The sequence below is a fragment of the Phyllobates terribilis genome, unplaced genomic scaffold, assembly GCF_046119375.1.
Source record: "Phyllobates terribilis strain yellow unplaced genomic scaffold, ASM4611937v1 Scaffold_4__5_contigs__length_816908805, whole genome shotgun sequence".
Lineage (NCBI taxonomy): Eukaryota > Metazoa > Chordata > Amphibia > Anura > Dendrobatidae > Phyllobates > Phyllobates terribilis.
In genome coordinates this window covers 101,402,228-101,474,316 of record NW_027362764.1, presented here as the reverse complement: position 1 = coordinate 101,474,316, position 72,089 = coordinate 101,402,228, and the positions used below count along the sequence as shown (strand labels likewise).

At 46.2% G+C, this 72,089-nt stretch overlaps 1 long non-coding RNA gene across 1 annotated transcript; it reads left to right on the top strand.

Annotated features, from left to right (window-relative positions):
- Positions 1-27,933: 27,933 nt before the first annotated feature.
- Positions 27,934-33,530, top strand: LOC141264222 (uncharacterized). Its single transcript, XR_012319841.1, has 2 exons — positions 27,934-28,505; positions 32,986-33,530. It is a non-coding gene; the product is annotated as an uncharacterized lncRNA (long non-coding RNA).
- Positions 33,531-72,089: the final 38,559 nt, after the last annotated feature.

Here is a 72,089-nt window from a genome sequence, read left to right as displayed (position 1 = left end):
ATTTTAGTGATTTTTAGATGCAGCCGTGCTTCCTGCTGGGTTAAGCAAGTGACATTTAATGGAGAATTTTTGTTATCACTGATCATGTTTTCTGTCATGCGATTTTCTTGTGTAAATACGGTTGAAAAAAAATCATTTAGCATATTGGCTTTTTCCTCATCCACCATTTCACCCAGACTATCTTTAAGGGGGTCAACACTATCATTTTTTAGTTTCTTACTATTTATGTAGTTAAAGAAAATTTTGGGATTATTTTTACTTTCTCTGGCAATGATTCTCTCTGTCTCAATATTTGCTGCCTTGATTTGATTTTTACAGAATTAAATTTTCTGTATTTACATGGCAGATCATCTAATGCAGTGATCCCCAACTCCAGTCCTCAAGGTCCACCAACAGGTCATGTTTCAGTATTTCCTTAGTATTACACAGGTGATGGAATTATTGCCTGTGCAGATGATGCAATTATCACCTGTTGGTGGGCCTTGAGGACTGGAGTTGGGGAACCCTGATCTAATGTGTATATCCAGGAAGAGACTGATCTGGCCAGTTGAGTTTCAACAGATCCTTTTTTTCAATGCTGAGATAAGACGCTGCCATGACGTCTGGTGGCAGCTTTATCATAGAGAACAGAAGAACACTTGAGGTGAGCCGTGTGGTCCTTTTTATGGCCAAGTAAGAAAGTAGTGTTTGGCAGACGGCTATCAAATGTGTATAGGGACCCTTAAAAATGCAGTTGTCGCAGCACAAGTCCCAGACAACTACACTAATAAAGGTGAGAACACTATCTGCACTGTGTTGTATGTTCACCATGGGTGTCCATGCTCTTCCACACGAAAAAACTAGAATTTAAAAGAGGGATTTTTGGTACTCACCGTAAAATCTTTCTTGGAGCCTTCATTGGGGGACACAGGACCATGGGTGTATGCTGCTGTCGATAGGAGGTTGACACTATGCAAAAAAATGAAAATGGCTCCTCCTCCGCAGTATGCACCCGCCTACAGGCACCAAGCTCACCAGTTAGTGGCTAGAGCAGTAGCAGAAGTACAAAATAATTAACTAACTATGTAATGCCCAACGGGGCACAACTGTGAAAAAATAAATGAGATGCCCAACAGGACATATGTCCAAATGCAGGGAGGGTGCTGTGTCCCCCAATGAAGGCTCCAAAAGAGATTTTACGGTGAGTACCAAAAATCCCTCTATCGCTTCATTGGGGGACACAGGACCATGGGACGTCCCAAAGCAGTCCCTTGGGTGGGAGAACAGAAGATAGTCACAGACTAGGTCAGACCTCGGCAACTGTCGCCTGCAGGACCTTCCGTCCAAGACTGGCGTCAGCCGAAGAATAAGTGTGGACCTTGTAAAACCTTGAAAAGGTGTGAAGAGAAGACCACGTTGCGGACTTGCAGATTTGAGAGGCCGAAGCCTGATGGTGGACCGCCCAAGAGGCCCCCACCGCCCTGGTGGAGTGAGCCCTTACTCCGGGAGTGGGAGATTTGCCCGAGATGCTATGTGCCTCCAAGATGGCCGAACGTATCCAACGGGCGATGGTTGACTTGGAAGCAGGGAGACCCTTGCGATGACCCTCAGGGATGGCAAAAAGGGCATCCGAGCGCCAAAGGGCGGCCGTTCTGGAAAGGAACACACGTAGAGCACTGACCAGGTCCAGTTTGTTCAGGGACTTCTCCCGTGGATGCACTGGAGCAGGGCAAAAGGAAGGCAAAACGATGTCCTCATTAATGTGAAAAGCGGAAACCACCTTTGGCAAAAAAGGAAGGCACTGGCCAGAGCACTACTTTGTCTTGATGGAATACCAGAAAAGGCGACCGACAAGAGAGGGCTGCGAGTTCTGCGACCCTTCTAATAGAGGTAACCGCCACCAGAAAAGCCACCTTCCAGGAAAGGAGAGAGGCTGGAATGTCCTGAATGGGTTCAAACGGAGGCTGCTGTAAGACGCTTAGAACCATATTAAGGTCCCATGGTTCCACTGGAGGGCGATAGGGGGGCGCCAGGTGGGCCACCCCTTGTAAAAAGGTCCTGACCTGAGGACAGCTAGCTAAGTTACGTTGGAATAGAATGGACAAGGCCGAAACTTGGCCCTTGAGAGTGCTGAGAGATAGTCCCGCCTCTAGGCCAGACTGAAGAAAAGCCAAAATGACTGGCAAAGAAAAGGACTTAGGAGTTAGCTGATCTTGTTCGCAGTGACGAAAAAAGGCTCTCCAAGTTCTGTGGTATATGCGCGAGGTAGCGGGTTTTCTGGCGTTAATCAGGGTCTGAATGACATGGTCAGTAAAGCCCGCCGTCTTCAACACCGCGGCCTCAACGGCCATACCATTAAATTCAGAGAACGAGAACTCTGATGAAGAATAGGACCCTTAGAGAGGAGGTCCGGACGGTCTGGTCGACAAGCAGATTTATCAGATCTGCGTACCAGACGCGTCTGGGCCAATCTGGGGCCACTAGGAGAACTGGTACTCCCTCTGTCTTGACCTTCTTGATGACTCGAGGGATCAAAGGTAGAGGTGGGAAGAGATAGGTCAGTTGGAACTGTGACCATGATATGACTAGCGCGTCCTGGGCGATTGCTAGCGGATCGCGGGACCGAGCTACAAAGGCCGGAACCTTGTGGTTTAACCGGGACGCCATGAGGTCGACATCCGGCGTGCCCCACGGTAAGCAGATTTGGTGAAACACTTCGGGATGGAGAGACCATTCTCCTGAGGCGAGGCCCTGCCGACCCCTGGAATGTGGACTACCGATATTGCCGGGACCATCTTCTCGGCCCAAAGTAGCACTCTTGCCACCTCTTTTAGGACGGGCTTGCTGCGCTTTCCTCCCTGATGGTTTATGTATGCCACTGCCGTGGCATTGTCCGATTGTACACGGACTGGGAACCCTGCCAGGATCTTCTGCCAGTGACGCAAAGCCAGGTAAATCGCCCTTATCTCCAGAATTTTAATGGGAGAGAGACTTCGTGGGGACTCTATCGGCCTTGGACCGTGTGTTGTAGAAAAACTGCCCCCCAACCGAAGAGACTGGCATCGGTCGTGACCACCTGCCAGCGAAGCGGAAGGAATGATCTCCCGGGTCTGAAGGAAGAAGGGCGGGACCACCAGATTAGCGACCGTCTTACTTGACGAGGCAACTTGATGCGTCGATCTAGAGATGACGGATTCTTGTCCCAAGCTGAGAGAAGGGCTAGTTGAAGGGACCGGGTATGGAACTGGGCAAACGGAACTGCCTCCATGGCTGCTACCATCTTTCCCAGGACACTCAAGCATAGGCGAAGGGAGTGTGGACCTGGGTCGGAGAGGATGTGAATTCCTTGTCGCAGGGAGTTCATCTTTTTCCTTGGAAGGAGGACCCGGGCACGGGTCGTGTCGAACTGCATCCCTAGGAAGGTTAGGCGTTGGGATGGGACCAGGGAGGATTTGTCCGTGTTGATCAGCCAGCCTAACCGGGAGAGAGTGTTCAAGGTGATCTGGAGACTGTGGAGACAGTCCCTGAACGTGGGGCCTTTGATTAACAGGTCGTCGAGGTAGGGTATGATTACAATTCCCCTTGTTCGAAGAATGGCCATAACTGTCGCCATCACCTTCGTGAAAACCCTCGGGGCTGTGGCGAGGTCGAAGGGGAGGGCAGTGAACTGGTAATGCGCGTTCTTGAAGGAAAAAGAGTAGGAATTTCTGATGTGACGTGCAGATTGGGATGTGAAGGTATGCATCCTGAATGTCCACTGAACATGGATATTCCCCGGCCTCTATTGAGGCGATTACCGACCTGAGGGACTCCATCCTGAACTGTCGGATGCGTACATGTCGGTTAGCTGTTTCAGGTCCAGAATCGGACGTAGAGAGCAGTCCTTTTTTGGGACGACGAAGAGATTTGAGTAAAAACCGGAAAACCTTTCCTAAACGGGAACCGGGACTATGACTCCTGAGCGTAGAAGAGAAGTGATGGCTTGGAAGAAACCAGGAAGCAGAGATGGTTGTGGGGGGCGGGACCTGAGAAAACGCGATTGTGGGCTGGAATCAAACTCGATTTTGTAGCCGGAAGTCACAATTTCTTTGACGCAGGCATCCTCTTGCCGGGAGCCAAGAATCTGAACAGAAGGAGACGGCCGCCCACCCTGGGAGAAGTCCCAGGTGGGAGTGACCCATCATGTTGAGGAAAACCTGTTGGATTGAGATTGTGATCCAGAGGACTTGGAGGAGTGACTCTTTGGGCGCCAGTTAGGCGTGGGCCTAAAGGAGGGTTTATGACTGTCCCGCTGTGCTGGAGTACGGTCCTGTTGAGAGGAGAGAGGAGGGGTTCGGTTGAGCGAACTGACGAAAGGACCGGAACTGAAGGGGGCGTTTGGGTCTGGGCTGGGGGAGGGAGGTGCTCTTACCCCCAATAACATCAGAGATGATCTGATCTAGCTTGGAGCCAAACAGCCTGGAACCTTGAAAAGGAAGATTAGTTAGAGATCCCGGCACGGGCTCTCGTCTTCTGTAACATGCAGAGTCTGATTGACAGCCGTTATAAGGCTGTCTATCATGTCCTGGACCTTGGAATACTGGTCAGAGTCAGAACCAGAGTCTGAATCTGAAGCAGAGTCAGATCCCGGGGTGACCTCCGGGGAGGGGGTGTGAGATGCAGGGAGCATCTTGGAGTCTGGAGAGCTGGAGGATGAGCTTGCGTGAATCCGTTTCTGAGAACGTGACATCTGTCTGCCCCTGAGAGGAGGGGGCAGGGGTGCCTGCGAATCGTCTGTGGTGACGTTCGGAGCGCTGGTGGCCGTGGATAACATAGGCAAACGTTCTGGCAAGCGTTCTAAGACCTGCACCAGAGATTGAGAAACCTTGGTGAGGTCAGAGACAGACTGTGACATAGCAACAGCCCACTCCGGAGGGGAGGGGGTTACCACGTCCTGAGCGGCGGGGGGGGGGGGGGGATCTTGGGGTGCCAGCATAGCGGGAGGTTTGCAGGTCGAGCAGAAGGCCGCAGTGAGACCCGCGGGCCACTTAGTACCGCAAAGAGCACAGGCGTAGTATGTGACAATGTGAGAGGGACGGACTGAGGGCTCCCTGGGTTTGGTCATATGTACCTGACCAGGGATACTGCAGAGGGGAGCGCTGTGAGCAGGGAGGGATGGGGACCTTGTGTCAGGACAGGGCCTACCCGATCCTGCAGAGAAGCGGTTCCGTGTGCCCCTGAAGGTTCCGAAGGTGAGGTTGGAGTGGGTCGCAGTAGGTGCCGCCGGAGTAGGGAGCAGCGTGCGGCAGAGTGATGGCGTCGGTGCAGAGGACGCTCGTTGATGACGGAGCGCGCGAGGCTCCGATAGGCAGATGGGAAGGGGGGGCGGGCTTGAGAGGCCCCCCAATGATAGGACCGTGGAAGGCACGAGGGCGTGACGGAAGCGTCACTATGCCCCTCGGCCCTGATTGGTCAAATAGGAGGGGGAATATGGGCGTCGGAGCGGGACCGCCCACAGGACACGCCCCCCCCCCCGTCGGAGAAAAGCGCGGCAGATTTGCCGCGCATAAGGGGTAAGAAGGAGGAAGTGGCCCAGTGGAAGCGCTGTTAAGCGCCATGTTAGGTGAGAGGGGGAGGGGGGAGGACCGGGGTGCTGGTACCTGCAGCTGAAAGACAGGGTCCGGTAATCGTCCGTTCCTTTCACCTCTTGAGGATGGTCTCAGGATGCCTTCCTGGATGGGGGGGGGGGGGGATCCTGGCTTTTCCTCCTTCCTGCACTGTCCGGTCCTGGAGACAGATATCGCCCTTGTAGAATGGGCCTTGAGCTTTGCTGGAGGAGGTAGATCCTGGATCTGGTAAGCCTCCGTAATCGCCCTCTTAATCCAGTTGGCTATTGTGGATTTTGCTGCCTTCTTTCCTCTGTTTGGACCTTGTGTATGGACAAATAGGTTCTTGTCTTTCCTTCCTTCTTCGGTTTCCTGATGATAGTGGAGTACTATTCTCCAAACATCCAGAGTGTGGAATTACATTTCTTTTTTATCTTTTGGGTTGTCACAAAATGATGGAAGGATTATCTCCTGAGATTTGAGGAAATTTTAGACCACCTTAGGTAGAAATAAAGGGTCAAGTTGAAAAATTAGACGATCTTCCTGAATTCTCAGGTTTGTTGACCGAAAGGGCCTGCAGTTCACACACTCTTCTGGCTGTAGTTATTGCCACCAGGAAAGCCGTTTTCCAGGTCAGTCTGTCCAGTCTTATGGCTGACGAGGGCTCAAAGGGTGGAAGGGTTAACGCCTTCAGAACAATGTTAAGGTCCCAGGGGGGAACCAGGTCTGTTACTCTAGGGTGGATGCGGGTGGCTGCTGTCATAAATCTTCTCACCCACTTATGTTCCGCTAGTCTTTGATCGAAGTATGAACTTAACGCCGCTACCTGGACCTTAAGAGTACTAGGTCTGAGACCTTTGTCCAGACCTCCTTGTAAAATATCTAGAATCTGTGCCACATCAGCCCTATGAGGGTCTGGGCGAGTGGGTGCACACCATCTTAAGGCTATGTGCCCACGATGCAGAAATGCTCAGGATTTTTTCCTGAGTGTTTCTGCATCTCCCTGGCAGAAAAAAAAGCATGGGGATTGTACATGAGTTTTTCCTGCCAGGGACATGCGGATGTGAAGCGTTCTCCACATGCATTTCTGCATGCGGGTTGTCAAGCGCTTTCCAAGCGATTTTAACATCACTTGGAAAGTGCTTGTCAACTTGGTCACACTATATAAATCCATGCAAACGGCATGGATTTATATACTGTGACCTTAAAGAATGGTAAAAAAATAAAAATAAATCTATACTTACCTTCTGGTGGCCCCCGCAGTCTTGCTTCGCTCCGTCCTGGCTTTCCGGCAGCTCGCGGTACACTGAAGGACCTGAAGTCACATGACTATGATGTAAGCGCAGGTCCTTCAGTCCACCGCGAGTTGCCGGCAAGCTAAGACAAGGAGACCGCGGGCCATCAGAAGGTAAATATAATATTTATTTTTTTCTTTTATTTACAGGTTCTATGGTACCCGGGTCCGGAGGAGAGTCTCCTGTTCTCCACACCAGGGTATCATCCGCACATTGAAACGCATGGAATCCGCATGTACAGATGCAGTGATGTGGAATCCAAGCGTTCCAATGAAAGTCAATGGCGGCGAAAACACATCGCTTCCGCAAAATAATTGGTAGTGCTGCATTTTATTCCGCAATGATAAACCGCAGCGGAAATTTCCGCAGCATGTGCACATCACATGCAGATCATTGGGGAACATGGCAGGCCTTTTCTGCCGCTGCAGAAATGCTTAAAGAACGCATCGTGGGCACACAGCCTAAGAAGGTTTTCCACATCTTATGGTAAATGGTGTTCGTTACAGGTTTCCTGCTCTTCTGGAGAGTTTTGATGGCTTTCTCTGACAGGCCTCTTTTTAATATCAGGAATTCAGAAGCCAGGCAGTTAATTGTAGTCTCTCAGGATCCGGATGGTGAATTGGTCCCTGGAGCAGGAGATCTTTGATGGGAGGAAGGATTACAGGGCTCTCCACACTCAGACTGGTTAACGTTCCGAACCAACTTCTTTTTGGCCAGAAAGGGGCCACTAGGATTACTCTGGTCCCTTCGGTCCTTATCTTCTGTAAGGTTTTTGAAAGGATAGGCAGTGGGAGAAAGGCATACGCTAGTTTGAATTCCCATTTGTAAGCGAATGCGTCCACTCCCAAGCAAGGGCCGTTCGGATCCAGGGAGAAATATTGAGGTACCTTCGCGTTCTGGTGTCCAGCGAAGAGATCTACCTCTGGATAACCCCATCTCTCGACTAACACCTGGAAGACGTCTGGGTTTAGACTCCACTCTCCTGGATGAATCTTTGTTCTGCTTAAGAAATCAGCCTGGACATTGACTGAACCTTTGATATGAACAGCCGACAGGGATAGAAGATGTTCTTCGGCCCAGGAAAATATTCTTGCTGAGATTGCTTTAAAGCTTTCGTAACTTGTGCCCCCTTGATGACGAAGGTGGTGATATTGTCTGAAAATATCTGAATGTGAGATTTCTGGACAGCCTCTGCTGCTCTGAGGACTTCCTCTACGGCTTTTAATTCTCTGAAATTTGATGAGCGTTGGCACACCTCTCTGGTCCATACACCCTGGAATAGCTCTTGGGAGACCTTGGCTCCCCATCCCTTCTCCCTGGCATCCACTTTTATGGTTACTAGCGAATTCTGGATCCATGGTACTCCCCTGTTGAGATTCTTTACGTTCAGCCACCAGAATAGAGAGGCTCTTACCCATGGTGGTATAGGGATTCTCCTGTTCAGAGACCGTGGGGATCCATCCTAATTCGTAAGGATGTGGGTCTGTAATGTTCGGGTATGTGCCTGAGCCCAGGCCACCATTTAAATACAGGATGTCATAGACCCGAGGACCGACATGGAATCTCTCAATGATACTGATCATCTGCTCCTTAGGACATTGATCTTTGCTTTTATCATGACCTGTTTTTGTTTGGGCAGGAATGACATCTGGCTGTGGGAATCCAATAGTATTAGTAGAAATGTTTTTGTCATGGAGGGAACCATATCCGATTTTTTGTGGTTCACTAGCCAGCCTAGAAACGATAGGATCCGAGTGGTCTACTGTAGATGTTCTTGGAGTACTGGTACTGAGGGCCCGATTAATGACAAGTCATCGAGGTATGGTACTATTGAAATTTTCTGACCCCAGATATAAGCCATGACTTTTGTAAATATTCGCGGGGCTGGTGAAATTCCAAATGGGAGAACATTGAATTGATAGTGGACTATTTGTTCCCCTTGAGCCACTGCAAATCTTAGGAACCTCCTGTGAAGTGGATGTATGGGGATGTGGTAATATGCATCCTGGAGGTAGATTGTGGCCATAACATGGTCCTGTCCTATCAGGTCGACCTGATGGATTCCATCTTGAATCGTTGGTAGTGGATATACTGATTCAGTGGCCTTAGATTGATAACTCTGTGTGAGCCATTTGTTTTTTTTATTAGGAAGAGTCTGGAATAATGTCCTGTGCCTCTCTCTTGTAGGAACCAGGGATATCACCCCTGAGGACAATAGGTCTGTAAGAACGGATATCAGGGTGGCCTGACGACTGAGAAGAGAGCGGTGTTAATTTTATCCTCTCTGGATAGGAGGAGAAATTTATTTTTACTCCGAACTCGACAACCTTCAGGACCCATGGGTCTGAGCAGATTTCTTTCCACTGAGGGAGAAAATTCGAGATGAGGCCCCCGACTACCCTGACGTCATGGTCTGTTCAGACGTTGATTTTGGGAGAGAAAAGAATGCCACGTCGCCGTTCCAGGATTTCAACCATAGGGCCCTTCTTACAGAGTTTGATAGCCCAAATGCTCTTGCCGCCACTCTGATTCTGCAGAAGCGTTTGCTAAAAACCCGTAGCTTTCTGTAGAAGCGGTAGGGATGCCAAGATGTCTTCTCTGGGGGTGCCCGAGACTAGGTGTTCCTCCAGTTGATCTATCCAACAAGCCATTGATCAAGCTACGCCCGTAGAGACTGCGTTGGTGTTTAATAGTGCTTCCGAGGTCTCCCAGGATTTTCTGAGTAGTCCCTCCATTTTGTGTTCCAAGGGGTCTTTTAATTGAGAGGAATCTTCAAAGGGCATTGTGGTTTTCTTTACCACTCGTGCAATTTGGATATCCACTCTTGGGACTTCAGACCAGCATTCTGTCGTCTCATTGTCTACAGGAAATCTATCCTTTAACTCAGTAGGGGGATTTAATCTCTTTTCTGGAGATTCCCACTCCTCTAAGACTAAGTCCCTTATACTTTGGTGTATAGGGAACACCAATTTTTTTCTGGAACGTAGCCCCCTGTACTGTTTGGGGAACTTTTTCTTCCTCGACCTCCATAGTTCTCCTTACTGCCATGAGGAGCTCCTCCAAGCTATCTGATGGAAAGTAATCTCTCTCTCGCTGGGAGTTATCAGGAGTTGGACTCAGCTCACCTTCCTCTGGATGATCTTCCGAGATACAGTACAGACCAAAAGTTTGGACACACCTTCTCATTTGAAGATTTTTCTGAATTTTCATGACTTTGAAAATTGTACATTCACACTGAAGGCATCAAAACTATGAATTAACACATGTGGAATTATATACTTAACAAAAAAGTGTGAAACAACTGAAAATATGTCTTATATTCTAGGTTCTTCAAAGTAGCCACCTTTTGCTTTGATGACTGCTTTGCACACTCTTGGCATTCTCTTGATGAGCTTCAAGAGGTAATCACCGGAAATGGTATTCCAACAATCTTGAAGGAGTTACCAGAGATGCTTAGCACGTGTTGGCCCTTTTGCCTTCACTCTGCGGTCCAGCTCACCCCAAACCATCTCGATTGGGTTCAGGTCTGGTGACTGTGGAGGCCAGGTCATTTGGCGTAGCACCCCATCACTCTCCTTCTTGGTCAAATAGCCCTTACACAGCCTGGAGGTGTGTTTGGGGTCATTGTCCTGTTGAAAAATAAATGATGGTCCAACTAAAAGCAAATCGGATGGAATAGCATGCCGCTGCAAGATGCTGTGGCAGCCATGCTGGTTCAGTATGCCTTCAATTTTGAATAAATCCCCAGTGTCACCAGCAACGCACCCCCACACCATCACACCTCCTCCTCCATGCTTCACGGTGGGAACCAGGCATAAAGAGTCCATCCGTTCACCTTTTCAGCGTTGCACAAAGACACGGTGGTTGGAACCAAAGATCTCAAATTTGGACTCCTCAGACCAAAGCACAGATTTCCACTGATCTAATGTCCATTCCTTGTGTTCTTTAGCCCAAACAAGTCTCCTCTGCTTGTTGGCTGTCCTTAGCAGTGGTTTCCTAGCAGCTATTTTACCATAAAGGCCTGCTGCACAAAGTCTCCTCTTAACAGTTGTTGAAGAGATGTGTCAGCTGCTAGAACTCTGTGTGGCATTGACCTGGTCTCTAATCTGAGCTGCTGTTAACCTGCGATTTCTGAAGCTGGTGACTCGTATTAACTTATCCTCAGAAGCAGAAGTAACTCTTGCTCTTCCTTTCCTGGGGCGGTCCTCATGTGAGCCAGTTTCTTTGTAGCGCTTGATGGTTTTTGCAACTGCACTTGGGGACACATTGAAAGTTTGCCCAATTTTTCGCACTGACTGACCTTCATTTCTTAAAGTAATGATGGCCACTCGTTTTTCTTTACTTAGCTGCTTTTTTCTTGCCATAATACAAATTTTAACAGTCTGTTTAGTAGGACTATCAGCTGTGTATCCACCTGAATTCTGCACAACACAACTGATGGTCCCAACCCCATTTATAAGGCAAGAAATCCCACTTATTAAACCTGACAGGGCACACCTGTGAAGTGAAAACCATTTCCGGTGACTACCACTTGAAGCTCATCAAGAGAATGCCAAGAGTGTGCAAAGCAGTCATCAAAGCAAAAGGTGGCTACTTTGAAGAACCTAGAATATAAGACATATTTTCAGTTGTTTCACACTTTTTTGCTAAGTATATAATTCCACATGTGTTAATTCATAGTTTTGATGCCTTCAGTGTGAATGTACAATTTTCATAGTCATGAAAATACAGAAAAATCTTCAAATGAGAAGGGGTGTCCAAACTTTTGGTCTGTACTGTATATATCTCCTCTTGAGAGTCTTCCTCCCCTCCCTCTGGCGGGCTAATCTTCCTCTTTTTGGCTGCTGAGGGAGTAGATGTAGAACCCTGACTAGGTGAGGGCGTAGGGAGAGTGACCGAGGCTAAGGAGGATTTGATCTCTTGAGGTACAATCCCCTTTATCTCTTCCATTAAGGAAGGTTGTTCCTGCCTGATAATCTTCTCCGTACAGTCTTTGCATAGGGGCTTTCTATGGGAGAATAGTTTTTTTGTACAGATGGGACATCTGCGTGACGGTTTAACTTGGTCTCCAGATGCAGGTTCCTTGTCCCCCTACAAGAGAGGGGAGAAGGGAAGGGGAGCTATAAATCACTATTACCAGCATCTGGTAGATGGACTACCAGTGCCATACTTACTGGGACCGGAAAGGCGCTGGGCTCTACAGATGCAGAGCGAGAAGCTTCAACAGACATAGTTTTGTCCTACCTGTAGATGTCTTCCTGTCCAGGGCTCCATTATGGGCGACTGGACCAGAACCTCCCTTTGTTTAGAGGGCTCCTCCCCCGATGTCCAGGTGAAGATTTGTGATCACCGGCGGCATTACCGCTCTTTTCTCCCATGGCTTCTGATGCAGTCCACAGTGAAACGCAAAACTGCCGGAAGTGACGTCATCATCCACCGCCCAGTGTCACGGTGTGCGCTCCACATCCTGGAGCCGTCATCGCCCACGCATCCAGCGGGGGAGAGGAGGAGGAGGAGATGGACCGGAAAGCTCAAAGAGGCCTCCGGTCAGAAGATCCTGCAGACCTTGCCAGAGAGCGTGGACTGCAGGAGAGGGTCCCGAATAAGGAGGAGACGGGAGCAGCGCCCTGAGGAGGAGATGTAAAACCGCTCGGTCCTCCGCTGCCCGGCTAATAGCTTTAGCTTTCCCCCAGTGCCTGTCGCCGGCCCAGCACACCGGGGATGACCTCTTCATCCCTGATAGGGACAGGAAATAACACTGGAAGGAGGATGTGGGAGGGGCTATTTAAACCTGTTCATATTTCCTGTCCCTATTAGGGTGGGGTTACATCCTCCTGTGTGCTGTCGTGGGGGGTTATTAGAGAAAAGGAGATTTGTGTGTACTCACCGTGAAATCTCTTTCTCTTAGCCTCTAATTGGGGGACACAGGACCTTGGGTGTTATGCTGCTGTCCACTAGGAGGCGACACTATGCTTATCTGAAAAAGATTAAGCGTGGCTCCTCCTCTGCAGTATACACCCCTGGACGGCATCAGCCATCTTCAGTTTTGTGCAAAAGCAGTAGGAGGAACGTAACATAGATAACATAACCATGCCTATAAGAAGGCAACTATGTAAGAACTCAAAGGAAAACCAATATGAGAACTCAACTGAACGGCCCGGAACGGGCAAAGGGTGGGTGCTGTGTCCCCCAATTAGAGGCTAAGAGAAAGATTTTACGGTGAGTACACAAAAATCTCCTTTACTCTGTCGCCTCATTGGGGGACACAGGACCTTGGGACATCCCAAAGCAGTCCCTGGGTGGGAAGCAATGGACGAATATTGTGTAGACGGGTCCCTACAATTGGGGCACCGCCGCCTGTAGAACACGTCTGCCCAGGCTCGCATCTGCTAAGGACTGGGTATGAACGTTGTAGTGTTTTGTAAACGTGTGTAGGCTGCTTTTGACACAGTGGACCATTCCCTCTTACTACACTCATCTCTTGGCATCACAAACTTGGCCCTATCGTGAATCTCTTCATACCTAACAGACAGGACATTCAGTGTCTCCCACTCACACACCACCTCCTCATCATCTCACCCCCTATTTGTCAGTGTCTCCCAAGGTTCAGTTATAGGACCCCTGCTCTTCTCCATCTACACCTTTGGCCTGGGACAGCTCAGAGTCTCACGGCTTTCAGTATCACCTCTATGCTGATGACACAAAGACCTACCTCTCGAGACCCGATATCACCTCCCTACTAACCAAAATCCCACAATGTCTGTCCGCTATTTCATCCTTCTTCTCTGCTAGATTTCTAAAACTTAACATGGATAAAACTGAATTCATCATCTTTCCACCATCTCATTCTTTCCCCCCACCTGACCTATCCATCATAGTCAATGGCTGTTCACTCTCCCCAGTCCTGCAAGCTCGCTGCCTCGGGGTAACCCTAGACTCTGACCTCTCCTTCAAACCACATATCCAAGCCCTTTCCACTTCATGCCGACTCCAACTCAAAAATATCTCCCGGATCCGCACATTCCTCAACCACGAATCTGCAAAAACACCAGTGCATGCCCTCATCATCTCCTGCCTCGACTACTTCAACCTCCTGCTCTGTGGCCTCCCCTCTAACACTCTCGCACCCCTCCAATCTATCCTAAACTCTGCTGCCCGACTAATCCACCTGTCCCCTCGCTATTCCCCGGCCTCTCCTCTCTGTCAATCCCTTCACTGGTTCCCCATTGCTCAGAGACTCGAGATCAAAACCCTAACCTTGGCATACAAAGCCATCCACAACCTGTCTCCTCCATACATCTGTGACCTAGTCTCCCGGTACATACCTGCACGCAACCTCCGATCCTCACAAGATCTCTTTCTCTACTCCCCTCTTATCTCCTCTTCCCACAATCGCATACAAGATTTCTCCTGTGCATCCCCCCTACTCTAGAACTCTCTACCCCAACATATCAGACTCTTGCCCACTGTGGAAACCTTCAAAAGGAACCTGAAGACCCACCTCTTCCGACAAGCCTACAACCTGCAGTAACCACCGCTCCATCACCAGCTCTACCCTCACCCATCCCTTGTAGACTGTGAGCCCTCACGGGCAGGATCCTCACTCCTCCTGTACCAATCGCCGTCACGTTTTGTTAAAGATCATTGTAATTGTTTTTGTATGTATACCCCTTTTTCACATGTAAAGAGCCATGGAATAAATGGCTCTATAATAAATAATAATTATAGGCCAAGCAATGCTCCTCTGGGAAATTAAATAGTCTCTTCAGAGACGAAGAGGTCTTGAACTCTAGCACCACCCATTGGTAATCTCAAAAGTCAATATCCACCCTTTAACGGGCCTTGCCACAAGACTGAGGATAAAAGCAAAACCAAAATGTTAATATACAGACACATGCTTCGGGATGTTGCCCCTTATCTGTGCAAAAGCATGAGATTTGATTTGGCTGGATAAAAGGCCTATGACTGGGGTCTAAGGGGTAACGTTTTTCCTTATGAAGAGTGACAAGCCCGACATGTCAGGGTAAGGAGACCTATAAGCTGCGCAATGCTCCTCTGGGGAATAAAATATGCAAAATTGTCAGGCATGTCACTTTCCATAAAGAGAAACAAAATCTTAGACCCCAAGTTTTTTATCCCAAGTCATGTGGCAAGGCTCGTTAAAAGGGTGGATATTGACTTTTCAGGTTGCTACTTCTAATAGGTGGCGCTAGATTCAAGTCCTCTGTCTCTCAGAAAACACAATTTGCCTATGTATGACTGGTACACAGAGCAGCAGTAAGGCATCAAGTGGCCCTGTCTTGGCGATGTCATTGAGGGTAAAGCCGTGAGATACAATCATCACTGGGTTTCTCACATTTCACAACCGGCAAAATCGTTTGGACTTGTTGAATTTCAATATGTCCAATCCTTTATTTTCTAGACACTGCCAGATGTGTTGGGCAGCACCTTGATCCCTTCTCCCCACAGAGTATGTATGTATGGAGATATATGGGGGTGAGCAGGATAGTCATTTAAAAAAAAAAAAAAACTATCAGAAGGTGTATAGCCATGTGATGTGTTGTACATTCACATGACTGCTGCAGCCAGTCACTGGCCTTAGCATTGTCATGCTGTATCTACAATCAAGGCTGCGGAGGTCAGTTATTAAGTGCACAGAAGCTGGCAGGGACCTAAGGAAGTGACCCTCCAGCTGGATGGCACCAAATAGCCCCTTCAACTGATGAGGTTTGCTTGCAATATTGGAAAACAAAAAACACAACTTATTGTCTATTAAAATCCTAGAAAACCCCTTTAAAAAAATCTTGGAGACACCATCCACCTGTGAATCTCATCAGAAGTGTAAGGACAGGGTCCCACGCTTCATATCCAAGTGGAAATCTCTATGATTCTGTGAAGAGTGAGTCAGGAGATCCGCAGCCGCTCCAGGGATCGTAGGGTCAAAAGCGGCCATTGGGATTATTTACATCCAAAACTGCAACATGTGCATGATCCCAACAGCCATGGTGGGAGAAGCCGTCCGGGCACCTCAGTAATTGTACAAGGCTCCCCCCTCAGCTTCTTTGGAGCGCTGCCTGACACCCGGCTGTACCGCTTATTATTATTGAGCCATTTATTCCATGGTTATGTGCCAATTAGATGGCAGCTGCCAAATGTGATCACAAGGTTCAATAGAAAATCTCTAAATCCTCTTAATCTTCAGGCTTTGTTCACACTGGTGTCAATTTTTTTCTGAAAATGTGTGCAAGAAAAATAAGGAGTAAAAACATGGAAAACATCACTCAGGACTCTGCTGGACGGCAGAGGATAACACAAAAGCTGAACAGCCAAGAGCCGGCACTACAAGTCCCAGCAACACCAGCCACTGACAGGCAGAAGGACGTGACAGCTCTGATGGTCCCAGTGCTGGACAAACACGTGTCACCTCACCAGACATGACAGCAGTGACAGGCACGCCGAGCTCACTGCACACAGCGCCGCGCACACCTCTATAACCCCGCGCACACCTCTATAACCCCGCGCGCACAGCGCCGCGCACACCTCTATAACCCCGCGCGCACACCTCTATAACCCCGCGCGCACAGCGCCGCGCACACCTCTATAACCCCGCGCGCACAGCGCCGCGCACACCTCTATAACCCCGCGCACACAGCGCCGCGCACACCTCTATAACCCCGCGCACACAGCGCCGCGCACACCTCTATAACCCCGCGCACACAGCGCCGCGCACACCTCTATAACCCCGCGCACACAGCGCCGCGCACACCTCTATAACCCCGCGCACACAGCGCCGCGCACACCTCTATAACCCCGCGCACACCTCTATAACCCCGTGCACACCTCTATAACCCCGTGCACACCTCTATAACCCCGTGCACACCTCTATAACCCCGTGCACACAGCGCCGCGCACACCTCTATAACCCCGTGCACACAGCGCCGCGCACACCTCTATAACCCCGTGCACACAGCGCCGCGCACACCTCTATAACCCCGTGCACACAGCGCCGCGCACACCTCTATAACCCCGCGCACACAGCGCCGCGCACACCTCTATAACCCCGCGCACACAGCGCCGCGCACACCTCTATAACCCCGCGCACACAGCGCCGCGCACACCTCTATAACCCCGCGCACACAGCGCCGCACACACCTCTATAACCCCGTGCACACACCTCTATAACCCCCGTGCACACAGCGCCGCACACACCTCTATAACCCCGCGCACACAGCGCCGCACACACCTCTATAACCCCGTGCACACACCTCTATAACCCCGTGCACACACCTCTATAACCCCGTGCACACACCTCTATAACCCCGTGCACACAGCGCCGCACACACCTCTATAACCCCGCACACACCTCTATAACCCCGCACACACCTCTATAACCCCGCACACACCTCTATAACCCCGCACACACCTCTATAACCCCGCACACACCTCTATAACCCCGCGCACACAGCGCCGCGCACACCTCTATAACCCCGTGCACACAGCGCCGCGCACACCTCTATAACCCCGTGCACACAGCGCCGCGCACACCTCTATAACCCCGTGCACACAGCGCCGCGCACACCTCTATAACCCCGTGCACACAGCGCCGCGCACACCTCTATAACCCCGTGCACACAGCGCCGCGCACACCTCTATAACCCCGTGCACACAGCGCCGCGCACACCTCTATAACCCCGTGCACACAGCGCCGCGCACATCTCTATAACCCCCGTGCACACAGCGCCGCACACACCTCTATAACCCCGTGCACACAGCGCCGCACACACCTCTATAACCCCGTGCACACAGCGCCGCACACACCTCTATAACCCCGTGCACACAGCGCCGCACACACCTCTATAACCCCGTGCACACAGCGCCGCACACACCTCTATAACCCCCGTGCACACAGCGCCGCACACACCTCTATAACCCCCGTGCACACAGCGCCGCACACACCTCTATAACCCCCGTGCACACAGCGCCGCACACACCTCTATAACCCCGCGCACACAGCGCCGCACACACCTCTATAACCCCGTGCACACAGCGCCGCACACACCTCTATAACCCCCGTGCACACACCTCTATAACCCCGTGCACACACCTCTATAACCCCCGTGCACACAGCGCCGCACACACCTCTATAACCCCCGTGCACACAGCGCCGCACACACCTCTATAACCCCCGTGCACACAGCGCCGCACACACCTCTATAACCCCCGTGCACACAGCGCCGCACACACCTCTATAACCCCCGTGCACACAGCGCCGCACACACCTCTATAACCCCCGTGCACACAGCGCCGCACACACCTCTATAACCCCCGTGCACACAGCGCCGCACACACCTCTATAACCCCCGTGCACACAGCGCCGCACACACCTCTATAACCCCGTGCACACAGCGCCGCACACACCTCTATAACCCCGCGCACACACCTCTATAACCCCGCGCACACAGCGCCGCACACACCTCTATAACCCCGCGCACACACCTCTATAACCCCGCGCACACAGCGCCGCACACACCTCTATAACCCCGTGCACACAGCGCCGCGCACACCTCTATAACCCCCGTGCACACACCTCTATAACCCCGTGCACACACCTCTATAACGCCGTGCACACAGCGCCGCACACACCTCTATAACCCCGCGCACACACCTCTATAACCCCGCGCACACAGCGCCGCACACACCTCTATAACCCCGTGCACACAGCGCCGCGCACACCTCTATAACCCCCGTGCACACACCTCTATAACCCCGTGCACACACCTCTATAACGCCGTGCACACAGCGCCGCACACACCTCTATAACCCCGCGCACACACCTCTATAACCCCGCGCACACAGCGCCGCACACACCTCTATAACCCCGCGCACACAGCGCCGCACACACCTCTATAACCCCGCGCACACAGCGCCGCACACACCTCTATAACCCCGCGCACACAGCGCCGCACACACCTCTATAACCCCGCGCACACAGCGCCGCACACACCTCTATAACCCCGCGCACACAGCGCCGCACACACCTCTATAACCCCGTGCACACAGCGCCGCACACACCTCTATAACCCCGCGCACACAGCGCCGCACACACCTCTATAACCCCCGTGCACACAGCGCCGCACACACCTCTATAACCCCGCGCACACACCTCTATAATTCCGTGCACACAGCGCCGCACACACCTCTATAACCCCGTGCACACAGCGCCGCACACACCTCTATAACCCCGTGCACACAGCGCCGCACACACCTCTATAACCCCGTGCACACAGCGCCGCACACACCTCTATAACCCCGTGCACACAGCGCCGCACACACCTCTATAACCCCCGTGCACACAGCACCGCACACACCTCTATAACCCCGTGCACACAGCGCCGCGCACACATACCGCCTCAGCAGCAGCCCGGCTCTGCACTGCCTCATGTCTTCAATGCACCCGGCCGCCGGCTTCACCCACTAAAGCTGGAGAGGAGCAGTTTACACAGCAGGTCACATGACCGCCGGGCAGGAAGAGGCGGGGCTTATAGCTGATATCAGATACCAGACAGGCAGGGAAAGAAACCACAGCACGAGGATCCGGCAGGGAACAACAGCAGCGGGGGGGAGGCGGAGGAGAGAACAGCACTGCTATGGTCCCACTCCCACGATATAGTAGCGCATTGGACGCAGCTTATTTTCGCTGTGTCCGACCACGCAGGTAAATCCGCATATGGTCATTGAACAATGTGGATATACGGGAGAAAACATGGGGAGGAGCCAGTGAGGGGGGAGACATGGAGGTGGGGAGACATGGGGAGGAGCCAGTGAGGGGGGAGACATGGAGGTGGGGAGACATGGGGAGGAGCCAGTGAGGGGGGAGACATGGGGAGGAGCCTGTGAGGGGGAAGACATGGGGAGGAGCCTGTGAGGGGGGAGACATGGAGGTGGGGAGACATGGGGAGGAGCCAGTGAGGGGGGAGACATGGGGAGGAGGCTTTGAGGAGGAGCCCATGGGGAGGAACCTTTGAGGCGAAACATGGGGAGGAGCCTGTGAGGAGAGAACCATGGGGAGGAGCCTGTGAGATTGGGAGGAGCCTTTGAGGAGGGAGACATGGGGAGGAGCCTATGGGGAGGAACCTTTGAGGCGAGACATGAGGAGGAGCCTGTGAGGGGGGAATTGGCTTAAAAGCTTTGAAGAGTTGTGTTTTTTTTGTGGAAAGCAGAGTTTTGCACAACTTTTGGCCTTTTAATGCACAGAGCTGAGCAGGAGTCGGGGCAGAACGGGGCCTGGTCTTGGCTGCTCCTCACATTCAGTGGAAATACTGGCGTTTCTTACCCCAGAAATGCTTTTCCAGACTCTGATTGGATGAACATTTCTGGCGATGGGCACACCACTAACAAGATGCATCTTTAAATTCGGTGCCTCATACTCCAGCAAGCCTTTGATTAAGACTGCTGTGCTCAATGCCAGTTTTAATGAATCGACCTCCCTTAAGATTTTTGGGGGGGTTACACTCTTGCTTAAACCCCTGGGGGAATTGAACCTCTACAATATTGTCAATATTTTCTCATGCATTTGTCTCTTGCTTTCTCTATTTAAAATCATTAAAAGAGACGTCGCACTAAAAACATTTGTTATTTTTATGTGTGAGTGTTACATAGAGGAGGAAGGAGATGGTGAGTATGTTTGGCCACTCGCCACTGAAGCCTATGGAAAATAAGGAAATGTCTGTGGTCCTATCTCCTATGAACTGCAACAGGGGGCGCTCATAAGTGCTGTTATATCTCCAAACTTCTTTATCGTTTGAGTTTCCCATCTGTGTGCGTCCAGCTGCTGACCCCGCTGAGCAAGAGTATAAGGGGTGGTTTGTGACTAAGCACATATCATAGACTGATGGTGGACATAAATATGAGATGTCTGTAGTCCAATCATTCAGGCAATAGCCATCTCTACCATACACAGGCATTCGGCTAAGCGCTCCTATGTTCTCTTTGAGAGAGCCATCGTCAGACATCTTTGCCGGCATGTTATCTCTGGGCAAGCAAAGCAATCAGCATTCCCCCCAGATCCCCTCCAACATTATAATATTGGCTGACATCAGACTAATGAGTACGGGGGGCTTTAGGCTCTGAGTAATGAAGACTGGTGTCTTGTACGCCCATCCTCATGAAGGGTGTGCTGGATTAAGATGTGGCAAATATTAAGAGGCCCATCATTCAGCTGCTGTAAGACATCTCAAGAAATGTACTCCAGCTACAGATCGGCGTACATGTCTGTCGTAATTTACATGCCACTTTTATGGCTTAAATTATGACTTTTTTTGAAGGGAGTGGGCTACACTCAGCCCCGCCATCTCAAAAAAAAGCCCCAACTTTTCAAAAAGTAGGCGGACGTGGCTGAAACAAACTGCCTAAGAATCATTAAAAATCTCAATATTTTCTGCACCACTATGAGTTGTGCAAACATTTTGAGACATTTTCAGCAGTTTTATGGTAGAAAACTGATGTATGGAGATTCTATGTCCCATGGTCTGTCAGGTGACGCATATCTGGATTATTTTTCCTTCGATGCATTGCCATTTCTCCGTCCATTATATAGCTTGTGATTGAGCAGGGCATGTTTTGTAATTTGGGGGATTTTTTTCTCTATTCATTCCTTGTTGGCACCCAAACCAGCATCTCTTGTTAAGGAATACTTGTGGAAATGCATGTGGCAGTCAGAACAAGCTTGTATCTTGTGCCAGTCCATGACTGGAGCAAGGAAATGCCCAAGTGCGGCACAAAGAAGGGAAAGAAGGTAAAGGTTGCCCTGACACGCTAGGGAAAGGGGAGAAGGGACACCCCTGAACACTCGCCTAAGACTGCACCCTGTGCTTCCTATTGTTGCTGGATGGGTCCGCCCCCCCCATGCGCCATCAGGTGCCTAAACCCTGGCTGGCTCTAACTAGTGAGTAAGTCAGCAAGACACAAGTCTCACAACTAAGGTAAGGAAACGGGAGGGAAACAAACAGGGAGCAATCAAACAACAACTGGAACTCCACAACTTCTTAAACTGGAACAACTTCTCCAGGGAGGTCAGCATAGGACACCTATAACCGACACAGGACAGAGCGAGGAGTGAGTTTAAATAATGGAAGGGAGTGACAGTAAGATGCAGCAGCTGAGATTAGAGCCATATGGAATCCCAGGAGGATCAAAAAGGAACTCTTAAGCCCATCTACACCAACCAGAAATCAATCTGCACATTCAAGTTAAACGCCAAGCGGACTCCAAAGAAGATCTGTGATCTGCCAGTCTGATCCCAGATACCGCAAAGGTCTAATCAGGATGCAGCACATTCGTGACAGTCCAGTGCCACGTGCTATCACAAGCATGGAAGCAAGAAATCCTACACAAACTGCGCAGTCACTTAGAGCTTACCTAGACGGTCATCGGTTGCTGAACTGGTCTGGAGATTGGGATATAGCACCACTATTAGTGTGGGCACCATAACAAAATTTATTGCTTTTGGCTGAAACCGACTCCACTAATGCAGGACTCTTACATACAATTAGGGTATGTGCACAAGGTCGGTATTTGCTGTGCTTTGAACGCAGGATACTTGATGCTTCGTCCAAAGCGCTGCACGCAGGTGAATCCACATGTGTTCAATGAACCATGTGGATTCACCGCATCCTATACATTACAATGAGAATTTCTCTTGCGGAGACTATATCGTCTCTGCAAGAGAAATTGACATGCTGCGGTCTGTGAAGACATGCTGCATGTCCGTGTCCACGGGTGATCCGCAGGAGTACGGAGACGCATAGTGGACTATGCTGTAACATCTGGCCGCTGTGGATTGCACGCAGCGCAAGTGTGCTGCGTAAAATCTGCAGTGTTTCCGGACCGTGTGCACACACCCTTACACTACAGCTTTCAGAGCAATGGTTTGTAACTTGCCGTGCACCTCCGTGTCCATCACATGGCCATTTCTGACTTTCATCAACTGCAAATACAGTGGACAATTCAAAATAGAGATCCAGAAAACCATAAATTATACAGCAAGTTTATTTGCAAGCTTTTTCTAATTATGCAATGAACACCTTTTATTTTCAGATTGTCAGACCCGGCTCCGTTTCCATAGCTATACAAGCAGTCCCTGTGTGCTAATAGTAGTATTGGATCCACTGGAACAAAGCAGAGAATCCTAGACGACAGGTTACTCAACAGCACAGTGCAGAATACAATACTTCTCCAGCACTACTGTAGGCACTTAAAGGGAAGGAGGTACGTGGCTCTGGGCATCCCAGGACTTAAAAGGTACCTGTCATCAGGATTTTAAACCCCAAACTAATAATATGTACAGTGGGAATGGAAAGTATTCAGACTCCTTTAAATTTTTCACTCCTTGTTTTATTGCAGCCATTTGGTAAATTCTAAAAAGTTATTGTTTTTCTCATTAAAATACACTCTGCACCCCATATTGACTGAAAAAAAAACCAAATGTAGAAATTTTTGCAAATTTATTAAAAAAGAAAAACTGAAATATTACATGGTCACATGTATTCAGACCCTTTGCTCAGACACTCATATTTAAGTCACATGCTGTCCATTTCCTTGTGATCCTCCTTGAGATGGTTCTACTCCTTCATTGGAGTCCAGCTGTGTTTAATTATACTGATAGGACTTGATTTGGAAAGGCACACACCTGTCTATATAAGACCTCACAGTGCATGTCAGACCAAAATGAGAATCATGAGCTCAAAGGAACTGCCCAAGAAGCTCAGAGACAGAATTGTGGCAAGGCACAGATCTGGCCAAGGTTACAAAAGAATTTCTGCATTACTCAAGGTTCCTAAGAGCACAGTGGCCTCCATTATCCTTAAATGGAAGAAGTTTAGGACCACCAGAAGTCTTCCTAGACCTGGCCGTCCAGCCAAACTGAGCAATCGTGGGAGAAGAGCCTTGGTGAGAGAGGTAAAGAAGAACCCCAAGATCACTGTGGCTGAGGCTCCAGAGATGCAGAAGGGAGATGGGAGAAAGTTCCACAATGTCAACTATCACTGCAGCTCTCCACCAGTCGAGCCTTTATGGCAGAGTGGCCTGACGGAAGCCTCTCCTCAGTGCAAGACATATGAAAGCCTGCATAGAGTTTGCTCAAAAACACATGAAGGACTCCCAGGCTATGAGAAATAAGATTCTTTGGTCTGATGAGACAAAGATAGAATTATCACCACAAAGTTCTAAGTGGTATGTGTGGAGAAAACCAGGCACTGCTCATCACCTGCCCAATACAATCCTAACAGTGAAACATGGTGGTGGCAGCATCATGCTATGGGGGTGTTTTTCAGCTGCAGGGACAGGACGACTGGTTGCAATTGAAGGAAACATGAATGCAGCCAATTACAGAGATATCCTGGATGAAAACCTCTTCCAGAATGCACTAGACCTCAGACTTGGCCAAAGGTTCACCTTCCAACAAGACAATGACCCTAAGCACACATCTAAAATAACAAAGGAGTGGCTTTAGAACAACTCTGTGACCATTCTTGACTGGCCCAGCCAGAGCCCTGACCTAAATCCAATTGAGCATCTCTGGAGAGACCTGAAAATGGCTGTCCACCCACGTTCACCATCCAACCTGACGGAACTGGAGAGGATCTGCAAGGAAGAATGGCAGAGGATCCCCAAATCCAGGTGTGAAAAACTTGTTGCATCATTCCCAAGAAGACTCATGGCTGTACTAGCTCAAAAGGGTGCTTCTACTCAATACTGAGCAAAGGGTCTGAATACTTATGACCATGTGATACTTCAGTTTTTCTTTTTTAATAAATTTGCAAAAATTTCTACATTTCTGTTTTTTTCAGTCATGATAGGGTGCAGAGTGTACTTTAATGAGAAAGAAATTAAATTTTTAGAATTTACCAAATGGCTGCAATGAAACAAAGAGTGAAAAATTTAAAGGAGTCTGAATACTTTCCGTACCCACTGTGTATAAAGACGATCTAAGGGTTCGCTCACATCAGAGTATTAAAAATAGCTAAAATGTTGCTCCTGAAAAGTCGGACGAGTGTAATGCGAACACAATGCGATTATTCTCACCTAGCATCTGTATCACATGCTTTTTTAACATCATCTTTTACATATTGTAATTCTCTATGTAATTTAAAGCTAGTTGCTATATAAAGATACAGATAGATGATAGAAAGATATTAGATAATAAATAGCTAGAATAAATAGATATCCTGTAGACATATAATTTCACAAGCCCCCTACATATAATAAAATTGTACCCTTTAGTGACTTTCATGTGGCACTAAAGGGTGTTTAGCCTTATTTAACCAAATTAAAAAAAAAAAAAAGATGTAGAGTCCTCCTTATTTTTAATAACCAACTAAGGTAAAGCAGACAGCTGCAGGCTCATATTATCAGGCTGGGAAGGTCCTTGGTTATTAGGCCCTTTCCAGCCTAAAAATACAAGTCTGCAACTGCCCCAGAATTGGTGCATCAGATGACATGCGCCAATTCTGATGCTTTGCCCGGTTCTTCCCGATTGCCCTGGATCAGTGGCAATCTGGGTATTTGGGCTGGAGGGTTGATGACAGCTGTGATTTGTCATAAATGTCAGCTATCATCAAGCCCTGGTGTTAGTAATGGAGAGGTGTCTATCAGACACCCCCATTACTAACCCGTTAATAAAAAATAAAAACACAGAAAAAAAAACACTTAATTTGAATAAAGAATCCCCCACACTATCATTCGCTCACCAACTTATTGAAAAAATATCCCTTGCAGGTCTGCAGTATTACACCAAATCCGAAGTACTCCAGAAAAGGAACCCTGAGAAACATAAAAAGACAAAAACAACAGACAGTGCTTCGTACACCAATTTATTACCCAAAATGTTCCCATGAAGCTTCGCCGTAGTTCATGTTCCCTGAATCTGTCTCTGGTGACTGTGAATAGCAGTAAAATTACTATTCACAGGCGCCAGGTTGTGACGATAATGCTCATCAGAGCCACCGGGTCTCGCTGAGCGCAGCATGAGGCAGCAACAATAATGAGCATTGTCATGAGTACACAGTCGCCAGAGACAGATGTAGGGAACGGGTCTTTGGGGGACATAAATCAGTGTGTAAGGGGCTGTAGGGGCCATTATACTATATATAGTGAGCTGTGCGGGCCATATTGCTTTAGTGGCCGTAATACAGTATATAAAGGGCTGTGAGGGTCATAATACTATGTATAAGGTACTATGAGGCTATAGGTGAGCTGTGGTGTACTATATATAAGGCTGTGGTGGTCATAATACAGTATATAAGGGGCTATGGGACTATAATACAGTTTAAAAAGGGCTGTGAGGACCATAATACAGTATATATGGGGCTATAGGGGCCATCATACAGTGTATAAGGGGTTGTGGGGGCCATCATATAGTGTATAAGTAGCTGGAGGCCATAAAACAGTATATAGAGAGCTTTGGGGACACTTGGGACATTTGTTTAAATGGGGGCATTGTTACTTTTTTGATTGGGGCTCTCAGGTTAGCATAATTACTTTTTTGGGGGGCATTATTACTTTAAGGGAACACCACTTTGCTTGACGGGGCACTTGGGATGTTATAACTTTTATAGGAGTATACAGGGGGCATTACTACTTTCTAGGTTGGATAGTGGGAGCATTAATTCTTTGCATGGGACACTATAATTTTTAGAGGCACCGTCTATCTGACACAAAGTCTCTAGCATTTTTTGGGGGAAGAGGGTAATCATAGTAATGACACAATTTTTTAATTATTGGGGTCACTGTTCACACTGCAAGAGCAGTCAGGATGAGGCGTTTTTGTAGTTTGGGAATAGATAGGGACAGTGCTGGAAATGTGAGAAGTTAAAGGGAAGCTGTCAGCAGAAATAATGCTGTTAACCTGCAGATATGCGGTTAAGCTGCAGGGTAATAGCATTATGCTGTGCGGTGCCTGCATGCAGCCGAATGCAGCAGGGAGAAAATTAACTTTATTCTCCCCGCCAGCATTGGGTATCTGTCATGGGGGCAGTGCTGGTTCAGTCATCACTGAGTATACAGAGCAGAGACTGTAACCGCACCCCCGGCGCCGGGAAGCATAATAAGCTATTAACCTGCAGCACTGGCGGCACAGACAGAAGACAAAAACAATATCAGGGTGCTTTGCAGCCAAAAATCTGATAATAATACACATTTTCTCCTGCTTCGAAGGTGGAAATGGGTCCTTTTACCTCTTGGGCTTCTGTGCGGCCTCACAGGTTTCACCAATGGTATAACCTGCAGATTAACCGCATATCTGCAGGTTAATAGCGTTATTTCTGGCGACAGATTCCCTTTAAGGGTATGTGCCCTTGGTCAGGAGCTGCCTGTGGCCCCGATGCTGCGGGATAGCTGCGTGGCTTCTACCTTCATTTTATACAAATGAGCGGCGTGATTTTTTTTTTAACATGCGATTTTCCTCATAGTTGTTAATCTATGGGGAAAGTCCACATGCAGACCCACAAGTGAAATTGACATGCTGCGGTCCTGAAAGACACGCTGCATGTCAGTTTTCGCGGGTGATCCGCAGGTGCACAGAGACGCATAGAGGAGATGGGATTCCGCTGCGGCTCCTGACCGTGGGCACATACCCTAAATGTGTTTTTCTTCTAAACTCTGCAGGTGAGTTGTGGCTGGAAGAAGTCATTATGTTGGTCTGTGCCGGATAGAAAAGACTGGAAAAGTGAACGCTGCTGTAATAGTGGGGAAGGATGTAGCCTTCCCTAGGCACTGAAGTAGTTAAGGAAAATGTTCCCTTAGTTAATCCTCTCTGAACTGTGGTAGGCCAAGCTAAGGGGTTAGCTTCAGTGGTCCAGTCAGTAGAGTAGAGGGGGAACTTAGTGCCCGGATCAAGCCTTGAGTGATATAGAGCTTGTTCCTGGCATAATTCATTGTGGGCTGCAGTACCTGTAAACAGCCACAAGATGCCACTGTCCTGGGTGCAGATGTCAGGTTGAGTCTGGTAGCAGTGTTACAGACAGGGATGAGTTAATGCTGTGTGATGACAGCTCACTGAGGGTGGGCACATTAGGAAAATCTCTGTTTAGTTTCCAGAATCAGGAAGTGATTCTTCAGTAAGAGATTGGACAGCAAATCGTTCAGGCAGCCTGACTATAGTGGCTGCTAGGGTAGACGGGAGCTCCATACCCTCAGACAGTGGGATCACCAGTGTGCAAGTCTCCCCACACAAGAGCACGAGTCCTGTCAGCCGGCCGGAGAAACTCATCAAAGGTAGTGAGGACCCGGGGCACTTCTAGTCTGCAGGAAGCAGAGGAAGATAAATAGGACTTCAAGCTAAGATGTGGGGGAGAGATATCGGATCCAGGTCACTGTCAGTATTACAGAAGAGTCTCTTGGGCCAGAGATTAGAGTCACAGAGATGCTTCACTTAAAGAGGGAATCAGGGCTGAAGGAGTTACCAGCACCTGTGAGAGAGATGATAACCTGTCGGGCCTTATCCATTATATCTGCCTGAAAATATTGTACATATTCCTCTTCCCCAAGTAAAGTCCAAGTTCTGGTTAAGAACCTCGTGTCCTCTGAATTTATTGCTGCCCTGGTCCCAGAAGAGAAATGCCTGGAGACAGCCGCGATCGGATGGCTTGAAGTAAGTGAAGAGCACTACATACACAGCCACACTTCAGAGGGAGGACACGTATTGTCTGTAGGGTGCCATAGCGAGAGGGGGCTACAGCTCGCCCACGACTACCTCGCTGGGGCACCTTACACTGTCACCATAAAGAACATCAGCTGTAAGTCACTATATTATATATACTTGAACCGCAATCCCTTATATGTTCTACAGGACTGGTAGTCACTGTATGGTGTTAATATTGGTCTTTTTAATATTATGTTTTTTATTTCTTTTTTTACTTAGTAACAGCAGGGGCGTATCTAGAAAAGGGTGGGCAGGACATTTGCCCCGGGTGCAGCCACAAGGGAGCGCCGTCGGTTCGTCTAATGTGGTGGTCCGAGGTGTCACTCAGGCGGCAGCGTTTTGCTGCCCCTTGGGAGTAGGATTCAACCATTTTCCACTCCAGCTGTTAAACGGACAGCCAGCGTGGAGAACATGCTCAATACTGGCTCCCTGCACTCAATTTTCCCCACATATGGGGTATCAGCATGCTCAGGAGAAATTGTACAACAAATTTTGTGGTCCATTGTGTTACCGTTGCGAAAATAAAAAAAAAATTGGGTCTAAAGTAACATTTTTGTGAAAAAAAAGTTAAAATGTTCATTTTTTTCTTCCACAGTCCAAAAATTCCTGTGAAGCACCTGAAGGGTTAATACACTTCTTAAATGTGGTTTTGAGCACCTCGAGGGGTGCAGTTTTTAGAATGGCGTCACTTTTGGGTATTTTCTGTCATATGCAGGTTCATCTCACAAAATTAGAATATCATCAAAAAGTTGATTTATTTCAGTTCTTCAATAGAAAAAGTGAAACTCATTATAAAGAGTCATTACAAACAGAGTGATCTATTTCAAGTGTTTATTTCTGTTAATGTTGATGATTATGGCTTACAGCCAATGAAAACACAAAAGTCATTATCTCAGTAAATTAGAATAATTAACAAAAAACACCTGCAAAGGCTTCCTAAGCGTTTAAAAACGTCCCTTAGTCTTTTTCAGTAGGCTCCACAATCATGGAGAAGACTGCTGACTTGACAGATGTCCAGAAGGCAGTCATTGACACACTAAGTCAATTTTGCATTTCAATTGGAAATCAAGGTCCCAGAGTCTGGAGGAAGAGTGGAGAGGCCACAATCCAAGCTGCTTGAGGTCTAGTATGCAGTTTCCACAATCAGAGATGGTTTGGGGAGCCATGTCATCTGCTGGTGTAGGTCCACTGTGTTTTATCAAGACCAAAGTCAGCGCAGCCGTCTGCCAGGAAATTTTAGAGCACTTCATGCTTCCCTCTGCCGACAAGCTTTTTGGAAATGGAAATTTCATTCTACAACAGGACTTGGCACCTGTCCACACTGCCAAAAGTACCAATACCTGGTTTACACACAACAGTATCACTGTGATTGATTGGCCAGCAAACTCGCCTGACCTTAACCCCATAGAGAATCTATGAGGTATTGTCAACAGATGAAAGACACCAGACCCAACAATGCAGACGAGCTGAAGGCTGCTATCAAAGCAACCTGGGCTTCCATAACACCTCAGCAGTGCCACAGGCTGATCGCCTCCATGCCACGCCGCATTGATGCAATAATTGATGCAAAAGGAGCCCCGACCAAGTATTGAGTGCATTTACTGAACATACATTTCCATAGGCCAACATTTTCAAGCTGTTGTTATAAAGTATTCTAATTTACTGAGATAATGACTTTTGTGTTTTCATTGGCTGTAAGCCATAATCATTAACATTAACAGAAATAAATCTTGTATTGAAGAACTGAGATAAATTAACTTTTTGATGATATTCTAATTTTGTGAGATGCACCTGTAGACCAAGTCACTTCAAATGTGATGGTCCCTAAAAAAAATGTTTTTGTAAATTTTGTTGGAAAAATAAGAAATTGCTGAGCAACTGTTAACCCTTATAACTTCATAACAAAAAAAAACTTGTTTAAAAAATTGTGCTGATGTAAAGTAGACATGTGGGAAATATTATTTATTAACCATTTTGTGTGACTTATCTCTCTGATTTAAGGACACAAGAATTCAAAGTTTGAAAATTGCAAAATTTTCAAAATTTTCCCCAAATTTCCGTTTTTTTCACAAATGATATTGAACAAATTTCATCACTGTCATAAAGTTCAATATGTCACGACAAAACAATCTCAGAATCAGGGGGATCCGTTGAAGCGTTCCAGAGTAATTACCTCATAAAGTGACAGTGGTCAGAATTGTAAAAATTGGCCCGGTCATTAACATGCAAACCACCCTCGGGGGTAAAGAGGTTAAACAGTTTCATCCACACTCAATGCACTCAGTATCATGTCATACCTGGACATATATAGATACTGGCTGGATTATAAAGCTTTGTATATATAACCTTATTTATTATAGTGATGGCTAGACCTTACAAATACAAGCACTTTTTACCTATTTCCTCACAAGCTCTTGTGAGCAGGGCCCTCACTCCTCTTCTTTGAATTGTAAAGTAATGTATTGCTCTTTAATGTCTGATATTATTTGTACATTTCCCCCCTGAAATCAATGAATATGGTGGTGCTATATACTGCTAGATAATTATTATTAATAGTAATAGCACCCACAAGCTTCTTTGATCCCATTCTTTACCTCTGCTGCCTAGGATGTTAGCAGAATCTGACTTTCCATCGGAAGCGGTATTATAGGCTGGGATATGTCTGGCATATAGTGTAGAATTATGGATAAATACACTGTGTTCCAAATTATTATGCAAAAAGTGTTTAGGAGTGATAAGGTAAGAATTTTTTTGTTTATCAATTAAACTCATTGATGGTGATGTGTGTCAGGGATCTTTATATCACTGTAAGCAATTGCAGACACCTGTGCTAGATAGTTTGGCAGGTGTGTCCAATGAAAGGCAAGACTGTCCCACATTATTAAGCAGCCTACATTTTCTGCCAAAATGGGAAAGAAAAAGGATGTGTCGGCTGCTGAGAAGCAACAAATTGTGGAGTGTTTAGGTCAAGGAATGACTACAATCAACATTGCCAAGACACTTCATCCTGATCATCGCACAATCAAGAAGTATGTAGCTGATTCACAGTACACACGTGTGCGTGCTGATAAGGGAAAATTGAGGACTCTTTCCTACAGGCAATTACGTCAGGTTAAAAGAGCAGCGGCAAAAAAGCCTTGTCATAGCAGCAGACAAGTTTTTGAAGCTGCTGTTGCCTCCAACGTCCCCCGAACAACAAGATGCAGGGTCCTTCAGAGGTTTGCAGCTGTGCGTAAGCCATCCTGTCGACCTCCTCTATCCACAAGCAGAAACGGCTCCAGTGGGCCAAACAATACATGAAGACTGACTTCAAAACTGTTTTGTTCACGGATGAGTGCCGTGCAACGCTCGATGGTCCAGATGGATGGAGTGGAGGATGGCTGCTTGATGGACACCCCATGCAAACACGGCTACGGCGCCAACAAGGAGGAGGTGGAGTAATGTTTTGGGCTGGAATCATTGGGAGAGAGATTGTCGGCCCCTTTAGGATCCCTGAAAGGGTAAAGATGAACTCCATAAAGTATGTTGAGTTTCTCAAACAGCACTTCCTTCCATGGTTCAAGAAGAAGAACCGTGCATTCCGCAGCAAGATCATTTTCATACATGATAATGCACCGTCTCATGCTGCACATAACACATCTGCATCTCTGGCTGCTATGGGCATAAAAGGGGACAAACTTATGGTGTGACCCCCATGCTCCCCTGACCTCAACCCCATTGAGAACCTCTGGAGCATCATCAAAAGGAGTGTCTATGAAGGCGGGAGGCAGTTCACATCTAAGCAACAGCTCTGGGAGGGTATTCTGTCCTCATGCAAAACAATTGAAGCAGAAACCATCCAAAACCTGACAAATTCAATGGACGAGAGAGTTCAGAAGCTCCTTTCGAACAAGGGGTCCTATGTGCAAATGTAACATCACCTAGAATAAAGTTTTGAGTTGAAAACTGTTTGATTTCAGTTTGTAATAACCTGCTAATGCTTATAATTTCAAAAATGACCATTTTTTTGTTCTTTATTAAAATGAAAAGGTTGAAAACTCTGCTGTGCATAATAATTTAGAACGTGCATTTTGAGTGCAGTTTGAGTTTTTTATTTTTTTAAAAATATACTGTTATCATAGGCAGTTTGTACAAAAACCTTTCAATTGTACTCTAATAGTTATTTGACTGGAAAATTACAATGACTGCAATTCAGATAGGTCATTTGGGAAAATCTGAGAAAATATTATTTGCATAATAATTTGGAACACAGTGTATTATAATTTCCATGCCAGTTTTCGATCTACTGATTAGACGTATTCTGCGGTCTCTCACTAGGTGGCAGTAGATGTTTATATTTGGAGTTACGGCCATTGACATAACTTGAAATACTTGAGCTTTGTTCTGACAGTTCTTCCTATTTTCTCTTTATTTTATTTTTTTTTAACAGATCTGTTTGCAAAACTGCAGGAATTGCCGACTTTGCAATTAGAAAGCCCAAGGGGAAGAAAAACGCATTGGAGCAGCATTTTATCAATAGCAGAGAGTTAATGGCTCCTAAAAATGTACGTTATTCATGGCCCTCAGTATGTTGTAACCTCATATTTGTCAGGCGTCTCGACATGCTGCTAGGACTTCATGTACTGTACCAAAGACTTCCTGTCTCTTCACTTTTAGCCCAGAGCAGAATACTTATGAGCTGTTATCACTTACATTTCTTTAATCTTGTAATCTGAAGCTCATAGTTTCATCTATTGTTATTTGTCCCATTTTCATTTTAGTCTGAGATGTGAGAATACTAGAACGGGACCCCCTTTGTAATGGTCAGCGTCGGATTACAGTGAAGACACCTCCCTTCCCGGGGATCAGACATACTATATATTATCATCCTGTAGAAGATCATAAATGTCCGCCTTGGAAAAATAAACAAAAACCTTTAAATTGAATCGTCTATGCACGATTTTCCAGTTAGTAAAATGTTTGCATTTATTAGGACTCATTGAGACATTCCTTTTTGTTCTGCATAAGAGAAACAATGATCAATTTTCACCAGTGATTTTATATTCTGATTTTATCCAATTTTCTGTCCATTTTTTGCTATTACTATAGAATCAATTTTTCTTGTTTGTAAGAAGGGAGAGAGAGAGAATTTTTTTAAGTTTCTCATGAGTTCGAGTCTCCATTATTTTCAATGGGGTTCTGGTTCTGATGGAAGTTCCGGTACTGCTCTGGTACCCGAACCAAACTTTTTCAAAAGTTATGTACCAGAAACGAACTTCCATCGGTCTGCCCATCCCTACTCAGCACCTATGGGAACCCTTTCAAAACTGTTGGAAAGCCATTCCAGGTGACAACCTGCTGAAACTGCATGAGAAAATGTCAAGGGGGTGTAAAGCTGTCATTAGACTAAAAGGGGATTACTTTGAGGAATCTAAGGTTTAAAGGAGTTTTCCAGGACTTTGATTATTTTTACCTATGGGTCTAAAAACTTACAGGCATTTAGTTGCTAATGGACAGTTCCTGGTGGCAATTCTGTGGCTTCCGGTGACATCACGTCAACAGAGCAGCTTCTTCTTTTCCGCTCTGCTCTGTCAATGTGGCGTTTCTGACGATGTCTTGCTGATTGATCGCCTAACTGCAAGGAACCGGCTGTCAATCAACATGACATCATCAGTGACGCCCTGTCAACAGGTCAGAAGAGCTGCTGTGTTGATGTGAGGTCAACTGATGCCACAGAATCGCTGGCAGGGGTGGTCCGTGACCACTCTGAGATGGCAGAGATTGGCGCCGGGCAGAATAGACAGGTAATTAAAAACTACCTGCCTGTAATTTTTTAACCCCGTAGTGAAAAATAAGCAAACTCCCAGATGACCCCATTAACCCATTTTCTGGTTTGTTTCACATGTGTTTCTTTACTGTTTATCTACAGTGTGTACATTCCAACAAAAACAAGGAAACCATTGCATGAACAGATGTGTCCAACACTTTGACCGGTAACGTGGAAACATTCCCATAGACTATAATGGATATGTGTTCTATACATGAAAAAAAACCTGACTGACCTTGTGAATGAGGCTTTAGCATTATGAAGCATTCTAGGGTCAGTAATTCTCTCACTCTGTTCCATCAAACGCAAGAGGTTTCTGAGATGAGATGTAAACTATCCGCTCTTTAGCCTATGAAGCTGCTCCGTTCATACCAGTTAGTCTGAAAATCACGGTCTGTATTTGTACCGTGGTTCATGGCCATTTGATTTCAGCTTAATACTGAGCACTTTCTGCTCTATTTTAGCTGCTTCCTTATGGGCATTCACCAAAATCTAGGAAGAATGGACTCAAATGGAGCAGAAATCTCTGAGTCCTACAATGTAGTGTCCATCTGCATTGGGGCCCAGAGGGGGTTTAGGAACCCAGTAAATTACTTACTCATTAGGTCATTTTACAGTGGGTGGATCTATGTAAAATGGTATTGAGCATCAGGCTTGGACTGGCCCATAGGAAAACAGGGGAATCCTCCGGTGGGCCACCACCCTCTTATATGAGCAGTACTTGGCACTGTATACTTGAATCACGATGTACAGACAAAGGCAGCATCTTATTCATTTAACAATCTACCCAGTTCATTGTAATATAAATTTGTGATTAAGGATAATGTCACATTTGCATGTAGTTGAAAAGTGGGGCCCTGGAGTTGGTTATTAGTGGGCCCTTGGCACCCCAGTCCGACACTGTTGAGCAGTATAATGCCTCAGATCAGGAACTGTGTAACATTGCAATTTGAGTGAATCCCCAAAAAAATTGAGCATTAATGTGGTATCGGACAACTTGTTTTATAGTCGGGTAGGGCAGACTGCTAATGGCAACCAACTAATTATGAAAACAATTCTAAAAATAAATGGAGAAAAAGACAACCTCAAATTGATACAAAAACAATAAAGCAAAGTATTTACCCATTGGTTGTTTTTCCTATTATTTTTTTTATTTATGACTCATTAATTCTGTATAACTATTAAATTGTGTAAGATTATCATCCGCAGCGTTTCAGAATCAAACATACACGGCTAAATCATGTAGCCAGTGTCTGATACATGCTGTCTCTGGATAGGGCAGCATTTATCAACTGTCAGGTTAGGTGATGAGCGTGCATGCTCGTTACTCAAGATTTATGAGCATGGTCGGTTGTTTCCCGAGTATCTTCAACGTGCTCGGGTGTTATGTTTTAGTCAAGCTGTGTGCATGATTTGCGACTGTTTGACAGCTTTAATAAATGTGAGGAATGCCTGTTTCTTAGCCATACCTCACATGTATTAAACCTGTCAAACAGTCTCAAATCATGAGCACGGAGTGACTAAAACATAACACCCGAGCACGCTGAAAAAACTCGGCGAGCATGCTCAGGTTCCTTTTACGTGTGTGACATCGAAAGAATGGAATATTGATATTAAATCTGATGGAGACCTATAGATAATATATGTATAAGATATGCTATGATATAGATGCATAAGCCCCCTACTGTACCTCCAGATGCCTCCAATGGCATGTAAGGGTGGTTTCATATGTTTTATGAGGCTGTTGATTTCAGGGCAGGAGACCCACAGACGGTCTGGACATTGTGGTCCATACTTAGACCGTGATTGTTGGACATGTGAAAGTCTCCACCTGCAATTGCTTCTAAATTTTAAGGTTTACACAATTTGCATATTTAATTTCCCACAGAGGCACGCAAGGTGTTTAAGTCTCCTCATACTGGCATGACAGACCAGGCATGTCATTCTCCACTAGGAGAAACTTTACCCCTTAGATCCAAGTCTTACCCTCTCACCCAGCCAAATCAGATCTCATACTTTGCACTGATGAGGGGCAATACCCCAAAACACCTTGTCTACAAATTGAGATTCTGATTTGGCTTTTATCTTAAGTCATATTTCAAGGCTCGTTAAAGGGGTTGTCCACTACTTTCACATTGATGCCCTATCTGTGGGATAGGGCATCAATATATGATCGGCCAGGGTCCGGCAAGCGGCTGTTATCCGTGCTGCCGGCAGCGGCCGCCAGCCGGAAGTCTTTCCCTGCGGTGCTTGGCCGTCAAGTTGTAGTGGCCGGTGCGGGGTACTGCACATCCGCCTCCCATTCAATTGAATAGGAGGCGGATGTGCAGAAAAAAGCGGCGGCCACTTACAACTTGACAGGCAAGCACCGCAGGGAAGGACTTCCGGCCGGCGGCCGCTGCCGGCAGCACCGATAAAAGCTGATCGGCGTGGGTGCCGCATGCGGGACCTCGGCCGATCATACATAGGGCATCAATGTGAAAGAAGTGGACAACTCATTTAAAGGGTCGATAATGACTTGTAGGATTGCTACTTCCAATACGTGGCACTAGAGTTCAAGTCCTCTTTCTCTCTGAAGAGACAATTTGCACATTTAATTTCCCAGAGGAGCATGGAAGGCATTTAAGTCTCCTCATACTGGTGTTCCAGACCTGGCATGCCACTCTCCAGAAGGAGAAACACTACCCCTTAGATCCAAGGTTTACATTGGAATTCCTCCATATCCATATACAACAGATGCATGAAATCTGCTGCAGAAGATTATTTATGATGCAGATTATGCATTATTGCAATGGGTGAAACAGCTGCAAATTTGGAAGAAATTCATGACAGATCGTGTATGTTGCAAATATAAAATTTTGCAGTATCCTTTAAAGCCCTTAAGCTTGAATTTTTGTTATCCCAGATTACAAATGTATTTGGCAAGAATATACAATATATGTGGCAGTGTGTGGTAAAAACACAGGATAACACAGAAGTAATGGTAATTTTATACCTTTATTTAAAAAGACGTATAGAAATGTCACAAACTGTTTTCCAAACAGCCTTTTTTAACAATGGCTGTTACTGTTCTCATATAATTTAGCTGAGCTCTAAAAGCTGAATCAGCTGCTGTGATGTGCGCTTCTGAAGTGTCGTTCCATTGCCAAAATGGTCATATTTGATCAGTGCAGCAATAACATTGCATCACCGAGCCTACCCACCAGCAAAAATGACGCCGTTTCATCTGATATTAACAGATGGCAGATATCTTATTCTTCAAAATTGGCCTCATTTGAATAGAAATGTTATCCCTGTTATTTCTCCCGCTCCTTCAATTAATTGCCGCTAGAGCAGAAAATCATATGTAATCAGTCACTGCATAATATAAAACTGCTGCAGCGCTCAGAGATTATATTATCACGTCCCCTTTTTTGTATTTTAAAGTCCATTTTATCTGTAGTTTAACAGATGTATTGGGGGGAATGATTTTGTCTCACTTACTAATTAATAAGTTCTCATATTTCCCAACTTTGAATGATAAGAAAGAGGGACAAAAACTGCAGTGCCTCTAGTGCGCTGACAGAATTTATATCTTAAGACAGTATTCTAACCTCAGCCAGTGCTTCCTATACATCCTCACAGACCACACAGCAATATTTCCCTAGTGAAGACCATTGGTGTTCCCACACAGTATAGCACCTATTTCATGCCCCCCTCCCCGCAGTGCCTTCCACACACAGTGTAATGTCCCTATATTGGATTTCCCACCACACAGTCTTATGCCCCCACAAGCCCAACCTACAAAGTATTTTGACTCCCCACACTGGTCTGCTACATTAACACACAGCGCAGCTACATCTACAAACAGTTTAGCTACATCTACACACACGCACTGCTCAACTACATCTACACACAGCACAGAAACATCTACATACACACACTGCTCAGCTACAGCTACACTCACAGCTTAGCTACATCCACATACAGCTCAGCTATGTCTATACACAAACACTACTCAAGTACATCTACACACACACAGATCAGCAACATATACACACACACATAGCTCGGCTACATCCACACACACGGCTCAGCTAATTTACACACACACTGCTCACCTACATCTACACACACAACTCTGCTACATCCTGCTCTTCTCCACTGTTAGTCCTGTTCTTTTCTGCTGTCTAGTCATGTGACTGTCATCTGATACTAAGGTCCTGGCAAAGCTTTACAAAGAGTAAATGGGGAAGGAAAGACCTGTTGGCTCCTTGCTCCATCACTCAATCAATATATATATATTTAGCTATATCTGTGTCCTGTGGATACAGACACAACTCCACCCTCCCAGGGCAGTGGGGCAGCTCTTTAATTCCTGGAAAATCCCTCTGGATCTGTGTTGATTGGGAGGTAAACTGGCATCATGGTGGCTCAGTGGTTAGCACTGCAGCCTTGCAGCGCTGGTGTCCTGGGTTCAAATCCATATTGAAGGTTCCAGTGAGCACTGTTGGGGCCATAATCCCGAAGTGGAAAGATCATCATTTTACTATGAACTGGCCACGACCACGTGCTCCCCACAAGATTTCAGACAGAGGAGTAAAACGAATTAAAAGGGTTGTCCAAGAGCCAAGGAACACCTGTGGGGAGATACAGAAAGACCTGGAATCAGCAGGTACAATTGTTTCAAATAAAACAATAAGTAATGCACTCAACATCCATGGCCTGTATGCATGCTCACCACGCAAGACTTCATTGCTGAACAAAAAGTATGTTCAAGCATATTTAAAGTTTGCTCAACAAAATTTAGACAAGCCTGTGAAAGACTGGGAGAATGTAGTTTTGTCAGATGAGATGAAAATTGAACTCTTTGAATGCCATAATACCCAACATATTTGAAGGCCAAGAGGCACTGCACATCATCCCGAAAACACCTTACCAACAGTGAAAACTGGAGGTGAGAACATCATCTGGGGTTGTTCAGCTTACGGCTCTGGCAAGCTTCATATATTTAAAAGGAAGGATGAATGGACAAATGTGCTGAGACATTCTTAATGAAAATCTGCTGGCATCTACCAGGATGATGAAGATGAAATGGGGTTGGACATTTCAGCAAGACAATGAACCCAAACACACTGCCAAGGAAACTCTCAATAGGTTTCAGAGAAAGAAAATAAAGCTGCTAGAATGGCCGAGCCAATCACCTGACCAGAATCCAATAGAAAATGTATGGAAGGAACCAAAGCTCAGAGTTCATAGAAGACGCCAATGGAACCTTCAGGAGTTGTAGAGTGTTTGTGTGGAAGAATGGGCCAAAATCACACCTGAGCAATGCATGCTACTAGTTTCTTCATACAGGAGGCGTCTTGAAGCTGTCATCACCAATAAAGGCTTTTGTATGAAGTATTAAATACATTTCAATAAGCATGTTCAATACTTATTCCCTGTGTCATTTCTCATTATTACACATGACTTAATTTATGGACATCTATGGTTTGATTTCTTTGCCTGTGTGGATTGGATGGGTTGTTATTGTCATCTGGTGAGAATTTCATGTCAATAGCACCTTCAGAAATATATTTACTTAGAAAACTGTATATATACAGCGGGTGAAATACTTATTTCACCCGCTGTATATATATATATACACACAGTATAAGCATGCTTAAATCTTAAAATTGTTCCTCTCCAAGAGCTTTGTATCTCGCTGATTTTGTGACTGCTTTTGTCACATGAGTGCTGCAACCTATTACCATCTGTTGATGGGTTGCAGCGCTCATTTTACATAATATTACAAGATCTTCAGGGGATACAACTTTTGGAGCGAGGAGGGGAGCCAATTCAGGAAGTTACATAGTTATATTGTTAATACAGTTGAAAAAGACACATGTCTAATAAGTCCAACCAAAGGATGGGAAAGGACAAAGGAATCGCACAAGCACAGCCATAATGCATGATCCAGTCTGCACAAAAAGAGGAAATCTTTTCCTCCTGATCGCCATTGTTGATCTACTGGACAAAACATTTAGAAAACAACTTTCTCATTTACACAATTATGTTAATTTCTTCTTAAAAAGCATCTAAGCCTTTTTTTAAACCATTGATGGACGATTCCTGCTGTGACCTGCTCCTGAGACAGACTATTCCACAGATAAATATTCTTATGATACAGAAACCCTTTCTCCTCTGGAGATTGAACCTGTCTTTCTCCAGATGGAGGGGTTTTACGTTAAAGAATAGTAAGTATGCCTTTCTTTTATTTTCCTAGACTCACTTTCTTCTTACAGACTGACCTTTAGGCCACGGCCCCACTATCAGTATTTGGTCAGTATTCGGTCAGTATTTTTTCTCAGGAGTGGAAGCCAAAACCAGGAGTGGGTGATAAATGCAGAATTGGTGAGTTGTTTCTATAAGGCCACGGCCCCACTATCAGTACTGATAGTTACTCTAAGCAAGTACAGAGGGATCATTATTACTGTATAGGGGCATGAAGGGTGAAACTGGTATTGTGTGGGACACAAAAGGAGATTAGTATTACCATACAGGACACAGAGGGGCTTTATTACTGTCTAGGATATTCATTATTGCAATACATGGTTTGTACAGAAATGGGGGAGTAAGTCAAAGAGGTGTCTGTGTTACATTTTGCAGGGACGAGTTATGGGTTGAAGAAGTGATCATGGCGTTTTAGGCCGAATGGAAAAGGAAAGGAAAAATGAATGACCGCGATCATTGAGAACGTCACTGGTGAAAACCTGCACAGTGCACACATATATGGTCTGAAGAGCACTGGTGTAAAACTGATAGTACCATTATATGGACACTGTATGGTGGTGACATCAGTACTAGTACATTGGTTTTGGTTAATGATCAATATGGCGGCACTATCACCACTGTATATTCTGGTAATATTTGGATCTGCTCTGGTACTATGTGTTTGTTAGGTTAAGTTCCCATGATGAGTAGTTGATGAGTTTTTGACGTTGCAGCATTCTGCTGCATTTCTCCACCTATTCAGTACATTAGGTTACTTGCCTTTTTATTGCATTTTTGTCTCTTTTTGACTCTGCGGTTGTTGTCTCTTTGGTATATATTTCACCCAAACTTTTGGAACCCTTCTGGGATGCTCTTATACACATATTTCCCTCTCTATAGTGGAAGAAAGGGGGGCCTCAGTCTAAAAGTCCTGGAACTGTTTCTGGACACTGCAGCACTATTAAGCCCGTCATTGACTTCCACAAGGCGACTATTAAGCCCTCCACCGACCATATTGAATGAATCTGCTTTATTTTTGATACTTCCTCGTACTTTAATAAAACTTTAATGATCGAGTCATGTGTGGATTTTATGCGCTTTGTATTTTTAACCAGCGTATTTTCCTCATCTAATGCAATTCTATAGAGAAAATCTGCATACAAAGCTCCGCATAATTGCAAAAGAAATTGATTCTGTATGTTGTGGATTTCAGCGAAAATACTTAGCAAAACCTCATTGTAAAAACATAACCTTATTTTGCAATATTATTATTATGAAATCCAATAAAGCAGTATTATTGGAAATATATTTAGTAAATCTTAATTTCATTCAGGCAGCATAAAATTAGTATTAGAGACCCCAATCTGGGGAGAGGGGCGGCGACAGCATGGACTAGCATGCTTTGAAATTCCAGGACTGTATTTTATTCCCAGTCCATCCCTGGTCATAATCTCTAGAAAAAGCAAATGTTTCCACGTCTGAAGAACATTTAGCATCCAAACTCTGTTTTAAATATTTTATGGGGGAACAGACAGATGTAAAAGCCTGCCCTACTGATCAAAGCCATGGTTCTTCTTCCCATGCCTCAGTCTGTTACTGATGCTCAGCCTATGGTGTTGCCACCTTAATTGTTGCTAGGCAACGTCCTTTTATGGTAAGATGCCCCTTTAAGATTGCATCACCGGATTCCTAAATGACATCACTGATGACATCACTGATTCCCCCACCACAAGATTCCATCATGACATCATAATGCACCCCCAGCATTTATTCAAGTGCTTACTGCCCCGGTGTCATTGCTGTTAGTGATTGGCTTTATAGCTGGTGATATACTGACTGCGATTGGATTTGCTATTTGCTTGAAATGTCTGGAATTTCTCCAGTCAAACTTGAGAAGTTGGCACTACTCCAGGGGATTGTTACTACCTATGACCCTGACTTTGTGCTGCCACTACCCGATGGCGTCCTCAGCTTCACTTACCGGCTGGTTATGGAGCTAGTGAGAGATTGCCTGACCAAATACCACCAAGGTCGTATAAGCTCAGAATATCTTGAGCATTTACAGATGAACATCAGGACACTAGTACGACAGGTAAGAAGATAATATTCATAAAATACAAGCTATAAGTTCTTTTTTTATTTAAGTGGTGAAAAAAAAATCCGACTTAGTAAGAAAAAAAAATTAGCTTATGTCCCCATTTTCAGAGACCCGTAGCGTCTCCATTTTTTGGGATTTGGGGCTTGGTGATGGCTTGTTTTTTTGAGCCCTGAGCTTCCATTTTTATTTATACCATTTTAGTGTAGATAGGATATTTTGATCGCATGTTGTTACATTTTATTGCAATGTTGCATCGGCCAAAAAAACGTAATTGTGGCGTTTTGATTTTCTTCTGGTTACGCCATTTACAGATTAATTTAATTAATTTAGCTTATATTTTGACAGATTGGACATTTCTAAACACAGTGATACCAAATATGTTTTTTTTATATTTTTCAATTGTTTTATTTCCAATGAGGCAAAAGGGGCGCGATTTGAACTTTTGTGTTTTTTTTTGTTACTAGCTTCAATAGTCACCTTAGGAGATTTGAAGCAGCGATCATCCGGGGCTTCAGCAATGCTATGTATATCAGAAATCACAATCTTCTTTAAACGCCGGCGACAAGCCGGCATTCATAAAAAAATTAACAATGACTGGCACAGGGATTTTCTGCAGACCCCCGGCTGTCATGATAACACATCGGCAACCCGCGATCACGTGACAGGGGCGCAGATAAGAGGGACTTTTGATGCACTTTTGACTGGCACGTGTTAAATGCCGTTGTCAGTGATTGACAACGGCATTTAAGTAGTTAACAGACAAGATCCACCTGTGTCCATTTGAGGCATATGACAGTTGAGCACATCAGCTTTTGTGTGCGGGGAAAGATGTGGGCTCTGGCGCTGCCTAAAAAAGGCAGAAATACAAGCTTGGACGTACCTATATGTTCAAGGTTGTAAACGGGTTAAGATTCCATCACCGGATTCCATGATGACATCACTGATGACATGTTAATATTCCACCACAAGATTCCATTATGACATCATAATGCACAGCCACTATGTATGCAATGTTTACTGCCCCGGTGACATTGTTGTCAGTGTTTGGCTACGAAGCTGGTGATATATTGACTGCGATTGGATTTTCTTGAAATGTCTGAAATTCCTCCAGACAAACTTGAGAAGTTGGCACTACTCCAGGGGATTCTTACTACCTATGACCCTGACTTTGTGCTACCACTACCCGATGGCGTCCTCAGCTTCACTTACCGGCTGGTTATGAAGCTAGTGAGAGATTGCCTGACCAAATACCACCAAGGTCGTATAAGCGCAGAATATCTTGAGCATTTACAGATGAACATCAGGAAATTAATACAACAGGTAATTAGCAGACAATCTGTGCAAAGTGTGTAAAAATAATAAAGGATAATATTAACAAAATGCAAGTTCATTTACATAAAATATGTATTTTGGCCTAGACAAATATAATATATAGTCTATACCAAATACCCAGATAGGTAGTAATTGTAGCTGCAGATAGCAGGAGTAAAATGGTAACATAAATGGCGTCCTACATTCTCCACTTTTTCTCATTATTTTCCTTTATTTCCATCTTTATAGGCTGAAGAAAGATCCCAAAGTGCAGATTTGGCCTTTTTTAAACAATTGGCCCAAAATGTCCTGTACGTATTCCTGTATGTACTAGATTATCCGGCCCATTCACTGGAGCGCCTGGTAAGGATCCCTCATCTTCTATATCTCATGTCCTTATTGTATGATCTTCTCCAGATTACCAGACATATGGCAGAATGGCAGATTTTTTGTTTTAGAGGCCTCCCTGTCTGCTCCAGGCGGACGAAGGGTATTTATGGCAGTCTGTCTCCGCGGCTCCATCCTCTGTGGTGACAGTCTGTACTCAGTGGTGCGGACTTTGTATATCACCTCTGTCTTCCTATAAATTCACAATCTTCCTTCTTGTAAATGCTGCAGTTCTGATAATAGATGCTATTGGAGAACCGTTGTATATACTAGTCCCTTATATATTAATGTGGACTTACAGGAGGGAGCGGTCGTGTATAGTCCACGCAATACTGCAATTATCATGTAAATCCTGACTTAGTCCTTTCTGTCTCATGTATATGGTAATTTAGTATTTGTGAAATGTTATATTAATTGTATATATTATATCCATCAGGAAACACCGGACGGCGACTCCGAAGATGGGCAGAACCTAAATATGGCTGACCCTAATACCAGTCAGCCAGGGCTAAAAAGTGATCTGATTGAAGGTAAGCCGAACATTTCATATTCCTACAAACATATTAATATTATAAGGACACCCGAGAATATATAAATTTACTCTTCATCCTCTGTTTGAGGCCGGTGACGGCTCTTGAACCTCCGGTAGACTATAATGGAGAAGGTCCATGTCATTCTGAAAACCCCTCTGGTTCTCTCCTCTGGGATATTATACGCCTTAAAATGTACAAAGAGCCTCATAGGATCCCCATTCAAGTCACTGTCAGATCCTGAGCAATTATTACACATTTATGGTGGAGTATATCTATCTATGGATGTACCATAAGTATACACAGTATGTGCAGAATATCCATATATTTAGTATTATACCATTTACAGAGGTCTTATCTTTCCTTCCTTATAATGATGTGTTATATATTAAGTACTGATATCGTCTAATACATGATGTCTCTTCATTATTTATCATTATATTAGAGGCAACTGATCCGCCGGCAAATGCTGATGGGGGAATATGTGAGACACCAAAGATCCCCAAATCTGGCAATGTAAGTATATAATCAGATAACGGGGTATGAATTACACATCCCATATTATACCCCATATGACAGAGGGATATCTGTTCTTGATGTAGATTGGAGTTATTATCAGTGATGTTAGCATTATTATTCCTGTCTCCTCTGTGTGATGTCCCTTATCCTCCGCTGCAGTAGAATGATATACCATATTTTGTGGACCATAAGACACGCCCAAAATTTTGGGGAGGAAATTTTTTGTAAAAAATAAATTGTTGTTATTGTCTGATTTTATGGTGGCTTTTTGGGGGGGAGCGGCTGAGGTGGAGCGGGGTCCCAGGGGGCAGGGTTGCTGCTACAGGATGCTGGCTGCGGCAGGAGTGGGGAGCCGAGATCTCAATCTGCGCATGCGGCCATTTTACCAAAGTCCATCCCAATGAAAACAATAGGAAGTGCTGGGACTCCGCCGACATTTTCTTAAAGCCCGCGGCCCTCCGCAGCCTTGCACCTCCAAACACCCCTTCCTTCCAGCTTGGGGCCTGCAGCATCGCCCCACTCCTGCCGCCGCCAGCTTCCTGCAGCAGTAACCCCTCCTCCTGGGACCCTGCTCCACCACAGCCGCCCCCTCCCAATAAGCTACATTCGGATTATAAGACACCCCCCCTTTTCCCCAAAAAATTTTTTGGGAAAAAGAATGGATCTTATAATCCGAAAAGTACGGATCCCGTTATTATTTAATAGTGTCTGTGGAGCGTCTTGCTTGTATCGTGTCCTCTACATCTGCTGCAGTGTAATCAGTGGGGACATAATGTAGAGGAGAAGTTCCTGCATCTGGAGCTTTTTATTTTCCTGCAACTTTTATGTCTTATTGTCATTTCTTATTCTTTTAGGCCGTAATTGGATTATTGAGCCCAATGAGAAAGCCTAGTAAGAGCGACTATAACCAGATCAAAGAGATCAGCAGTGGAACTTTTGGGTGAGCTTTATGTATAATCTACATTTTTCCCAAGTTGCTTATGATGATGCCTCTGTCTATAAGTCCTGCCATAGTGAAATTACTGTATATAAGTCCACATCTAAATGTTACTGTTTTCCAAGACCTGTCACATTTTTATTTTTCGTTCGATAGAGCTTTGTAAGGACTTGCTTTTTGTGTGGCGAGCTGTTGTTGTTATTGATACCACTTTGGAGTAGATGTAATCCACATCTAGTCATCTAGTCCTCATCTATTCAGCTCAGTTGGGATGTGACATGGATGAGAACCTCCATAAGTGATCATTTATGTGGTGTTATTTTATGTATTTCCAGACATTGATTTCTAGTGATGGCCGTACATCTAGTATTAACTATTAGTACAGAGGATCATTTGACATATAGACAGACTGTTAGTAGGAATTTATTATAAATTATGGATTTTTCTCCTCTACAGGGCCGTCCACTTAGTGCGTCATAAGGACACAAACAAGGTATTCGCCATGAAGAAACAATCCAGGTGTAACCTGCATCATCCAATGTTTCTGGAATCGGCCTATCTAGAAAGGGATATCGCAATATTCTCCGATTGTCCCTTTGTGGTCTCCACGTTTTGTTCCTTCCCAACTAAAGAACATCTGTGTATGGTCATGGACTTTGAAGCAGGTAAGACATATCCATTGTATCTATATCCAACCCACATCTGCTCAAATATATAAAGGGACCAATGTATTTATATTTCATTGACCTACATGTTCATAGAAACAGTTTAGGAGGGTTAAATCTTTCTGACAGATTTTTTTTAACCTCTTCCTGACCTGACAATTTCCCGTTTTTCGCTTTTTCCTCCCATTCTTCCAAGAGCCATAATGTTTGTATTTTTCCATCCACATAGCCGCATGACGTGTTTTTATGTAGAACCATCTGTAGTTTTGATCACTTTACCATCGAATGTATTAGAAAGTGGGGAAAAAATCCAAGTGTCGTGGAATTATGTAAAAATTACAATTCCGCAATTGTTTTTTAAGTTTTATTTTTACAGTGTTCATTGTGTGATGGAAATGACCTGGTATCTTAATTATACAAGTTACTATAATTTCAGTCATACCAAACATGTATATAAATATGTTTTATTTTATGTTGACAAAATCCTTGGAAATTTATAAAAAAAAGGAAAATTTACATTTTCCTTTTTCAGCAAATGGAGCTTTTTATTGTCTTATTTTTTTCTAAGCGAGCTGATGATTTTATTGATAACACATTGTAGTAGATAAATCATTTTCATTGCCCCAACATCACAAAAAAATGCAATAGGAAGAAACCAAAACACTACAATGTGTTCTGAGTTTTTTTTTTTTTCATTATTTAGTTTTAATGGGGAAAAAGTGATTTTTATATTTTATTTTATTTACCCAAACATTTTTATTATTACTTTATTTTTTAGCCTCCATGAGGGACTTGAACTTGTTATCATATAACCGCTTTTACTATGTACTGTGATACCATGGTATTGCAGCATATGGTGCAAATCTTGGTCCCCTATGAAGCCAAGCTACACACTGGTCTTCACAGAAGTACCATAATGGCAGGAATAGAGGTCTTCCGCAGACCCCCAGCAGCCATAACAAACCATAGACATGAAATGGGGGGTGATGAGTGCATGGAGCAGCTCGCCTCCGGGCCGTGTGCTGTAAATGCCGCTGTCGGAGATTGACAGTGCAATCTAGGAGGTTACCGGCAGCGGGCAGAGCTCACCTCCCTTTTTATATAGGATTACTCTGCAGTATACAGTATACGCTCTACATTACACAGTGTATCTCTATTATTGACACCCTGCCCCAATGTCTCAGCTTATCTCTCATTCACACTCATCATGTGTAATTTACATTGTAACAAACCCTCACCTGTCATATTTGCTTTCTGCTTTAGGAGGAGACTGTGCCAGTCTTATGACGTTATATAGTCCTTTACCCCTCTCCTTGACCCGCATGTACATTGCAGAAACAGTTCTTGCTGTGGAATATCTGCACAGCTATGGTGTGGTGCACCGAGACCTGAAGCCTGGAAAGTAAGTGACCCCTGTGGGATAATAAAGGGAAATATAGTTATAGTTTGATATACAGTCTATGGGTTATTACTTAAAACTGACAATATATATTTTTTTACAGCCTCATGATATCGTCAACTGGACATATTAAAGTCACCGATTTTGGCCTTTCAAAACTCGGCCTCATGAGACCAACATCAGACATATACAAGGCTTCAACTGTGGACATCACCAGAGAGTTCCCTGATGATGGGGTCAGTTTTACTTACAGAAACTTATTCTTTACAGATCTGATCTATTTCTGCTTCTCTGATATATTCTCATCTAGAAAATGTTTCTACTGATATTATTTGTCACAATTATATTCATTGATCATCTTCTCATTGTTCTGTTGGTTTCCAGACGACTGGCACCTTTTGTTTTGTAGCCCCAGAAGTCATTTTACAGAAGGGCTATGGAAGGCCTATTGACTGGTGGTCAATAGGGATCATCATATATAAATTTCTAACTGGGCATGTGCCATTTAGAGGACGTTGCAGAAGTGCTATTTTCCACAGTATCATCACGAGTAAGTAAAATAATCTGAATGCTGTGTGATGTCATAGTAACTGGTTCGGTTTTTAGGTTAATTCTTTGGTTTAGTTATTTGTTGTTTTTTGATAATGTGTTTAAATTATAGTAAATGTAGAGATTTTCTTTTCTGTAATTATTACTTTTTTTTTATAACAGATGAAATCACTAGGAAATTTCGCAATTCTGCTCTTCCTCTCGATGCTCAGAACATCATGATTAAGCTCCTCAGGAAAAATCCAGCACATAGACTCGGAACAGGTAATGTAACTTATAACTCCTCTGTGTCCTGACAAAAAGATAATTTCCGTGAGGATCAGCGTGGAGGACTCTGCTTTACCTTCTTGTCCATTCCTCATTCTTCATGCTATGACTTACAGAATATTTTGGCTCTGCAATGTCTTCAGTTCCAATTAACATACAATGTACAGATATAGAGCAGTCTTCCTGACATTGTCTGTATCAATTTTTTCTTATCTACCATTTTCAGGAGGAGCAAATGAGATCAAGAGTCATCCATTCCTGAGGGAGTTAGACTTTGAGAACATTCACAATCAGGAGCCACTGTTTAAGCCAAATCTAGTATCAGAGGTGGACACCCACTACTTTCCTAGTAAGTAGATTGAGACGTCATCTAGCTCATGCTGCTGTTTGTCTCGTCTTCCATTTTATTTGAAAAAATGTGTCCATTATTAGCAATAACATGGTGATTATCTGTAATTATACTAATAATTTCTGATAATATTTGTATTTTGTAGTTGGCATTAGGAGACCCAAACATACAGATTCAGATGAGGGTGACGCAAGTCAGGTGAATGACTGGCCAGAAAGCTTAAACTATGTATCCTCTTCTCAAAGACTGTCTATGGTAAGTATGTGATCAGTAAATCCATAAAACTGTAACTAAAATTGTTTACAAATATATTTATTTAATTTTACTCTGTGTGTTTTAGCTATATACAACCAATAGCAGGACAATGAGCAAAGAAGAACGCGAGTCATCTCCAGATTGTTCCCTAGAGACCAGCACAAAACACTCAGACGTGTGAGTAGATTATTATTATGGGGCTTAGTACTTATATATGTTCAGAACACCAAATACAAGACACATATGATACAAGACTAAATCCTGAACCCACCACCCCATGATTGCTGATGACTGTGGTATTTGGCTTGTGATAGCGCTGGTGATCACAGCTGATCATTGTGACCAGCCTTTCTTTTTCAGTTCATTAAAGCCCTTTATTACTAGTTATTCTTCATTCTTGCTGATGGAAGTGAGCCCTGTGAAAGGTATCCCCTCCATTTTGACCAAGTGTCTTAATTGCCCTTACAGACAGGAGTTCTTGTATTTTTAATTGCATTCACTTGTAATTTATTTGTTTTTCTTGTACCAAACAGGCAGAAAGAATCTTCTCCTACCATAAGTGATGGTGACATTCAGTGTTTGACTACTGAAAACAACAAGTCATCCTCTCCCCCATTGTCAGGTATGTGCAGGTCTATAAGACATCTTGTTGTAGGCAATGATCAAAAGGTGTAATGTGAATGTTACATAAATGCTCAGAAGATCACTGCTTTTTTTGCGCCCTTAAAACGATCAACAATACAACACTTCAATGTATCAAATACTCAATCTTTTGTGCTGTGCATGAAAAGATATAAGGGGTCATACAGCTGGTGCCTGATACTGATACTGTGTACTGTGCCCATGGCCCCATCAGGCCCCAAACAGACCCTATATATACCCTTAATGTTAGACAAATATTTTATGTAATTGATTATATGAGAACATTGCTGTTATTAATGTCATATTAAAGAGAACCTGTCACCAGATTTTTCCCATATAACCTAAAACCACGACCTTTCAGCCCTGTGTTACAGCATTCTGGAAAGTTGTATATAAGTCTCCAAGCCGCCCTGCAAAACAAAATAAAGACCTTTTATTATACTCACAGATGGTGCGGTCCGGTCCGATGGGCGTCACTGGTCTTGATCCGGAGCCTCCGCTCTTCCTGTGATGCCGCTCTCCTTCTCTGCTTTGTGGATGATGCGTCCTATATCATTCACAGAGTGTCCTTCATTTTGCTTCTGAGCAGGTGCTCTTCTCTCTGCCCTGCTAAGGGCAGATTAAAGTACTATAGTGCGCATGCTCAGACGCTCCTTGGCCTTTCCCCGCGCATGCGCATTGCTTTCTGTGGTTGAAAAAGCACTGCAAGAACGCTGAAAGAATTGAGATGTTGCAGATTTCAAAAACATTGCAGTTTTCAAATCCCGTTAGGAAAAAAAAAACAAATGTCTGCATGAGATTTCTGAAATCTCATAGCTTTTACTTTCACTGTAAAAAGTAGCTTATAAATTGAATGAAAAAAATGCTGCAAAAAATACTGCAAAAATGCTTCATGTGAACAAGGCCTTATGGTGCAATGCCAGATTCCCAGGACTATAGGGTACAAAAATAAAATAATTTTGCTAGATAAAGATATGAATCTAATCTCATAGTAGTTTATCGTTGACTTATTTTTCTTGCTTTTTTATATAAATTTCCAGTTGAAAAGAATAATACATCTGCATCAAAACTGGGAGAAGAGCAAAAAGCAGAAATAGTAGAAGAGGGACAACCTATAAGAGGTAAGTGTGACAATAAGCTCCATGTAGGCTGATGTCGGCCAGTGAGAATAATCCATGTGGAGCAGATGTGATCTGTCAGTGGTGGGATTGTCACATTTATGATAACTGAAAATGATAATTAACTTGTGTTTATGACTTTTTTATATGAATTTCCAGTTGAGAAGAAGAATAAATCTGCTTTAAAACTGGTAGAAGAGCAAAACGCCCAAATAGTAGAAGAGCAAGAACCTAGAAGACGTAAGTGTGACAATAAGGTCTATGTTGTCTCATGTCGGCCAGTGAGAATAATTCATGTGGAGCAGATGTTATCTGTCAGTGGTGGGATTGTCACATGTATGATGACTGACAATGATCCCATTCCTCTGTACGGATAAAATTCCTTTACCGTCCTGCCACCATGACACCACAGCAGTATCCCCTAATATGGAGCCCCATTACTTACATTAGTTTTACATCTCTTCTCACAGGTTCCATCTTCCGCCGGATGATATCATCCTGCCGGCGTGGGTTATCCAGGGCTGCTCGCAGCATCAGAAGAAGATGCATTTTTCCAGTCTGTCATTAGGGCACCATAGTCATCTCAATGACAGAAAACTTTCCACATCTAGTGCCCTGAAGAAACTACAGCAAGTCCACCATCAAAGCTGTACTTGGGCAGCACGGTGGCTCAGTGGTTAGCACTGTTGCTTTGCAGCACTTTGATCCTGGGTTTAAATCTCACCAAGGACAAGATCTGCAAGGAGTCTGTATGTTCTCCCCGTGTTTGCGTGGGTTTCCTCCGGGTTCTCCGGTTTCCTCCCACACTCCAAAGACATACTGATAGGGAATTCAATTCTGAATTTAAAAAAATAATAATTCTGAATTAATTAATGTTCCTTTGTATTTAATAGAATATTTCTGAAATGTATGGCATATCTATACTATACGTCTTACATGTTTGATTGCTGGGGTCCCAAACAGGAGACTATTGGTTCAATGTCTCCCATTAAAGCAGCACTCTCATGAAGTTTTGTTTTTTACACTAAACATGTGTATGTACCTGAGTGTGACTGAGTTAATATACCTCATGTACTGCGATCTTCTCCGGGATCCAGCTTCTGCTCCTCTTCTGCTTGACGTCATCGCTCTTCAGAGACTTCCGCTCACTGTTTGCTCTGGGCGGGAGCCGGAAGTCTCTTTTACAATGTAAGCCTATGGGGCCTCTTCTGACACTCTATAGTCTTACATTGTTAAAGCCACATCCAGGTTACATAGAGCACAGTGTGACCCGGACTTTCTGGAGAACGATGACATCACACGGAGAAGGAGAGTAACAACCCTTGATACCAGAGAACTCGGTGGTAAGTGAATATATTAACACATTACACTACATACCAGAGGTGTTGCTAGGGTCCAAAAAAGTTAGGGGCTCAAGCTCTAAAGTACATGTTTGCTCATATGACCCCTTGCCACTTAAAAGACGACTTATACATATATACATAAGATAAGAGGAGTTGCAGGGAACCAGACAAATATATATGCACATAGGTACACAAGGTTATAAATATATAAATGTATAAATACAGAAAGTATACAGGTGCTTCTCACAAAATTAGAATATCATCAAAAAGTTAATTTATTTCAGTTCTTCAATACAAAAAGTGAAACTCATATATTATATAGAGCCATTACAAACAGAGTGAACTATTTCAAGTGTTTATTTCTGTTAATGCTGATGATCATGACTTACAGCCAATGAAAACACAAAAGTCATTATCTCAGTAAATTAGAATACTTTAGAACACCAGTTTGAAAAATGATTTTAAAATCTGAAATGTTGGCCTACTGAAATGTATATTCAGTAAATGCACTCAATACTTGGTCGGGGCTCCTTTTGCATCAATAACTGCATCAATGCGGCGTGTCATGGAGGCGATCAGCCTGTGGCACTACTGAGGTGTTATGGAAGCCCAGGTTGCTTTGATAGCAGCCTTCAGCTCGTCAGCATTGTTGGGTCTGGTGTCTCTCATCTTCCTCTTGACAATACCTCATAGATTCTCTATGGGGTTAAGGTCAGGCGAGTTTGCTGGCCAATCAAGCACAGTGATACTGTTGTGTGTAAACCCGGTATTGGTACTTTTGGCAGTGTGGACAGGTGCCAAGTCCTCCTGGAGAATGAAATTTCCATCTCCAAAAAGCTTGTCAGCAGAGGGAAGCATGAAGTGCTCTAAAATTTCCTGGTAGACGGCTGCGTTGACTTTGGTCTTGATAAAACACAGTGGACCTACACCAGCAGATGACATGACTCCCCAAACCATCACTGATTGTGGACACTTCACACTAGACCTCAAACAGCTTGGATTGTGCGCCTCTCAACTCTTCCTCCAGACTCTGGGACCTTGATTTCCAAATTAAATGCAAAATTTACTTTCATCTGAAAACAACACCTTGGACCACTGAGCAACAGTCCAGGTCTTTTTCTCCTTGGCCCAGGTAAGACACTTCTGGGGTTGTCTATTGGTCATGAGTGGCTTGACAAAAGGAATGTGAGACTTGTAGCCCATGTCCTGGATACGTCTGTGTGTGGTGGCTCTTGAAGCAATGACTCCAGCAGCAGTCCACTCCTTGTGAATCTCCCCCAAATGTTTTAATGGCCTTTTCTTAACAATCCTTTTAAGACAGCTGTTATCCCGGTTGCTTGTGCACCTTTTTCTACCACACTTTTTCCTCCACTCAACTTTCCATTAATATGCTTGGATACCGCACTCTGTGAACAGACAGTGTGGCTTCCCTGAGGGTTCGACCGCCACAGGGATGCTGCACCTCTTTAATGGGGTGTAGTGTTCCTCCTCTGAGGTAAGAACAGTGCGATGGTCAGGACCCTTCCTTCACATCCAACACCACACTTCTCCCACCAGAGGGGGCTAATAGGCACTAGGTGCTGCCCCTACTGGAAGTTGGGAGACTGGGGAACCAAGAGATAGGGGAACCAATTAGTGGGTGAGGGTGGAGGACTCACATTTTAGTGACACTTAATAATTCATATTTAATACACAGCCATCTTGGCTCTTGGTTCTTTGACTTTCTTTTGATTGTGATCTCCCACGCTGAATGTGGATCCTGTGTGGACCTGCAGCGGAGGAGGGAGACACGGCCCTCGTACCCTGGCCTGGGTCGAGGGGCAGGTTGGAGTTAACATGTCTCAACCCGGTCAAGGACCATGACCAAGAAGGCCCGGAGTTAAAGAGTGTAGCTCCACAGGCAAATGGATCCCGGGGAGGATGCAGACGGAGCGGTATACGCCACCTGTCCTCGCCAAACTGATATATTCAGAGGGATTCCGGCTGCAAAAGGGGTACTGGCCCCCGACACCTGACCTTGCTACTCTACGTCCTGTTCAGGGAAGCCCGGGTAGGCCCAGAGGATCCCACCGGGTAACGGAAGGAGCAGAGCTGCCACCTGTATCCTTTTTCTGAGTGAAGTTCAGAGGGAGACCCGGCCTATCTACACACACACAGACAGGAAAGGACCCGGTCTGAAGTCTAGGAACACTCTGGTGCGGGGTCCAGATTGAACACTGGACATACTCGGAGGTTGTCGGACCCCCCTCCTTGTCTCTGGTGACCGCTGAACTCCGTGAGGAGCAGGGAGAAGCCTTTCAGCTGCATTCTCCACCGTCAGTAAACAACCCTGGAAGTCAACCCCTATGGCCTCCGGACTCTTTATTCTGCATTGCACCGCACTACGCAGCACCAGACCTCTTACACTACAACTCCCTCCATCCTTGTCTCTGCCCTGAGGCCCTCCTTCGCCTGTGGAGAGTAGTATCTTCGGCTGCCACAACATCCCGCCTCAGAGGACTGCAGCAGCGCTGGTGGCCTTCACCAGGTACCACAGGTGGCGTAGTCGATAGCAACTACTCAACCCTGATAGCCCTTACACCCTTTTTAATGTGACGGCCCTGGGCACGGAGCGGGTCTAGGCCACGACTGCTTCCCCCAACATCTGACCCGGCTCCGAGTTCCCCATCTCCCAGGGAGGGCTGTGAGCGTCACAACAGCTTCTTTAGTAATGACCTTTTGTGGCTTACCCTCCTTGTGGAGTGTGTCAATGACTGCCGTCTGGACATCTGTCAAGTCAGCAGTCTTCTCCATGATTGTGGAGGCTACTGAAACAGACTAAGGGACTTTTTTAAACACGGAAGCCTTTTAGGTGTTTTTTGATAATTATTCTTATTTACTGAGATAATGACTTTTATGTTTTCATTGGCTGTAAGCCATAATCATCAACATTAACAGAAATAAACACTTGAAATAGATCACTCTGTTTGTAATGACTCTTTATAATATATGAGTTTTACTTTTTGGATTGAAGAGCTGAAATAAATTAACTTTTTGATGATATTCTAATTTTGTGAGAAGCACCTGTATGTGTGCATGCGACTAGGATATGAATTCCGAAGAAAGACTAATCTGATAATTAAAGGAAGCAAAACACCAAAAAACAGAGAAAAAAGTCAATAGAACAATGTATGAAAATATAAAAACTATATTTCATTAGTCAAGTATAAAAGATGTGATGGACACACAAACATAAGAAAAAGGGCACATAACAGTTGTATTTAGTAAAAGTGACGCATGCCAAAGTTAAGTAGGGAGACGAGCTGCATAGTGCTGTCAACAGTATATTGAAAATATATGAATAGTATCAAGTACAAATGTAATTTTACATAAAGACAATGCGAGTATGGTATAAAAATATGGTTAGTCAAGGAAGTGACTAAATGTATATGTGGATACAAACATTATATAGTTAGCATAGATACAGTATATATATAGGTGGATATGTCACATGCATAATATTTTTTTTTTGTAGTTAGATGATCTAGTCTGGGACCATAGCCAGAGATGAGACTAGTCCAGTTCAGCCTCCAGCTTTTCCCAACGCCGGAGTATTTCTGAGAAAAATATGAATGAGAAGAAAATATGAATGAGACAATCAGTCCTCTGTATAGTAATATTATCGTGCTGATAAATCAGTGACTTTATTGAAACTACAACTCACGTCCCAGAAAATGATACATTGCTAGAATCAGACTCTCAGCCCCTAAATCATGCCCTCGGATTAAATGGGAAACCGAAAGAACAAATGTGTGTCAGGACTATGCCAAATATTTACGATTTTTTTTTTAATTGAACATTAAAAAACAGGTATAGATGTCCAACAATACATACAAAAGGACAAATTGGTGGGTGAGCCAGAGAGGGAGCCCCAATAACATAAAGGCACCAATACTTATATGTCATAACAAAATACGAAAGGAGTATCTGTGGAGATATATAAAACATACAAATAACCAATGTATAGGTAATACCTCATATATGTACTCACACAGAGTATATAGTTGGTGTCGTAGGCAAGATAATTCCCAAAAGTCACATAATATAAAGCTCAAAGTGCATACCAAACACCCGACGCATGTTTCATAAATGCTTCATCAGCGGTGGTTGGTGGGACTGTGGGCTAGGTATTTAAAGTGTCAGTGACCAATCAGCATATGCATAAACATAAAGCAACATATGATGAGTAAGTGTAAAATAATTACCTCACATATAGTGAAGACACACATGACCTACCACAGACACCGGCACATGCACAGTAATCTCCAATGAGTGTCAGCCAATCATATGACTGGCTCATGGTGTGACATCAGACCACCAAAGAACCCAGTGCGCTCATGCATCACTCAGGAAAAAATAGAATATCCCAATCAGCAGCATAGCTACTGGGGAGGCAGAGGGGGCAGTCGCCCCGGGTCCCGCGCTCTGAGGGGGCCCACCCAGAGCTATGCTACTGTAACTGTATCGGCGTAGCACGCCTTTACAGTTACATTCTGGGCAGACCAGGGAGACTGGATGTCCCTGCACTGCCCGGCGGCCGATATGCGGCCCTTGAGCATGACGGGGGGGGGCCCGGTGCCAGCATCGTACTCCCCCGCCCGTCACTGCTGCAAGTTAACTGATGAGAGAAGGAGCGCAACGCTCCCTCTCCCATCAGTCCCCCCTCTGCGTCTCTGACGTCAATGATGTCATCACCTGGCGCCCGGCTGCAGTGCTGAAGATGTGTGTGGGCCGGGCTCTCGGAGCAGCGAGGGAACGAGGAGGAGAGGTGAGAAGTGCGTTTATTTATTTATTTTTCCTGTTGGGGGAGATATTATGCTAAATACTTTGCTTATGGGGGGGAGATTATACTGCAAAATGCCTATGGGGGGGAAATTATACTACAGACTGCCTATGGGTGGGATTATACTACAAACTGCCTTTGGGGGAGAGATTATGCTACAGACTGCCTATGGGGGGGAGAGTAGATTATGCTACAGACTGCCTATGGGGGGGATTATTCTACAGACTGCCTAGGGGGGGGATTATGCTACAGACTGCCTATGGGGGGGGGGGGGGGATTTTTCTACAGACTGCCTATGGGGGGGGATTATGTTACAGACATGAGCCCTGCCTATGAGTGGATTATACTATATGAAGGACTATCTGGTGCATTATACTATATGTAGGCTATTTATACAGTGTGGGGATTACAGTTAGGGTCATACAGTTTGGGAGATCATGTGGGGTATTTGCACAGTGTGGGGGCCATAATACAATGTGGGAGATAATGTTGGGTCTTTGTATAGTGTGGGGGCCATCATACAGTGTGGGAGATAATGTGGGGTCTTTGTATAATGTGGGGGCCATCATACAGTGTGGGAGATAATGTGGGGTCTTTGTATAATGTGGGGGCCATCATACAGTGTGGGAGATAATGTGGGGTCTTTGCACAGTGTGGGGGCCATCATACAGTGTGGGAGATAATGTGGGGGTCTTGGCACAGTGTGGGGGTCATCATACAGTGTGGGAGATAATGTGGGGTCTTTGAGCATTGTGGGGTCCATCATACAGTGTTGGAGCCATCAGTTTGGAGGCTACTAAGGGGTCAGTATACTGTGTGTGGGGTACTATACAGTGAGGGGGCATTATACTGTGTATAGGAGAGCATCATACTGTGTAGAGGGGAGCTGTACATGGGGGGAAACTCAATACATTTTTTAATGTTAAGTGGGCAGTTATCGTTATAGGGGAACTCAGGTTATTATGACTGTCAAAGGGGCACACAGAGGGCATTATTGCTTTCTAGGGGGCAAAATGTGGGCACTGTTTTCTAGGGCACTGGCACACTGCATTACTGTATTCTAGAGGCTTGTTTAACCACCTAGAGGACACACAGCAGGTGCAGTAATAGGAACGCAGTATTGGGGTATCAGCAGGATGAGGAGTTTGTGCAGGTTGGGAATAGATGGGGATGGGGTCTGAAATGTAAGGAGTCAAATGTGATCTCTGAAGACCTGAGACTGAGTCCTGGATGGAGGAGTTGTCGTGTCGGTCTGGGCCAGATGGAAAAGACGGAAAAAATGAACAATTTAATCAGAAAGAACATCAGATGTAAGTTACAAAATATAACCGTGCTGTGATCTCTTATATGTTCTGCAGGACTGGCATCTATCAATATATGTCACCATATGGCGGTAGTATCAGTGCTGGTCTTTGTATAGAGATTATTTTTAGTAACAGCGCCGTCATCTGCTGAGGTTTTCCTACATCCACTATCTGGGTGCGCCACCATAGCTGTAATCAGGGTTATCTGGTAAGGGGCCCACTCAGAAGTTCCTACCCCCCCACCCGCCCCCCGAACCAAAACCCTAGCTACGCCTCTGATCCCAATGTGGCAGTCAGATGACCATCGTAACAGAAGGGCTTGTACATACTGAGTAGAGGATAAATCAAAGGAACTCAATGAAAAGGCTCTATGAGGTGCACACCTACAGTCATGGCTGAAAGTGTTGGCTCCCTTGAAATGTTCAGAAAATGAAGAATTTCTCACAGAAAATTATTGCAATTACACGTGTCTTGTTTATTTCCTTTGTGTTTATTAGAACAATTGCAAACCAGGAGGGCAGTTTAATACTCTCTGACCTAATTTTTCTAGTAAAGAAGAATCCTGAAATCAATACTAATGTTTTTTTGCACAGTTCTTTCTTCTTGTAATCCATTATTAGACCTGTACACACCACCTAAATACAGCCGCCTTTTGCTGGCACTGTCTTTTTTCCGAAACAAAACTAACAACCTTTTTTTGTCCCATTGTATTTCTTTGAAAAGTACCAGGGATGCTATTTTTTTTAAATCTTTTATATAATGGACACATTTTAATTTATTGAATGTCTATTTTATTACTAAAAAAATAAGGAAATACATAAGAAAATATGAAAATGCAAAAACAGACAAAAATGGAGGCAGCATTCAAAGGGTACAAGTGCAAACAAATGTGTTATTGCATGTGCATGTGATTAATCCAGTTTATCATACATAAGATACATCAATTTGAATAAAAGTGAATAATCATAAACAGTGTACATAACAATGTACTTCATAATTACATTATTAATACCAGATGTGTATCCACATAAAATCATCTCAATGTGAGTGATTGGTTACAATATCCATACAGAGGGTGCAATTATGACTGGGTTCCTGGGGCCCACTGACACCAATGCTTTTTTTAGCTGAACGTGTGACCTCGGATGCAGGAAAAAATATATATTTGTACTGTGTTAGCCAGTAGAGAGAAAAATATTAGGATTTGAGCGTCCTCAGTGGTTGATACCTTTTAATCTGAAAAGATGGTAACGAATTGCAAGCTATCGAGACTTCTCAGGTCTCTTCATCAGGCATAGAATAACATAAAATCTGAAGAATCACATATTTATACACAACAGGGCACAAGAATAATGCAATAGATGACACAAGTGACGTGAAGCAGAACTATGAGTATGGGAGGGGGAGAAAGAGCTATGGGGTGGAAAATAGGAAAAAAAATGTTTAAATAAAATGTGGTGTGTCTTATAGTCCGTTTTAATGGTAAGTTACCTGGAGGGCTGCTGAAGTGGAGCGGAGTCACAGGAGGCAGGGTCGCTGCTTCAGGAGGCCGGCGGCGGCAGGAGCGGGGCGATGGTGTGGGCCTTGGTCTCTCAGAAGATGTAGGTGCCGGTGAGCGGAGTCCCCTTTCCCAATGACTTCCTTGCGGCGGGCTTCAGGAAAATGGACGCCGGAGGCGGCAAATGCTCAGATTGATATCTTGGGAGACAAGATCTCGGGAGATGAGATCTCAATCTGCGCATGTGTGGCACCCCAGGGGTCTGGTTTCCACAGTAACAGCAATGTTATGTCTGAGAGCAGGTGGGAGGTCTCTTGGTCAGGGATCCTATGCATGCCACACCTCCTGCCCAGTCCTGGGAGGGGAAGAACTTCCCCTATATAAACCTAGGGCTGAGGCAGGGTTAGGGAGTAGAGAAGAAGTAGAGACAGAAGCAGATATAGGAAAAGAACATCAGGAGCTCTGTGGGAGCAGTGCTACAAGGAGTCAGGGGCTGGCAGCTGCAGAGCTCGCCCTGACTGAGAAGTTATCACCGGACCCGGAGTCCGAGGCTGTGGGGACTAACTCCTATCCAGCAGCAGAAACCGACCGGCAGGGGATTGCAGGTCCTCTGGCCCAGAAACCCGAAGGCACGGTCACACGCGTGGGACCAGCACCGCCGTCGTGGAGCGGAAGCTACTAGAAGGCCCCGAGTCACCGGCCATACGGGTGAGCACCACACGGTACACTCAGGGACGTGGGCTACTTATACCCGCTTCTAGCAAGGTAGCCAGAAGAGTATCGTTAGTTTGGGAGGCCTACAACTCCGCCTGGCCAGGGGAGATCCCATCTGCTCAAGGACTGACCAGGCCCCAATCGCTAGCCAGTACTCCGGGAGGGTCTATCGTTGTCACCAGTAAAGACCCTGAACTACACCGTACCGTCTCCGAGTGGTTCCTGCTACCCCCATCATCCACGTCGGCTGCCCTGAGGCCATACCCCTCCCGTTGGGGGTTATACTATCACGCTGCACAATCCTACCACCGGCCTCAGCGGTCTGCCCTGCAGCAGCAGCTCCTTAGCTGTACTCAACGGGTGGCGTAGTCGTCCAACATCTACCGCTAATACAGCGCCACTTAGTCTGACTCCCTGGGCACGGACCGGATCACCGCCACGAGACTACAACCCTCAAGAGATCCGGCTCCGGGTAAGCTCCCGCGTGCGCAACGCAGCGCGACACAGGCCCAGGGGCGCGTCAACTTTTGGCGTAGTCGGCAGGATTTCGTGCCCGCAACCACCGGGTACTGCGTGCCTGAAAAAGACTGTTCAAACTTACCAGTGGTGAAGATTCCCGCCATCCGGCGCCATCTTCAGCCTTCTTCCCGCCATCGGTGAAGATTCCCGCCATCCGGCGCCATTTTCAGCCTTCTTCCCGCCTTCCGTGGAGTTTTCCCGCCGTTGGACGCCATCTTGAAGACGCCGCGCGGGAAGAAGAGGGGCGTGGACTCCAAAAGCGCGCGAGAACTGAAGCCCTGCCTCACGTCCGGACGTTGCGTAAGGTCCTGGAAGGAGCCCAGCAGACGCAGACGTCACAGGAGCGCGACGGAAGGTACTCAACCCTGACGATTCACTGCGGAGCCGCGGCCTACGGAAAAGGATCATCGCAAGGTAGGCTACGGTCCACTAGGGGGGAGAAGGATGCCGGATACGGAGGAGAGCTTCACCGCTTCAACCCCCGCCAGCGCCACCGCTGTTGCGGTCATGCCTTTCACCATGCCCTTTATCCCGGGGGCAGCCTGGCTACCCCAGTACTCAGGGGAGTCACATACCCTGCATGACTTTAGAGAAAAGCTGGATAGCCTCTTCCAGGTGTACCCCCTCACAGAGGAGCAAAAAGTGAGCATCCTGGTGGCCCAATTAACCGGGGCAGCCCAAAGGGAGGTAAAGTCCTGGCCACCTGGGGGGAGGACTGTCGCAGGGATACTAACCCGGCTGAGGGACACCTTTGATACCCGCACCTCAGCCGAGATCAAGCTTAGATTCTACGGGTGCAAACAGCGGGCACATGAGAGTATAAGGGACTATGCCCTGAACCTACAAGAGGCCCTGAGAGCCATTAAGCAGACCGACCCTGACGGCGTGGGAGACGAGGACAGGCTGTTGACTGAACAATTTATAGAGTGTTTATATTGCAATGCCCACCGAACCCAGTTGCGGGCAATGGCCTTACAGGACCCTCATCTGGGATTTGCACAGTTCAAGGACAGAGCCATCCGGGTGCTTCGAGAACCGGCACCAGGTGGCGTTGTGACCCCCAGACGCCCCACTACCAATTACTACCAGGAGGCGGCGCCCTTGTCGGCAGGGCCTGTGGGAGCTGATGCGCAGGCTTTGAACAATGACCCGGCTCCAGACCTGCACCATCAGGTCCAAGAGCTAGCTAAAAGCGTTGCTGCGCTAACCCGAACTGTGCAGTCTTTACAGGTTTCCACTCCAGGGAAGATCCAGCTGGCATCCGGACCGGAGGACATCCCGTGGCGTCGACCAAGGAGGACCCCACCGGCCAGAGGAAGACCCAGCGACCGATACAACGAGGACGGACGACCCATCTGCCGCCGCTGCAATCAACCCGGACATATGGCAAGGTACTGTCCTTTAAACTGGCACAACCTGGGGTAGAGGGCCGACCCCCAGGAAAAAGATCACCAGGCCCATCGAACTGGCGCGACAAATATGTGGGAGGACGTCCAGTCTTACCCGTGGTACTGGATGGCATTCCTATGAGTGCCCTACTGGACACCGGGTCACAGGTCACCACCATCCCGTACGTGCTCTTCAAGCAGTACTGGAATGACTCGGATATCACCCGCTACCCTGACGACGACTTGAGTATCATCGCCAGCAATGGTCAGCCCGTGCCACAGATTGGATTTAAAGAGGTGACCATTAAAATTGGTAGAGTCGAACTGGCAGCACAGGGACTGATCATTGTAGACATTGACAAACACGAGAGTCACCCAAAGATAACTCTAGGAACTAATGTAATTGAAAATTGTCTTGCAGAGGTGATTTTCCTTTTACAGCAGGTTGCCAAGAACGCCAGCTCCGGCCAGCAGCGAGTGCTCCAGAAAGAGATCCGGGCACTGATGCGACGGCAACAGCTAGAACTCTCCGGTGGTGAGATTGGTAGCGTGCGAATGTGTGACCCTTTCCCTATTGCCATGCCCCCGAAAAGTGAAATGATGATTTGGTGCCGGGCAGCTATTGGTCTGAGAGGTAGAGATTACCAGGCAATGGTAGAACCAGTTTACTCAGACAGTAGGCCCACCATTTTGACAGCACGGGGGGTGGTCAATGTACGCCATGGGAGGGTGCCCGTTCGCATAATAAATATCGGGAAGAGGGAAGTGTACCTGCCCCGGTATGCCACGCTAGCCAAATTGTATACCATCAATCAAGATTCCATACAGTCCGTAGAACCCTTGCCTCCATCTTTTCCCGGAGGAAGGTAACGGCTCTCAGAAAACAATGGAGGACTGGTGTCAGCAACTACATTTGGGTACTGACTCCACTCCCTCACACCAGAAACAGGGAGTCTATCGGGTGGTTCAAGAGTACGAGAGAGTGTTTAGTAAACACCCGTTAGACTTCGGGCGAGTCAAGGGGGTAGAACACCACATCCCCACGGGAGACCATCCTCCCATAAAAGAGAGGTATCGACCCGTACCCCCTGCACACTACCAACACGCCAAGGGGATGCTTAGAGACATGAAGGAGGCTGGGGTGATCAGGGATAGCTGTAGCCCCTGGGCAGCTCCACTAGTCTTAGTCAAAAAGAAAGACAACACCATGAGGATGTGTGTAGATTACCGGAAAATCAACCGTATCACACACAAGGATGCGTACCCCTTACCAAGGATAGAGGAGTCTTTGGCTGCTTTAAGATCTGCTAACTTCTTCTCTACCTTGGATCTCACTAGTGGGTACTGGCAGGTTCCTGTAGCAGAGGCGGACCGGGAGAAGACCGCATTCACCACCCCGATGGGACTTAGCGAGTTTACCTGCATGCCGTTCGGACTCTGCAATGCACCAGGAACCTTCCAACGATTAATGGAGTGTTGTCTGGGCCACAGAAACTTTGAGACGGTCCTGTTGTACCTGGACGATGTCATCGTATATTCCAAGACGTATGAGGACCACCTGAAACACCTGGCGGAAGTGTTCGAAGCTCTGGCAAGCTACGGCCTAAAGGTGAAACCCTCCAAGTGTCACCTCCTGAAACCAAAGGTGCAGTACCTGGGACACGTGGTGAGCGCTGATGGAGTGGCTCCCGACCCTGATAAGATCACCGCAATTAAGGAATGGCCAAGTCCCTCCAGTGTAAAGGAAGTGCGGCAGTTCCTCGGGTTGGTAGGCTATTACCGCAGATTCATCCCCAGTTTCACCAAGAAGGCAGCTCCTATGCAGGACCTCCTGATAGGCCAGTCCCGGAAGGCCAAGAACCAGAAGCCACCCTTCAGATGGGAGAAGTTAGAAGAAGAGTCCTTCCGCCAGCTGAAGATGGCCCTCACGGGGGATGAAATCCTGGCGTACCCTGATTATAGCCAGCCCTTTGTCCTCTACACCAACGCAAGTAACATCGGGCTAGGAGCCGTGCTGTCCCAGATCCAGCAGGGGAAAGAACGAGTAATCGCTTACGCCAGCCGAAAACTGCGACCCACCGAAAGAAACCCTCAGAATTACAGCTCATTTAAGCTAGAGTTCCTGGCAGTGGTGTGGGCAGTCACCGAACGCTTTAAGCACTACCTCGCTTCTTCCCGGTTCACCGTGTACACGGATAACAACCCGTTGACACACCTGGACACGGCAAGACTCGGTGCCCTAGAGCAGAGATGGATGGCCCGTCTGTCCAACTACGAGTTCACAATCAAATACCGGGCAGGACGCTCCAATACCAACGCGGACGCCCTGTCCAGGATGCCAAACCTACCGGACGTAGGAGAAGATCCAGAGGGACTGGAAGAAGTCGAACTCCCCGCGTTCCACCGTCATGGGACTATCCAGTATTCCCATCGGGTAAGGAGTAAGCAAGCCGCTACGTTTAACCCCTTGCCTCACTACAACTGGGAGGAAACGCAAGACAGTGACCCTGCCGTCCGGCTGGTGAAGGAGATGCTGACTCGGCCAGAGGCTCGCCTTGACCCAGACGCTCCGGAGGAAGCCAAGCAACTGTGGGCTGAGAAGAGTCGACTGTTCCTTTACAAGGGGAAGTTGTGCCGCAGAATGGTTAACTCCCGGACACATGAACTAATCTGGCAAGTAGTGGTGCCACGGAGAGATGCAGCCATGGTGATGGAAGCATACCACGACGGGGCGGGACACTTCGGATGGAAGAAGCTGGAGTTCCTGCTGCGTGGGCGGTTCCACTGGGTAGGCATGAGGGGAACCATCGAGAGGTGGTGCAGAGACTGTGGCCCGTGCAACCTAAGAAGGAAGGACCGTGCCAGCCAGAAGACTCCCCTGCAGTCCATCGTCACCCGGCAGCCGTTGGAACTGGTAGCCTTGGATCATGTAAAACTGACCCCAAGCAGAAGTGGCTACGTCTACGCGTTAACCATTGTGGATCATTACTCCCGGTTCTTGGTTGTCGTCCCCGTTAAGGACTTAACGGCTCAAACAGCAGCTAGAGCCTTCCAGCAGCACTTCTGCCGTCCACACGGGTACCCGGACCAAGTGCTGACGGACCAGGGACCTGCCTTTGAAGCGGAGGTCTTCCAAGAATTCTGCACTCTGTATGGCTGCCGGAAGATAAGGACGACACCCTATCATCCGCAAACTAATGGACTTTGTGAGAAAATGAACCAGGTGGTGATAGATCTTCTGGAAACATTGCCCCTGGAAGAACGCAGTCTGTGGCCTGAGAGGCTGCCCGACCTAGTGGACCTATACAACCACATCCCGGTAGGTTCCACCAACTGTACCCCGGCTTACCTAATGAGGGCGAGACCTGGTAAGTTACCTGTTGACCTGGAAATGGGAGTCCTGACACCCGAGGACACTTCACCAGAAGCAGACTGGGACACAGAGAGGCAGCAGCAGTACCGGAAAGTACAGGAGAGCGTGGAGCGAAGTCTCTGTCAGGCTAGGGAAAGACAAGAGAAAACTTACAACCAGTATGCTCCCGCTGTTCCCCTGGTACCCGGAGAGCAGGTCTTGAAGAGGAAAAGACGGCTCCACAAGTTGGACGACCAGTGGGAGAAGGACCCGTACACCGTACTGCCCTCAAGCCACGAGAACCCGAAAGTCTGTACCATCAGTAAAGACGGAGGGGAGACCATAGCCATTGTATCCCGGGATCACCTGAAGAAGTGTCCTGAACAGCTACGGAACCCTGAAGAGGAACAAGAAGACCATCGACCCGTAGAGGAAAGGGAAGATATGGTAAGTACTGTGCTCGGAGACTTCCCTCGGTCCTGGACTCAAGTCAATGGTGCAGTTGTGGTACCCGTCCTCACGTTCCTCCAACCAGCATCCCAAGTGCCTACGGAGCAACAGGTAGAGCTGGAAGAGCAGCCGGTCCAGGAGGCAGAAGACTCCACACAAGCAGAACAGGAGGATCAACCCTCTGCTTATAGTGAGCCTGCCGTACCCCTAGTGAGCCAAAGAGCCGGTAGACAGCTGCCCAGTTTACCCTTGACAGCTCCTACACCCTGTAGTTCAGGGCTAGACAGTCAGCTCCGTAGGTCCACTAGGGCCACTAGAGGCCAGTTACCCGCACGTTGGAGGATTTGAAGTGTATAAATTGTTTTATTTGTGGTTACCTGTTTTTCTTGTTGCTTGTGTATAATTATGTGTTTCTAGTTATTTATAGGAGTCCTTGGTGGATTTACCGGGAATCCTTTGTGTATAGTTGGAACGTAACCCAGGACGGACTAAAGACTGTTAAGGACTCGGGGCAGGACAGACCCCTACCTGGTTACGTCTCCCTGTTTTGGTGAAATGGACACCTTGCTTTTCTTCAAAACTGCACCCGGTTGCGGACACGCCGTAACCATCTTTATGTGTTTTTCTTATTGTATTATTATTGTTTATACCTGGTTATGTTTTTCTAAAAATATGTTTAGTCCCGGAGTACTAAATTTCACTAGGGGGGAATGTGGCACCCCAGGGGTCTGGTTTCCACAGTAACAGCAATGTTATGTCTGAGAGCAGGTGGGAGGTCTCTTGGTCAGGGATCCTATGCATGCCACACCTCCTGCCCAGTCCTGGGAGGGGAAGAACTTCCCCTATATAAACCTAGGGCTGAGGCAGGGTTAGGGAGTAGAGAAGAAGTAGAGACAGAGAAGCAGATATAGGAAAAGAACATCAGGAGCTCTGTGGGAGCAGTGCTACAAGGAGTCAGGGGCTGGCAGCTGCAGAGCTCGCCCTGACTGAGAAGTTATCACCGGACCCGGAGTAAGAGGCTGTGGGGACTAACTCCTATCCAGCAGCAGAAACCGACCGGCAGGGGATTGCAGGTCCTCTGGCCCAGAAACCCGAAGGCACGGTCACACGCGTGGGACCAGCACCGCCGTCGTGGAGCGGAAGCTACTAGAAGGCCCCGAGTCACCGGCCATACGGGTGAGCACCACACGGTACACTCAGGGACGTGGGCTACTTATACCCGCTTCTAGCAAGGTAGCCAGAAGAGTATTGTTAGTTTGGGAGGCCTACAACTCCGCCTGGCCAGGGGAGATCCCATCTGCTCAAGGACTGACCAGGCCCCAATCGCTAGCCAGTACTCCGGGAGGGTCTATCGTTGTCACCAGTAAAGACCCTGAACTACACCGTACCGTCTCCGAGTGGTTCCTGCTACCCCCATCATCCACGTCGGCTGCCCTGAGGCCATACCCCTCCCATTGGGGGTTATACTATCACGCTGCACAATCCTACCACCGGCCTCAGCGGTCTGCCCTGCAGCAGCAGCTCCTTAGCTGTACTCAACGGGTGGCGTAGTCGTCCAACATCTACCGCTAATACAGCGCCACTTAGTCTGACTCCCTGGGCACGGACCGGATCACCGCCACGAGACTACAACCCTCAAGAGATCCGGCTCCGGGTAAGCTCCCGCGTGCGCAACGCAGCGCGACACAGGCCCAGGGGCGCGTCACATGCACCGCCTTCAGCGGCCATTTTCCCGAAGCCCATGGGAAATCTATGGGAGAGGTGACATCACAGACGCCGACATCTTCTGAGAGCCCAGGGCTCCCCAGCATCACCCCGTTGCTGCACCGCCAGCCTCCTGAAGCAGCCGCCCTGTCTCCTGTGACTCCCCTCCACCATAGCCATCCCCCTGATAAGCTCACTTCGGATTATAAAACGCACCCCCATTTTCTTCCCAAATTTGGTGGAAAAAAAGTGCATCTTATAATCCAAAAATATGGTAAGTTTTATTTTCCCTGCAGTCACTCGCTTCCATTCTTCAGGCTGTGAACAGTCAGCGCTGGCCACACAGTGACTTTGCTGTAACCACTCCCACTACACGTTGACTGAAAGCCTACTCAGCTCACACACTAAAGAGAAGGATGTCAGTCAAAGAGTAGGGGGAGTGATTACAACACGTTCACTGTGCACATGTGGCACCCTGCTGTGCACAGGTACCACAGGACCCAGGGTGCATGGACGGACTTCTCCACAAGAGGCCCTCATTACATACAAACACCTCCACCCTTCCACCTCATACCACCAGAGGGAGCCCGTTAGAGATATATAAATATAGAGGGTGGAGCCAGGCAGTCAGTTCAGTTGGAGAGAGTCAGTCAGAGAGAGTCTGAGAGCGTGCTGACGCTGAGAGCAGCAAAGACGCAGCTCGTCTGCTGCTGAGTTCTGAGGGCCCCGAGTGTGGCCGATGGCAAAGAGGAGAAAGGAGTTAAGGGGGCAGAGGAGCATCATAGGCTCTCCCCGATATATAAACCGGACACCGGGTCCGCGCCTACAGGGTCCCTTTATACCCAGTAGGGATCACAAGCATTCCAGGAGGACTACAAGTCCCTGGACGACCTGAAGCTAGACCCATCACAGGACCAGGAACCACGAAGGCCCCAGCGTTACCAGGGATAGTGGTTGCCAGCAGAAGGTCCTACTACCGAGTGACAGGTGAAGGAACAGTACGACACATAAGCTAGGCCAAGTTGCAGGCTGGCCAGGAGCATACAGAGAGGCAGACATGGACCAGGAGGCCTTATACCCGCTCACTGGGGAGAAGTCCTGAAGTGCACCCATCCTACCGAGTACCCTGGACCATACCTGACATCCGCACCAGTAAAGGTATTGAAGCAAATCCCCTGTCTCTGTCAGTTACTCCTGCTGCGCCATCCGCCTGCACTACAAGTCCCAGCATCACCACCATCACACTCCATACTGCCCCGGGGGCCCGCTCCACCTGTGGGGAGCAGAAACACCTCAGCTGCCATCCCATCACCCCCCGGAGGTCTGCAGCAGCGCTGGTAAACCTTACCAGGTACCACAGGTGGCGTCACAAACTATTTATTTTATTTTTCCTATCCAAGTTACAATCCCCCTCTTTGGTTGACCGCCCTGGGCCACGGACCGGGCCAGCCACTGTGACATACCCCCCCAGAATCCATAGGCCAGGCTGCTGAGTACCTTATTGCCCCAGGGGCGCGTCACACAGCTCCTGATCTGGACTGATGACTGGAATCGAGCCGCAACAGGGAGATTATGATGTAATTTTCTCTCTGCAGCCCAACTCCCAATCAGACAGCTGCACATGTTTTATACCTGCAGATTATCACTGTCACTGCATGAAAATAACGTGGGTTTTTTTGCTGACATGTTTTCTTTAAGATACAATAGCTTTTTATTCACCAGTGTACCACAGTTAACTTGCCACATACATTGCAAATTTGCAGCAGATGACACAAGCTGAATGATTTGGCTTATTGGCATATACATTTTACCAGTAAAACATTTTGTTATCAGCTCACTACATTGGGCGGATTGTTCTGGAATTTAATTTGTTGATTGGCAGTGCAGTTGCAGAAATACATGCACTTGTGTGCACACATTGGTATTTGGTGCAGAAAAATCTGCACTTTATACCAGAGTCTTGGCAGAAAAACAGTGTAAAATATGTGCATCTTTGTTGTGTTTCTAATGGGTTTTACTTACGTTTATTTTTTCACATCCATTTGAATTGGTAAAAAACGCAGAAAGAGATGACACGCTGCAGATTAGAAAAAATGGTTTGATTGTTCAAGTATGCAAAGAAAAAAAATCAGCAGTCTATGCATGAGATTCCAGAAATCTCATTCACTTTGCTGGTACTACAAAATGCTGTGTTGTTTTTCCGCAGTAAAAACGCACAGTAAAAACACAGCAGAAAAAAGTGCAGGAAAAATCTACATGTGAACAAACTCTTAATGTGCCAATTTCTACCTGTACTACATGTACTGTACTGCCCTCTACATGTCCAACATTGGATGTATTGCTCTCTGACTGTAATATATGTACTGTGCTACTTTCTACCTGTGCTACATGAACTGTACTGCTCTCTGCCTTTTATTACATGCACTTTACTGATATTACTTGTATTATATTGTTCATTACTAGTGATGAGCGAGCACTAAAATGCTAGGGTGCTCGTTGTTCGAGTCGAGCAAATTGGAATGCTCGAGTGCTCGGTCCGAGTAACGAGCCCAATGTAAGTCTATGGGAAATTCGAGCATTTTTCCGACGGCTGCCCCGGCGGTCTGCAGAGGGCCTAAAAATTGCCCAAATAGATGGGAACAGTGCTCAAATTATATGGGAACAGCATGGGGAAGACCCCTGGAAGCATTTCTGACTCCCAGGTCACTGCTGTCAACAATGTTGTCAGAGGTATTACGCCACTTTTCCGGACTCATAATAAAACATGCAAAAATGAAACCAAAATGTATTTTCCTGGGAAATATGTTAAAGAACATCCTTTCCAGGGTAATGACTTGTATATAAGGCAAAATAAATAGCCAAAAACAAAAATGCTCCTCCACACCTTGGGCTATGTTCACACGTAGCGTTTTTGATGCGTTTTTTGCACTTTCCCATTGCTTTCAAGCAAGACAAATGTATTCACTGGCAAATGTCATTTTAACATTTTACAACCCTATCTGGCCATGTGGTGTGGGACACATCATCAGACACATGCATACAGTGCTGAAAAGACATGGGAACAGCATGGGGAAGACCCCTGGAAGCATCTCTGACTCCCAGGTCACTGCCTAAAAGTGTGCCCATCATAAGTGATCCTTGGCGCTTGTGAAGATACCTCTCCTGCCATTCACCTGTCGTTGCAGATTTGCAACAATCACCGTCCACGTCCTTGTCCCAGCGCAGCATTCAGTTGACCCTACCCCATTTCTTGGAATGCAAGCGCAAGTATGCATCCAGCCTCCCATCCACAGGCCGCAATAGTAAACTGCCATATTTCTGGGCAGCTGCTTGCACTTGAAATGTGGCCTTTTAGGCTCGTGGAGGCGCAAGC